The 72,089-nt window shown below is 39.0% G+C and overlaps 4 protein-coding genes across 4 annotated transcripts; 3 read left to right on the top strand and 1 right to left on the bottom strand.

Annotated features, from left to right (window-relative positions):
* Positions 1–9,893: 9,893 nt before the first annotated feature.
* On the top strand, positions 9,894–11,835 carry fgf3 (fibroblast growth factor 3). The gene is made up of 3 exons (XM_053320865.1): positions 9,894–10,137; positions 10,968–11,071; positions 11,458–11,835. Exons 1-3 carry the CDS (start codon positions 9,894–9,896, stop codon positions 11,833–11,835), a joined length of 726 nt encoding a protein of 241 aa, XP_053176840.1.
* Positions 11,836–20,217: 8,382 nt separating this feature from the next.
* On the top strand, positions 20,218–23,717 carry fgf4 (fibroblast growth factor 4). The gene is made up of 3 exons (XM_053320540.1): positions 20,218–20,614; positions 22,225–22,328; positions 23,541–23,717. The coding sequence occupies exons 1-3, from the start codon at positions 20,218–20,220 to the stop codon at positions 23,715–23,717; spliced, it is 678 nt and encodes a 225-aa protein (XP_053176515.1).
* Positions 23,718–38,559: 14,842 nt separating this feature from the next.
* Positions 38,560–42,512, top strand: fgf19 (fibroblast growth factor 19). Its single transcript, XM_053322909.1, has 3 exons — positions 38,560–38,816; positions 38,923–39,026; positions 41,762–42,512. The coding sequence occupies exons 1-3, from the start codon at positions 38,606–38,608 to the stop codon at positions 42,080–42,082; spliced, it is 636 nt and encodes a 211-aa protein (XP_053178884.1). The 5' UTR covers positions 38,560–38,605; the 3' UTR covers positions 42,083–42,512.
* Positions 42,513–46,324: 3,812 nt separating this feature from the next.
* zgc:153993 (uncharacterized protein LOC767645 homolog) lies at positions 46,325–56,701 on the bottom strand. The gene is made up of 6 exons (XM_053316833.1): positions 56,553–56,701; positions 53,354–53,402; positions 51,085–51,246; positions 49,512–49,644; positions 48,234–48,338; positions 46,325–48,134 (listed from the first exon to the last, which is right to left on the bottom strand). Exons 1-6 carry the CDS (start codon positions 56,620–56,622, stop codon positions 48,036–48,038), a joined length of 618 nt encoding a protein of 205 aa, XP_053172808.1. The 5' UTR covers positions 56,623–56,701; the 3' UTR covers positions 46,325–48,035.
* Between the last annotated feature and the right edge of the window lie 15,388 nt (positions 56,702–72,089).

Raw genomic sequence — 72,089 nt, 5'->3', positions numbered from 1 at the left:
AAACCTACACTTGAAGGCAGTTACAGAATCCAAACACACTGCTGAAATAAGGCCAACCTTGAAAAAGGATTAAAACTGTATATTTATTTTTTCACAAGGTTAAAATCGAGGTAAATACTACATATTCACCTGCATAAAACTGCATGCAGGTGATAGAAAGGACTTTGGGAAAGTGGTAAGAGAAACAGCAGAGAGGCCTTAGAGAGGCATTAACATAGCTGCTGCATGTCGGCTGAAAGACAAAAGCAAACAGATTGCTGCTTCAAGTACCTTCAAGACAGATGTCTGTCATCTGGCCAACTAGCTTACTGAGTGATCGCAGCCTCCCTCTGAATGGAAGGCGGTCTGCAAGAAACATTTCAAGGAAACCTGGCCTAATGGGAAACTGTCATTGACTATCATTACACATGATTCCATTAGTGACTCAGACATGAGATTGATATCGATTTTCTCACCTCGCCTTTGTATGTCAGCTATTTTGGCTGATAACCACATGGTATCCCACTAAGAGAGACAAAAAGTGGCAAGAAGACGCCGAGTAAAACCACCTCATCCGTCTTCCACATACTCAGCAGGTTTTTCATGCAGCGCCCCCTGTGGAGCAGCCAGGGTTTTGTCCTCAATTGTCCAGTATCATGAGGAAGTGAGACGACATTTCAATTTCAAATGAGCTCCTTATATCAGCTATTTCATCACTGTCAGCTCAGGGAGCATCCACCCGTCCATCATTAAGCTCCCACTGTTTGGTACATATGGAGGGAAGGAGGTTATATGGGTGTGTGTGTGTGCGTGTGTGTGTGTGTGTGTGTGTGTCTGCATCAGCTTTGAGTGCATAAAATGTAAAAATGTGAACAACATCCTCAAAACCTGAGACTATAGAAACTATGATATGATTTATATGTAACTTTGCCAAAATACTAAAACTGCAACGGAATTATCTCCATTATTGATCTATCACAGATAGTTTTTAATTTAATCATTTAGACAGACATGTCAGAAATAAAACATCCAACTGAATTTCTCAGAACTCCAAACAGCAGCTCAAAACTTTCAAATATTAAATTAACAATGATACAAAGCAAGGAAAAGTGTAGTACATTTCTTATGAAATGTTTAATCAAATATGTATTGTTAATTTTTATAAGTTCCAGTCAGTCAGCTAAGTCAGTTCCTCAAGGCGGTAAAAAGACAAAAATGCAGTTCTGCTTCACAAAAAACAAACTTTCTTTAATATGTAGAAGGGTGATTTCTATAGTTTTGACTGACTTCTAAAGTTTAGAGACAAACTAGTCATTTGATGTTATCTACCTCTGATAAACAAGATAAACTGCTATTTAAAAGCTCAACACCACAACTAATTTGCTGTTCTCCCACCTCCCACCCCTCAAACTGTTTGTGCATGTGTATTTAGGTGTGTGTGCATGTATGTGAATGTTTTTTTTACATGCTGTAGTTTGTGTGTGTGTGTGTGTGTGTGTGTGTGTGTGTGCGTGCGTTCCTGTGTGTTTGTCTGTCACAGCCATTGATGGCCTCTAGAGTTTCATCCTTCCACAATCATTTGCCTGTTGGAAGGTGCAGCCGCTCTGCAGGCATCTGAAACCTGCAGCTAACAATCAAAGAGCTGTAGGAGTATAGGACAGACCTATCCAGTTACAGAGGGAGAGCAAGTGAATGAGAGACAAAGAGTGACAGTGCGAGAACGAGAGAGAGAGAGAAAGAGAGAGAGAAGCAAGAAAGAGAAAGCATGTAAGAAAGAGAAAGGGAGAAAAACATTACATAGGTTGTTATTTTCATACAGCTTCTGATGGAATATAGCATGTCTTTTAAAGAAAGAAAAAAAAGCTGTTAGTGAGGCTTCTTCAGCCTTCGGGCCATTTTTCAGCTCTTTCAGCATTTGTCTGCTTTTTCCTCTATTCTGCATGAGAACCAATTTATAGCACAATGAATACATGAGACACACAGAAAAGCTCCACTGTTTGTTTTTCTCCCCTATATCCTCATAAAGGGATATGACCTTTGATGTGCCAAGTGTACGTGACAGAAAGATCCATGGCTGCTGCTTGTTCAAATGTTACTGTTCAAATATGTCAGACAGTGTGTTCACTACAACACCACGCAGCACATGGCCATGGGTTGATAAAAGCAATAATCCATTGCCTGTTTAGTTTTTTGTTCAGTTAACATGCTACAGTCTGAAAGCTGTGGACTTCACAAGAACATGTTAATGAATTATTAAAGATAACATCTGGTATTAACATGCAAGGAGGTCGGGATTAGGGTTTGTATTGTGTCAGCCAAGTGTAAGTACATCATCACATATTATTATAAGGTGATTTTTGAGTATGTAATGTATTTAGATTGGAAAAGTGACAAAATGATGTATACTCAAAATTGTTGGTATGCAGACTAAAAAACTGTTAATTTTTGAGTATGCTGTTAATAGACACTATTTTCCACAATCTGACGCACAAAGCACAGCTGGAAAAAACTAAACTTGAATAAAATAAATAAATAAAAACATTTGTTTTTTGTTAAGTTTAAGTACTGAGACCATAATTTGATTGCCTTTGAAAAGAACACATATTGCACATGTTGTCCTGATAGTATAAAACAATGTAGTATGTTGATTTCTTGTATCCTAACTGCAAAAAACAGTATACTATAAATATGAGTATATAGTATATACAATTAGTATGTATTATAGAACTGGACAACAGCCATGCTAGCAGTTCTATGTGTCTCAACTTTCACATAGCGGTACTTTGAATGAAATGCGAACAATGACAGTGATATGATGTTTAGCAGGTATAATGTTTACCATGTTCACCATGGAAATTTAGCGTATTATAATGTTAACATTTGCTAATTAGCACTAAAACCAAAGTACAACTGAGGCTGAAAGGAATGTTATTAGTGTTACAGGCATAAACTAAATTCAGGAGATCATCAAAGTTAGTACAATTCCTTCAGAGGAGGACATAAATGCACCAAAGGTTGTGGAAATCAATCCAACAGTTGTGAAGACATTTTACTCAAAAATGTTCACCCTATGGTGGTAGTAGAAGTTAATAGGCTTCATCCTCTGGGGACCATGAATATCTTTCCAAAATGAATTTAAAAACATCAACCTGTAAAGAAAAATAATCCAAAAGAATTATGCTGAAAAGAAACCAAAAGTAGAAACACGACTAAAGTATTTTGATGTTTAGTTCCACATAGGACAAATACTACTTGGGAAGCGTTGGATGTTTTTCCTCTGCTCCTATAAAAACACTACCTGAATCTTACCGTGAAAACAAAAGAAACAGTCCGATCAGTGGTCTGAATTCTTTCTGCCCTTGGACTCTGATGATTTTAGCAATTGTCATTTCCTAGTTCAAACTAACTGACAAAACACAAATGCAAGGTGACAACTTCATAAATCAAGTATTTCTTCCACAAAAATAGAAGTTCCACCAAGTAAAACATTATTTTTCAATCCAGGGAGTGTGATGTTTTTAGTTATAGGGACATGGTCAGGATGGATGGTTAAGTGTACCAAGTGCAGAACTTTGCCACTATAGACTGAGTTTCAAGTCTTGTGTCCCACATTGTGTTAGTTACTCCTAAAAGCCTTGGTTAAGGTTGGGGAAAGATTGTGGTTTTGGTTTCGTATTGTGCCTCAAGTCAGTGTTGACTTTTTAATCTTCAACCTAAACCACAATCTTTCCCTAACTTTGTGCTTCGGGTTGTCTAAGTTGAGCCGTAAAATCCAGGTGGCTCAACATTTCCTACTTAAAGTACTCACTGATGCAAATTAAAAGCATACTCTTTATGAGACAGAGTTGATCCAAGAGCTACTGTATGTGGATGGATGTATTAGAAGTTCCCATTCAGGCTTAAATGGCAAGACACAACAGTAACTACCTTTCCCGATATGCTTCCATTACCAAAAACAAACAAAACAAACGAAAAAAATAGACAAATTGAAGAGTCAGCGTTGTGTACTCATCAACGGTCAACTGTCAGTTTCTCAATGATTTTCAGTTCCTTTTTCCTAACTGTAAAGCCATACAGTCATGCTCCTTTTTGTTCCAAGTAAAGGTGAAACCTCAAAATGTCTTTCTACAACATTTTCTATTTATGACTCTACCCTTTTTTCTTTCCTGTGTCCTGTTACTGTCTGCTGCTGAGCCTCCTGAGCATCACCACAGGCCATTAAAGTACAAAGCTAATACGAGTGGGAATGTTTCTTTCAATTATATTGTCCGAGTGAATTGTTATAAACTGTGACTCTCAGTTGTATTTGGAAGCTTTGGAAGTACCATTAACAAAATCAACATGGTGAAATTGAAGACTGAACCGGGCTGAGCAGAAATAAAAGGGAGGGAGAAAGAGGGAGGCAGAATAAAATAGTTGCCAATTTGTTTGCTATGTGCTGGAACTGTACTAGACTTCTTTCTGAAGCGCCTGACAAGCAGGTGAGATCAAAGTCATGGGGACAAAAGAGGCTCAGCAGCGATTTGTCAGGAGACGAGAGGCAGCGGCCGGGTTCAGCCCTCTGATCACCGCCTCACCAAAGAAATCTGCCCATGAGAAAAAGTACAGCAGAAAGGGTTCAAAGGTCATTTTGATTTGCTCTGGATTACTGGTACCTCCTTTTTCCTCAGCTAAAAGGGGGGGCCAAGAAAAGGACCTGGCTAATAACCTTTGTATTATTGCAGAAAAGAAACCCTTTTGTGCCAAGAGGGTTTTTTTGGGTTGGTGGCGGGGGGAGAATTTTGTGGAGGTCAATTAAAAAAGGAGCCCTGAAATTCTTGCTTTCATTCATGGCTGGAGGAGAGAAAAAGGGAAAGTTAAAATGTATGCTTTGGGGTTTTGTGTCGGGGTACTTCAGGTGGCTGGGTTTGGATTCATTTGTCAAGTGGATAGTGGCAAAAGGATTGGCTGGAAATATTTCAGTTGGGTAAATAATGGAGCGTTTTTCTTGAGGCAAAACCATTGCTCATTGTGTTGTTCTTCTACAAACAGGTGTGAATGCATCTAAAATGTATTGAGGACGCATTGGGATCTGATCACTCCAGCCGCATTGGGAGGTGGTCAGGAATGCAAGTGTGCAGTGTAATGTGAACTCGAATGGCTCCCTGGCCACATTGAAGGACCAATTAGTCAACTTTGCATTGTGCAGATAGCAGGACAAAGCTCCCAAACACAGTCGATTTGCCTCTGCCAAACAACTCGGACGAGGCTCTGAAGTCTGTACCCAAGCTGAGGCATCAAACAGCTGCTAGGACCCTCCTCTCTTGCTCCATGGATGAGCTCATATGTTTAATTTCTCTTTTTATCTGTGGTCAAAGTTTCACCCGTGGTCAAATGTGAGCAGGGGAGTGAAACCGATCACAAGTGATAATTCAAGATGCATTCAAAGCCCTAACCCTAACCCCAATCTAGTCTCGGCACTCCATACAATAGAAGCCTTCAAGGGTCCACTGACCAGAGTCTGATACTCAGTCCAGTCAGGTTTGGGAGGGGTCTGGATTTACTACCATGGGTCTTGGGTCTGTATTTTGGGGAATTCGATTCTTAGATTAAACCAACTAGATAATACCTTATTGTTCATGCAGCAGGTAAAGTGTATTTAGTCTTTGAAGCATTTTGGAAATTGGTGTCTATGACTTTGGTCATTTGTAAATAGGTCATTGATGTATTTCCTAAATGTGGTTTGGGTAGGTTTTCTACATGTCTGTTTCAGATAAATTTATCTTGAACCTATGACGGCCTCTAGCTTACATCACATAGTGTTCTCTACAGAAACCTACTGTATTTGAATGGGGTTTAACCAACTCTTAAATCCAAAATTTCCACAGACTGTGTTGGCCACTGTTCAACTGATTTTATATACAGACTGTGACAAATTAAAGGAAAAACCTGAATAAATGAGTGGAGAGACATAATGAATATAGATGCCTCCACACAGGTGCACTGCATGGTACAATTAAGCAACTAACATGCAGTCATGCTGTGTGGCATTTATAAAAATGCTGAGCAGGCTCAGTTGATTCTGATTTTGTATCAAGATGGCAAGAGGAAAAGATCTAAGTGACTTTGAAAGAGGGTTGATTGTTGGGGCACGTATGGCAGGAGCTTCAGTCACAAAGACTGTTCAACTGACTGTTGATTCAATAAGAAACAGTGACTAAAGTGATATCTGCATTTAGTTCTATGGGAAAGACATCAGGAAATATGGTTGGAAATTGTGGTGGACAATGCACATTTGAGGACCGTGATACTGGTACATTACTGATCGGACTGCAAGCAAGAACAGTCCGTCAACAGTTACACAGAGAGGCATATAGTAGGGCTACAGTGCTTAAACCCATCATTACAAAGATGAATTCACATTTCTGAGGTCGGTGGTGTAAAAACCATAGATATTGGTCTAACTGAGATGTGGAAAAATAGTGATATGGTCAGATGAGTCATCCTGGTTCCAGATGGAGATTTGGTGTCATTATTTTCCTTATTTGTTGTCAGTTTCCCTCCTAGTTAGTTTGGAGGTTTGTTTGATGGAGTGTGTTTGGTCCGTTTGGGGATCTAGAGGGATTTTTTTCACTTGGAGTGGTGACAACAGGGGTTTAACTGTCGGAATAAACAATATAATCAATAAAAAAGCTGTCTTGTGTGATGTATATGCCGCTGACAAAGAAGTAGCCCCAACCAGACCACATCATGCCCGTCAGAAAGAAAACTGCTTTCACCTCACATTATTTATTTTTTCACACCTAAGTCCAAATCAAGGTTTATGTTTTTATTACATTATATACATCTGATCCAGTTAGCTTTGGTTCCAGATTGCAATTATACGAGTGCATTAAAGAACTTTACATGACATTCCTACATCGTACATGAGCTGTGTCTCCCTACATGACATTGATTGGTCTGTAGATGTCTATACATCACACCGTCTCAGGCTGTCTCACCTCGGTGTGTTGTCAATTTAGCCAGTAGCCTTCTATCAATCTTTGAATTAATGTAGCAAAATGAATGAATAGATTCATTCTAGCCACTATATTATATCATTATACTATCTTTATACTTCAGGGGGCATTGGTCTCCTGTCCTCTCGTATGCTCTCTCTTTCATCCTCTCTAAACTTATCTGTTAAGTGTCAGCATTTTCCAGTTTTTCCAGATGACTTTAACATCGTTGGACCATATTTAAATTGAAAACTTGGCCTTCTCCTCTCCCTGTGTACTACAGTGGATCATTTTTCCTCTATCTGGTTCTGTCGATAGCCTGTTGGAACTTCCTGTAATCGGTCCAAAAGTCCAAACCATCCACAGACTCTTTGCACTAGAGATGAACCAAACCATGGTTCATTTTGATCCAGACTGACCGCCTCTTTTTGTCAGACCAAGGTTAGGCTGTTTAGTCCAGACCATGGTATGGGGGAGGTTTTTAACACCTGTAATTTTGGTTCGGATCAAGCAGAAAGTCTGGACCAAATGAGGTAGGTGTGAAAGGGCCCTAACAGACACTTCATGTTGATTTATCTGTTAATTCATCAACCGTCTGTATGTTTAAGCAGAGCAGAACAGCTCAGTCTGTTGTTGGAATGTTGGATTTAATTGTTATTTTCAGCCAGGCAAACATTTTCTGGGAAGTAAGTATACATCTGTGACATCATAAAATACTTTTAAAGATGCGAGTTACTGATGAATAATGGGTAAAAAAAACAAAAAAAATATATATGTATGTATATGTATATATATATATATATATATATATATATATATATATACATATATATGTACACATACCATTTGGACTTTTTCCTGAAGCTTTGCTCAGGGAAATCTATGTGATCGAATCCTGGATGGAGTTCTGAGGTCACAAATGGCGCTTACCCTAACCCTGGGAACTCCAATCCGGCTCTAACTCATCTGGATACAAGATTTGAAAGAGGCCTAAAATTTCAAAACTGAATTTTTATCCTTCAACATTAAAAATACCACCACACACTCTGCCTCATGTGAAGAGGAAGATGTGTGTGTGTGTATGTGTGTGTGTCTGTGTGTGTTTGTGTGTGTGTGTGCATGTGCCTCACAAATTGAGAGCGTTTGCCCTGCTTATTGCTGGGATGCTTTGTGGGCGGCGTGGAGGGAGCGTAATTAAAATAGTTTCTGAGAGAAACAGCACACCACATCTGAGGTTCCACCCTCTTCCAGCATTTAACCACATCAAGAGCGTCTCACTTAGAAATGGCCACCAGAACAACCTCTGATACACACGGCCTGGCTGATGTTTTGGTGTGTTGTCTGACTTGCAAGGGGTCTTGGAGGCATAATGCGCACACATTTGTAATTAAAAGAGCTGCCTTTTTCTGATCATCGGGGTAAATAAAGTGACAGAGGCAGCTAGCTGGGTGATGTATGGGAGGGGAAGACAAATTAACCGTTGACTCTCTGGGGGATTCTCAGCAGAGGCCTTCATAGCAGCGGTGGAGCAGCGCCAAAGGGCAGAGAGATTTGTAGATGATGGTGCTAATTACCAGAATGCAAACCATAATGCGACCAAGATGGAAGCAATTTAGGCAGTAGTCATTTAGCCTGCTGCTCTTCCGCCCACCGGCTGCTGCCTAGCCAGAGCCGGGGCATTAGGATGGGAAAAGTCTGGGACAATCCATTGCTCGGGTGAAGGATAAAGAATAACGCACAGGAGAGAGGTTGTGTGGTGTGGGGAGCACATGGAGAAAGAGTCCTGTAGGATCCCTGACAGACCATTCATTTGTCTTTACTTTTCCCGTCCAACTTCAACAGAAACGACCCATAGTATTAGCGGGCAACGCTTAAGAGTCAAGAAGGAAGAAGGAGCGTAGAGCAAAGAAGGTCGGGAAGCTTTATTAACTGCTGAGACAAGAGGTTGAATTCGATTGCCGAAGTTGACCTGCGGTGACGGCTCGTCTCCACCTCTGGAGGAACTCAGTGGATCTCTATGAGTCACATGTAGGACTGTGCTACCATCAAGGAACTCTGAGTCAAGGCAAATTACAACATTCCGAAGGTTTTAGTCAACTGTGTATGCTCGGCAAGCACCTGTTGAATGGGAATGGATGTAGTTAGACATTAGGTAGATATGGACCACCCAAAAGTCCAAGTGTTTAATATTTTTTTGTTTTAACTTTAAATATCAGGGGTGATGGGAGATATTTGGGAAATAACTTGTGTCAAAGTGGGTGAATTAAATCCTCCAAAGTGAGAAAGTGAGAGAAATTGGTGATGATTTACCTTAAAATGTCAGTTAAAGAAGCTCAATTGAAGTCATTGTAGTTTGTAACGTTTGTTTTTTTTGTTTAAATTAAAGTAGATTATTAATTTACCAGAACATCCAGCAAAAGTCTCACTCCTCACCTGTTGCTGTTCCTGGCGTTGGCTCAGCCCTCCTGTATAATTTGGGATGTCTAATTGCTCTTTTAGGATATTTCAGAAGAGGAGTTCAGAGGAGAGAGCTGTTCCGCACTCAGCCACTGTGTAATTTTATCCACGCCGCAGTCTCTCACTTCACACAGGGCTGATACCTTTTGCCTCCCCCTTTCCTTTGTATCAATTGGTCGGAGTTCAGCCTATTGTCGCCACAAGCTTCTTTTATATCTGCGCTCAGTCTGAGCAGAGGCTCTCAGTCAGATCCACAGGAGGGATTTCCAGCAGCAGCAGCAGCAGAGGCAGAAGCGAGGAGCGCGGATCCCACCTCGGGGGCGGCTGTGCTGTCAACCAACGGTGCTCTCTGGGCTCGGATGTGCGCTGGATTGGAGCTCTCCAGCGTTGGGGGCCCGACTTTTTAATGGGACCCCGAGAGCCGGGCAGGAGTTATCTCTCGTTTTTTTGCTACAATCGTCGCTTCACGGCCATGCCACAATGCTGATGATACCTCTGCTGGTGTTGTTGAGCCTGTTGGATCCCGTTACTCCCCGGGCCCGCTGCGCCCCGGGCCAGGCTTGCGACCCCCGGCAGCGGAGGGACGCCGGGGGCCGTGGAGGAGTGTATGAACACCTCGGAGGAGCGCCGAGACGAAGGAAACTTTACTGCGCTACGAAATATCATTTACAAATTCATCCTAATGGGAAAATAGATGGATCATTGGAGGAAAACAACCCATTTAGTGAGTATTCATTAGGTTTTACGCACAGAGAACATCACCTATACACGAACTTTAAAGTAGGATATTAATATGATACAAGGTGCATATTTTTGTGTAGGTCTTAAGGAGCTGTACCAATTTTAATTCAAAAGTGGCCAAGGTGATACATTAAGTGGGGTTTTTAATGTACCTTTGTGAAATGAAATAAAATGACAATGAAAGATTAAAACACTTAAAGAAATTAAAATATACATTAATTAGTATTTTTGTAAAAAAAAAATGTTTTTTGAATTGTTTTTTGTCAATTCATATTATTAAATTCTGATCAGATTAATCTATCAGGATCTTCCAGAGTTTCATTCACTGTCAGTTACTCAGTGAACCGCTTCTGTGGGCAGGCTATTGACTTCTGTCTGCATGTGTGAAATCATGTCATTGCAAAGCTGCCGACATGCAGGTTAATCTCTATGAGATGTATCAGCCAAAGTATTAACATCCAGGCGGGACAAAGGCGCTGTCCTAACGGATGTATTTATCTAATCAGCGACCATTAGGGCCTTTCTACAGCGCTGAATAGGCCATTGACTAATCAAGCACTGATTAAAAAAGCCAATAAACATTTTAAGTAGGGGGACAAGAACCGGAAATTAATTCATTAAGCATGCTTTAAAGTAAGTTTGTTTGTTTTTGGTTTTAATTTGAAGTTTATTTTATTTCAAATGTCAATGAAGTGTTAGTTGAGCATCAACACAATCAAATCATCTTTATTTAACTGTAACCATTATGAACCTTAAATTAAACATGATCTCATACAGCATGATATAACTGTCATATGTTTCTCTGTATTGCAGGCATCATGGAAATCACAGCAGTGGATGTGGGTGTTGTGGCCATAAAAGGGCTTTTCTCTGGCAGATATCTGGCCATGAATGATAAAGGACGGCTGTATGCCTCGGTGAGTACAGATGTCATCTCATCATGGGTCTCTTGAAAGGCAGAAATCTAAGTGATTATTATCTTTATTTATTTTATATGTCACCACTTCAGCACTTCTAGCTCATTTCTGACACTAGCCCAGAGGCAGCAGGTTAGAACACCCTATTATAAAAAAAACATGGTTTCATGCTGGGAAGTTTACCTGCTGTAAATGTACATGTTTATCTGGTGTAATTGTGTTTTTCTGTGGCTGAACTAGTGCCTGATAGGAGTGTCTTTTGTGGGGGGTTTGTGGAAGCCCATGCAGAGCCGAGCAGAGTGGAAACACTTGCAGCGAATCAAAAACATACGGCAAGCTGCATGACAAATGTGGCTCACTGTTTCCTTTCCTTCTCATCTCCCCAGGAAGTGTTCAACAAAGAGTGTGAGTTTGTGGAGCGGATCCACGAGTTGGGGTACAACACCTACGCTTCCCGACACCACTCTACCGAACAGCCTCTGCCACCAGGGGGCAGCAGCAAGCGGCGAGCCAGCGCCAAACGGCAGTGGTACGTTTCCATTAACGGGAAAGGCCGGCCGAGACGAGGTTTTAAAACTCGGAGCACTGACAAAGCCTCGCTTTTCCTGCCTCGGGTGTTGGGCAACAAGGACCATGAGATGGTGAGGCGGCTAAGAGACAGTCCGAGCGCACACCACCACACGCATCACCATGGAGGCCGTGGTGAACGCCGGAGACGCAGGCATCGTGACAGGAAAGGAAGGGGTCAAAGGCCAGATAACTGAGCAAACTTTTAGATGGGGCTCGTCCTAACATGGACCCCTGATCTCGGCACATACTGTAGCTTCATTGCAACAGAGGACGTGGAAACAGTCGGGACAGTTGGGATCCTGCCTTCTGGATTAGCCGAAGCTTCTGTTGCTGCACAGAGAGAGAGAGAAAAAATCCATAGAAGAAAGAAAGACCTGAACAAGGCCACGCCAATCCTGCATTTGAAGAGACTTTAACACACTCACACACACAAAGTCAACCCAGCTGTATAATCTTCTATTTACTGATGTCTAACTTCTTCAGAATGCTACTGTCTTGTAACAGATGTCTTGTCATAGCTGATAACTTCCAAACTATTTTGTAAAAAAAACTACTTTTGTACGAGCTGTCGTAGAACTTCACTCAGAGCTGAAAAACTTTATAAAAAGTTGGTTTTATTGTAAGTACAGTATGCATGTACAGTGACTTTATAGCTTTTCATTCGTCAAAAGCTGAGATGACCCACAGAATATAATATTTGAAGTGCTAACAAACAATGGATATTGAAGAGAGGACTCTACACAGCAAAGCACTTTTTTTGTCAGATTCACATTAAGAAGCAAAGAGAAAATCAGTGTATGATGGGATCCGGTGTGTCTCTGTGACACTCTTACAATGTGATAGTCTACTGTCTGTAAACTGTAAACTGAAAGAAGTACTTTGTATATTTTACTAATGATATGAATATTTATTTGGTGCCTGTGTTGTAAGTTATTGATAAGACTATTTTCTGCATTTTACCAATGTTGCTATTTGTATAGTTTTCACTCACCTTTGCCTTCTGGTTCCATCATAAAACACAATGGTACTGACCCAACCGAACAACTGGCTAATTTGTTCTATGTGACTGTTTTTTTAAACTTTCATTTCACAGCTATTGAATCTTATGTTCTTTTTTTAAATAAGTGTTTTTTGTGGTTTAGTGGAGAGGTGAAAACAGCTGTATACGCCAGCTGTGGACACAAAAGCTGAATGTTGTATTGTTTTCTTTCAGAATGACTTTCTAACATTTGACTTCATTGGTTTCTGTATTGAAATATTGATGGTAGTGGTATGACAGTAGATGCGGTGACACCCATCTGACTAACCAAACGTAATTAGAAAAGAACACAATTTTCAAAAAGCTGTTCAAGAAACCTCAAACTGACGCAAAGATTTTTGAGGCGTCTTTTTAGGTTTTTGTCTTTCCGTCCTTTCAGCCACAGGTCTTTGAAGGCAGCGTCACCTGAAGCACACAATGGGACATTTTGTTTTAAACAAAAGTGTGAAACAGAAGGACTTTAACCCAAACTCAACATGCTTCTTCACTTTAATTTAATCATACACAACTAATGTTTTAACTCTTCCACTTCAGATGATAGGAGTAGACTTTAATTGAGTTTAACAGCAGTAACAGCTGCTTGAAGATCATTAACTTTCCAATGGTGTTTTAGTATTTAAAGATATGCAGAGTCTAACATTGACTTGTGGGAAAAAACAGTTCTATATTGTGTTGATATTCCCACTGAGGATTCAATACAGAGCAGCCTGCTGTGCCTCATTCCTCCTGTGTAGACCTGTAGTAGACAGGTGTGGTTGCTACACTAGGTTAGCTACGTTTCTTACAACATGGGGGGGTTGTGCACTCGTAGATGTAACACCCCCCTCTCTGTATCTCTCTTTCTCTCTCTCTCTCTCTTTACATGCGACATTATCCCTTCTGCTCGTTTGTTAAAGTGCCCACCTGTTGCTGCAACACGGCGGAGCAAGCACAAACTACAAAGACGACCCCATCAATGCAAAATTCATCACAAGCAAGCATTGGGACTCTTTTGGATGTTCAGGTTTTGGTTGCTTCACTCACATCTATAGGTAGCTGCATATAAAGCCTTGTCATTCTATACCTGCGGGCTGGGGAGGCTTCCTGGCCCCGGACAATGGCTCCTCCCAAGGGGGGCCTGGGAAGCGATGCCGCCTGAGACTTTTGGGCTTTTTTTTGAAACGCCGACCAAAAGCCGCAGAGTCGATAAACAAGGCAGGCCCTACTGAAAGCAGAAACTGTGTCATACAAAGTGTAACACCTTTGCTACGGCTTGTTATGAATGCCAAACTCTAATATTACTCAACAGGAATGCGGGACTTCAGAGAGGTTCAGGGTCTTTTGTGGCCCCTCTCTCGCTGCCTGTCTGTTTCACTTAGCAGCATTTATTTTCTGAATCTCTTCCTACATGGCCCTTTTCTATCTGTGACATCTCGCTGAAGGATTTGCCCTACTAAGATTTATTAGCCGGCCAATAAAAACGACATTCATCTGCGATATCTGCTGGGCCGATGGGCGCAAGGATAAGGACTCCTCAGAGAGCATTTTGACTTGAATTACATAATAGCTAAATCATTCTTAGTCCATCTTTCGGAGAGGGAAACACAGGTTCCTTTACACCACAGCTTCAGTTAAGTGGAAATGAATGGGACGCAGTTTGTCCCTCTAGGTGTTCCATAGAAAATGTTTAACTGGTACCACTTTGAAAGAAAACACCTTTTCTAAAGTTGTAATTATAACTTTACTGATCATTAACAGGCATTTAATAATGCTTTATAGCTCGATTGTGATTGATTTATTAATATGAAGAAATTTGGGCTCCAAGGTTGTAAAGGGTTAGGGTTAGGGATTTATTACTGAATTATGAAAGTGTGTAACTGCAGTATTACCAAAAATAAAGAATAAACAGCAGTCAAAGGGTCTTTTCATAACCTGGAAACTCAAATCTGTCCTTATTAACAGTTTATATTGATGTCTGAAATATGACTAAATGCTTATTAAAGAATAATAAAGCAGTTACTAACAATTCATAAAATGGGCTCCTTATTAGGAAGTATTTTCTTTCTCTCAGACCTGCAGCTACAAACAGCTTTCACACAAATTTCTTTAAAATGTGTTTGTCATGTTGTAAATATCTTACTACTTTCACTTGCCAGACAAATTTTCCCAAGTTTATCTTATCTTACTTGCTCACTGCTGATACTGGATGAAGCAAATATGTTGGAAAAGGACTTGTCATTGGATTCTCACCCAGCAAAGTTGGCCATATTTCAGTTTTCTCTACAAAGTTGTGGCAAAGGACAAATAATTGTTATTTACTGGTTATTAACATAAACAACATTTTAGGGGAATGATAATTTTCAGAGATTGTTATGCCCCAAATATGTAACATAACATAAACATAATTTATGCGCTTCAAAAGCTCATTTTGGTCAAAGTATGGGTTTCAGTAGAGTACTAATACTGGTGGCTTGATAGTGGCATGCAGAGGTTGTAAAATTATAATGGGTTTGCAATAGATGTAATCCCTCAGCTCAGAGCAGGTGACTGCATTACAGAGATGTTCACTTGTAGATAGTGACCCCTAGAGGCACATAGATGTCTCTCATCTAGACACTTGTGGCCCGTTGCCATGTGTGAATGCGCATCTAATTAGACTGCTCACAAGTTTGGCAGAGCTGCTCAATGCCCTCTGCAGGCAGCTCACGGCCAAGTGAACACAGGAAATATTTCACAGATTTTACTAGTAACAAATGAACAGAAGATATATAATGTTATTCCTCATGACTATTTGTCAAGCTACTTTAAAATGATTAGGCTATATTTTCAGCATCTCAATGAACAGATTGGGTTTTTAAATGCTCAGTTGAAGAAAATGACTACCTTGAATTGTTGACAGCGTTGCCATATTTTCTCCCAATAAATTAATACTTAATTGGTGTTAATTAATAATTATATAATAAATAATACTACTACCATGTTCCTGTTTTGCTTTAAAAAAAAACGATACGCCTAGATAAATCATTTACTGTATGTGACAAGAAAAGTTCAATTGAAGCAATCTTATTTGTCAATCTACCCATTTTCAATAGGGAATTACGTAATGTAGACAAATTCACCAGTACAAGTCACTTAGTGAATCCAGTCTGGCAGCAGTTCAGTGACAGCTGTCTCGCTGGCCTCCATCCATCTCTACTGTGCCAACAATATCAGAGGAAATAACCTCCTCCACTGTTTGGATATACAGAACACGACACTGGATGTACTCGTTCATTAACAGGTAGAACACCTTTTCATACATTACACACACATGTTGATATGAATCCAGGTTGAAATGTGAAGAGTATAGTTTAGCTTGTGGTATACTGGGTTTGTAGACAAGTCTTAACAGTTTGCAGTATAGCTTAATGAAATTTAAATGGACACACAATTTGGAGAAATCAGCTCACTTTATGTACATAATATGTTCAGTGTAGGAACAAATACTATAAGGTTCATCAAAATTATAATATTCCATTGTTATAAAAGGTTGAGACAAACAACAAAGAGACAAAGGGAGAGGGTGCTGTAGGGCCAATACAAGCACAGTTTTCTGTAATTATAATCAGTGACAATGTTTTTTGATTAAAAATTAAATCGAAAAGCATTGTCCTTGTCTGGTATGTGAGAATTGTAAGAACACGCAGTCCATATGCTTGGACATGATGGATAAATTAGTGAGCAAATGAATACTTGTGTCGGATGTTGAGACATTTTAAGCTCTGAACTGCAGCTGTCACCCAGTGAAATCTAAAACCTCTTTCCCTCAGCATAATTCATTGCGTACATGCAACCTAACACGACAATGACTTCAGTACAACATAAACAAAAAATAAAGCCGTACATAACTTACAAATCTCAGTATGACTGGAGAGAAACATCTCAACCTAACCTACAACTTACAGCTAGGTGAAGGTTCAACAGCCCATCAGTTGTACTAGGGGTCTAGTGGTCAATCAGTTGTCCTAGAGCTGCAAGGGTCCATCAGACTATTAGTTCAGGTCCAGTAGGCCATCAGCTGTGTTGGAAGTAAAGTAGCCAATCAGTCCCAGCGTTCAACCAGCCCATCAGTTGTTCAGCTAGTCCATTCATTGTCTTGAGGCCCAGCAGTTCATTAGATGTTCAGAGGGTCCAATGGCCCAGTGGTCCATCAGACCATTTGTTGTCTTGGAAGCCCGGCAGTCAAGCAAATATTCTGATTGTCCAAAAAGGTTAGGGTTAGTTATTCAGAAGGTCCATTAGTACATCAGTTGTCCTGGAGATCTAGTGGTTCTGTAGCCCATCAGTTGTGCTGGTAATAAAGTAGCCAATCAGTCCCAGAGTTCAACCAAGAGATGTTCAACTAGTCCATCAGTTGTCTTGGAGGCCCAGCAGTTCATTAGTTGTTCTGAAGGCATCAATAGCAGAAGAGCTGACGATGCTGTTTGGCACCAGACACTTCTAAAGCAGCAGTATGTGCAAAAAGGTATATAAAATATTAATGAAACACAAAAATGAACCCTCAGAAATTGAACAAAAACAACCTAAGTTGAAGCAAACAACAAACAAATAAAATCTGGAGCCTCACAGCAAGTTGCTATCTATTCTCTTCTACAAGAGCTCAACACACTGCAACTTAAGAAAACTTTGCAAATTCACAAAACACAAGCAAAGGATTAGGAAGCATGTTCAAGAATTTGACAAAATGTTTGCAGCATTTAGAAAACACACTGCAAATTCAGACAACACAACAGAATACAGACAACACAAGATATTACAGACAACACAACACATTACAGACAACGTAACTGTTTCCAGAGGCCAATCAAGAGTGGACATGCAATGCACATCTGGACATGCAATCATAATGTTAAAATAAACCAAAAACACTTACATTTAAGCTCATTTTCTCACACCACTGATGGATTGCCGACTTCAATAACGTCATGAGCCACAAACCCCAGCAACAACCAGACGTGTTCATGACTTTTAAGTGTTCTCTGGAAACACTCCTATTGTGGTATTTGCAGTGTGTTTTCAATCGCTGCACATGTGTCGTCAAATTGATGAGAGTGTTTTCTCAATTTGCATGTGTTTTGTCTATTTGCATGTGTTTATTAAGTTAGATGGAGTAGGAAAGAGTACGGTGGCCCTAATAGCTCAACGCACTCTCACTGACCAGCGACTGGCCTTTTACCTTCTTGGCCTCACCTAACTGGAATCTAGTGTCTGCTCAGGTTACCACAGGATCAGTTAGACTGATACAAAGCTTTCAAAGCACATAGAACATTAATGTAGAATTTATGTTATTGCAGACTCCTATATTTGTTACAGACACACATGCACAACCATGAGCACACCAAATTATACAGAATGTCATTCATTATAGAACAGTTTTCTCTTTCCTACGTCAAGTACACCTGCACACCTGCTGTTATTGTCACTGATTAAGCAGATGATCTACCCTACCACCATAAAACTCACAAAAGAAACATCACAACAGGACTGAAGCCCTTCAACAAAAGATAACGTAAAACACAAACCACCCAGATAAAAACCTGTATTCTATTATTTGTGTAATATGTCTGATACATTAACAGAAACTCTGGACTGAAATAAGTGAGTCAATAGAAGGCACTAGTCATGTTGGGAACCAGGTCCTTGTGAAAAGGAAGCGGAGCAACTCTTTTGTCATAGACCGGAGGTTCAACAGTCAATCAAATGTCCCAGAGACCCTGTCGTCCATTCCTGTAGGTCTAGTGGAATATTAGATCAAGTAGTCCATCAACCCATTCGTTTTCACACAGATCCAGCAGTAGCCCACATTTGTCCTGGATATCCAGTTGTTCTGGAGCTCCAGATCCATTCAGGATCATAAAAGGACAACAGTCCATCAGCTTTTTCAGCAGTGGTCCTCATGTTTATCTTCATCAGTCATTCTGGAGGTTTGATGAACCATTGGCAAATCTTCTGCTTCAGGTATCATGAAGGTCCATTATTCCATCACACTGGGTCTTGGAGGTCAGATGGTCTGTCAGCCATCTCTGAGGCTTGGTAGTCATCAACCCGGGGCCTCAGCACCACAGGATGGTCTCTAAGACCTGGCTGCATTCAAGGAGCCATTTTGAGGCACACAAAGAAACAATGTTGTTGTACATTGAGGATCAGCCGAATGTGAACGTGAGAAAACATGTCATGCGTGGTCAATGAGGAGCAGGACCGAGCCACCCCAGAGATCAAAGACCTCTGTTTCTCGTCTGACAGAGAGGGAAGACCTTCAATGCTCCAACATACAGATAAATAATGGGACAATCAGCAGAGAGGATAAATGTTAGTGATCAACATATAATTAGCTAGATAATAGCAGTGATGACATAGTGAAATAAAAGGATGGAATGCCATTTAGTTTGGTTTATTTCAACAGACATCAAAAGCAATGCATCAGTGCATCTGAATGACTGTCAAGCATGACCCATCAAAGACATGCTGCCATGACACCAGCTGTTTATCATAATTCAAACACCAAAAACGTATTATTTCAGAGAAGCATTCATGTTTTGCTCACACAGAGACACAAATCATTTAGATTAGTCTAATGATCTTCAGCAAATAAAAATGTGAGGTGTTTACACTGGTTTTACATCACTGACTGTTAAAGACAACACAGACAAACTGAAACAGACTATAAAGACAAATAAAGAGAAGAATATGAATTGAAACTAACTTTGAAATGTTCTCCATTTAGGAGAAAATGTGTCATGGACTCAAAGTACAGTAACACATCATAGGAAACACAGGTAAACTCTTCACCCAGCATTTCCTGTAAACAATAACCAAAATATATTTCCACATGTCACACAAGGTTTATTTATTTTATTAGGCTATAAATACAGATACTGTGATATATGATCTATTGCCACACATGACAGTTCACAAACCTGACAAGTGTTTCAGTTTGTACGTCACAAGTCAGTGAGTAAAGTCTTGGCCAACAATGACAGCATACTTATCACGCTGCATACTCTCTATTTAGTCTTACCATTGTTTTCTATAAGGGCCCGGGACATGATTTCCCTTCTACCAGTCTTAAGTTAGCGCTTTTTTTCATTTGGTTGAATTGGACCTGTGTTTTTTCCTGTTATTGTTCATTTATAGAACTGTCTCCTGTCTCGACACTACGGTCTGTTAACTTGACCGTTTCCTATTTTACATCCTCCCATACATAAATTATGATATTCTGCTGCTGATAATGAAAGCCTCACACAAAGAACTTTTTTTATTATAATAAAGTCTTTATTCATTTATTTTCTACAAACTGCTGACTTTGCTCTCAGATAAGACAGCTATTATTTGATTTCAGTAACGCCCCGGCCCACTTTGGTGCGACAGAATGAGAGAAAAAGTAGTTTGTAGATTTCTTCTAAGTGTGGAGCTGTGATGTAATGTGTCCGCAGGTATAAATATAGAGGCATGGCTGCACAGCGTCCATGCAGATCAATGTCGCTCCGAGGCTGAAGCCAGTGCGCCTGACGGTCTGGGAATGAGCGCAACTTCCACACGCTCCTCTCTACCGCGCCGCTGCTTCTTCTTTTTATTCTCGCTTCATTGGAAAGGCAAACGCCGGGAGGCTGCTTTCAGAGCCAGACCCGGGATGGGCTCTCTGGCGGCCCTGCGGACCGTCCTGATCCTGGGCCTGGTGACCGGACTGGCGGGATGCGCCCCCGGCCTGAACGGGACGGCGGATCGCTGGGAGGCCCTCTACTCCCGGTCCCTGGCGCGGATCCCGGGGGAAAAGCGGGAGGAGGTCAGCCGGGACGGGGACTACCTCCTGGGCATTAAAAGGCTGCGGCGCCTCTATTGCAACGTTGGAATCGGCTTTCATATTCAGGTGTTACCGGACGGTAGAATAACGGGAGTGCACAACGAAAATCGTTACAGTAAGTTATCAATTAATCTGTTAGATATAAGCATGTGATTTATTTATAATATTTATTTTGTTGGTGGGTCAGTTGTAACTTAAAACACCATTCATAACATAAGACAAGTTAAATTTAAAACTACATAATTCTTCTTTTAATGAGTTTTGGAGAATCTCCAAGAATTAGATGACTTAAAACAATCTGCATGTTCGGCATGTTGTCAGTCAGTGAGTAAACAGGATGCACTTTCTAATCAAAATGTTTCACCACCTGCTGACACCTGATCCAAACCTCCACTTTTCACACTCGTGATCTGGGATGCTGCTGCTCCTGCTATCAGCCTCTGATCGGCTCACAGATATCGATCCGTGTGTCAGTGCCAACATCTGGAGTCCTCCCCGTAGTGCCGCTGAGCATAGCCTATAGGTGCGGGTGCTTTCCGTCTTGTGTGTAACCAGAGCTCGCTGTGATCCAGGCCAGCGGCCAGCCATGCAGCACCTAAAGTTAGGACGCAGCGCACAGATCCATCTGTTAAGACAGATTAACCCCCCCACCCCCCCACCACCCCCCAGACAAAGTCACACACCGCCTCGCATTTGCAGACATGAGGAATAACAAATATTTATTTATCTAACATATCATGTCTAATCCCTGCCGTCCACTGTTTGTGAATTGTGGTCGTATTAAAGTGACAAAAAGGCGAGCTGTGGAATTGACAGGCTGCCTTTTGAGGAACTTAAAGCTTGTTGTTTTGTGCTGCCTGGGTGACTATTTTGAGACAAGGCATAAAAATTCAAGGAGATACATTACACAAAATCTCTGTGAGGAATTCAAGGCACTGTAAAGCATTTTAAAATGATAGCAGGAACAAAGGACACACACACAGGCTGCTGTAAGCCAGCAGCTTGTCAAGGCCAAGTGAGAAGCTGCATCAGCAGGAGACTGTAAACCTTCATCTGTCTCTGCTGTTGATGTCCTCACACTGCCAAACTGATACATTGATGACTGATTGATATGTAAGATATTGTATTGTATTGTCTTCAGGTGTTAAGCAACCAAACATCAGATGAAGTACATCTTTTTGCAGATTTGGAATTGCACACATTTCTTCATACAAAAAAGTAGATTCTAGAAATTCTGTGATTTGTTGAGTTAAGAGCACATGATTAAGCCCATGGTTTAATCAAGAGCTCCCAAACTGTCACTGTAAAATTCACTGTGGTTGAGTCAACAATGTGTACAACCTACTGACAAAAAGGCATCATTTGTTTAATCTATGAATTTATAATCAGGCTTTTCATAATGCCACACCTTGACAAACCAAATAAAAGCAGGTGAGCCTTCAACTACAATTTCAAAATAGTTGACATGTATAAACCTTTGAAATGTTCAGATATGTAAGTGTCCATCAGACTGAATTCCTCAGCTTTCTGGATAGGCTTCATCCAGCTCATCTTCTGAGAATCCTGCACTACAGTATGTGTCAGTGTGTCTGTGTGGATCAGGAAGTAAGGTTTCCCCATCAGATCAACATGTTTCATTGTGTGTGTGTGTGTGTGTGTGTGTGTGTGTGTGTGTGTGTGTGTGTGTGTGTGTGTGTGTGTGTGTGGTTTGTTTCCTCCATGAAGGTCTTCTGCAGATATCCCCGGTGGAGAGGGGAGTGGTGACTCTGCTGGGCGTTCGCAGCGGTCTCTTTGTGGCCATGAACCGGCGAGGAAAGCTGTATGGATCTGTGAGTGTCTGAATAATGACACACACATACACATGCACACACTGTTTTATCAAAGACAAATGCATAGTTTAAGCTATTACATGTGTTCATTTTCTTTTTGTTACGGCCATGATTTCAAGCTCTGATGCTGAAAAAAAAGTGTATGGTCAGGATTTTTTGAATTACTGAGGTTACCAGGGAATTTTGACCAGACACCCCAAAAAAAAAAGTCTGTAAATGGCATGATTGATCAATGGTCTTTTAAAGCCTTTTTCACACTGTCAGGAATCTACTTCTGGTGGTGGAATATGAGTCCTGTAAGTATTGATTTGTTTATGATCATAATAAGTCTGAAACTACTGAGACCAGCATTACATACTATTCACCATGTGTTGGCTCTTGTGCTTCTTCCAGGTTACTAAAACTCACAAATTCATATAAAAAATACATATGATATGACCTCACTGTACTCTTATTGTGAAAAATATTTTTTTTTCAAAATAAGGGTACAGTGTTGTTGTTGTTGTTGTTGTTGTTGTTTTTTGCTTTGATTAGGGTTTTTACAATGTACACATTAAGGAAGTTAAGCATTACTGACCTCACGGTACAGTGTTGTTGTTTTTTGCAATTTACACATGACTAGAGTTATTATTATTATTATTATTATTATTATATATACCTGTATATATTATTATTGACCTCACTGTACCCTTGTTTTTTCAAAATAATGGCTAGAACCATATTTTTTCAAAATAAGGGTACAGTGTTGTTTTTTCCCCACAAAGTCTTTACGAGCTAACACCTTTCTTCAAATGGTTCAAATTGTTTTAGTAAATCACAACATAAAACTAGCTAGTAGCTACTAATCTAACTTATGAGGGACTTTACCCAAAAAATGAATTTGGGAATAACTGGTGAAACCAGCCACGGAGAGAAAATGGCAACAAAAACAATCGGAGCATGGTGTCCTCGGTCCTGCCTCACTCACATCATTCATCATTTCACAATCTCATTTTTTTTGTAAGAATCTTGGTCAAATAGCTATGGTACAATAGCCCTGCACTCACAAATAAAGCAATTGTTTGATAGTAATCACAACGAACAATACAGACTTGAAATTCCCCCTTGAAAAAATGTCCCGGCATCTTTGTTTTGTCTCTCGCTGTCGAACAATCGGCATTTTCAAATAATCCTTATATCTCCCCCTCTTTTTTTTCTCTCTCTCTCTCTCAGTTACACTACAACCACGAGTGCAAGTTCAAAGAGAAGCTCCTCGCCAACAACTACAACGCTTACGAGTCGGTGGCCTACCCGAGGATGTTCATCGGCTTGAGTAAGAACGGCAAAACAAAAAGAGGAAACCGAGTGTCACCCGCCATGACAGTGACACATTTCTTGCCAAGAATCTAGTAGCCTCATAAATAGACTTCACCTCAATATGGAGACGGAGGGGTGTTGGGGGGGCGGCGGGGGCGGAAGAACCTCAAAACTATGATGCACTTTCACTCCAAGCTTTATGCAAGTGTATCATATTTGTTTTTTTTTCTTTGTTTTGCTATGTATATATTCATTTTTTTTATTTATGTTTAACTGCAGTTTTGTATTTTTCTAGGAGGGGCTGTCTTTTCACTGGGGGGGGGGGGGGTTGAGCGGGGGATCAGAGATGCTAAAAACATTATTTATGTTTTCATTTTCTAATTTATCAGACATATGCTGCTACTGAATGAACTCCTGTCTTCGGATGTTGGTTTATTTTTGCACTGATGAGATAAAATTCGCAACAGTGCACAGGAGATATTTGCTATTTTTTTATATTATTTTTAACAAAACAGGGCCTTTTTGAGTCTTATCCTTAAAAACAAAAACAAAAAAAAAACATGAACCACGAGTGTCTTTCGGTGTCAGAGGTGGCACTGATTGCCCAATGCTCCGGGTCTTTTGTGTGGCACTGGAGCCTAATTGAAACAGTATCATCTTACTGCCGGGGAGAGAGAGAGAGAGAGAGGGGAGGGGAGGGGAGGAGGGGTTGGGAGGGGAGTCGAAGAACCCCCACAACCTCCACTGGTCTGTTTATAGCTCTGCCAGGGAGGGTGTGTGTGTGTGTGTGTGTGTGTGTGTGTGTGCGGGTGGGGGGAGTTGGGGTGAACTCTGAACTTTTCTGCCGTCAATCTCAGTCAGATCTATAAGACTGCCGATAGAGAAAGGCATCCTCTTTGACATTATATAAGTGGGGAATTTGGGAGTTTAAAGGCAAGGTCAAAGTGCTGAAATGTAACGGAGAAACCGTAGCCTTGACTGTGGAATGGAACTATTCTTTATGTCAAGTTATTTCTGATTGTCCGGTAGCTGTTGCAACTGGAAGAAAGAAATAAGTCTGGCCAGAGATCGTTAAGCAGGCTGGGGGCAGTTTGTGCCATCTGACAGATATTTGTCATATTGCCAGTGTTGTGCCAAAATTTGTTTCCCCTAGAAAATGCCGTTCAGCCATTGATTTATGACTTCACTTAAAGCAAGCCTGTGTAGCGTGTTACAGAGGAGATAATATAGTCTTACTGATACAAGTGGAGCAGTAAAACACACCCTAACTCACTTCTATACACTTTACTGCTGTCATTTCCACTTGTAGCCACAGCTAGTTGCGTTTCACAAGTTAGCCTTCATATTCTCATGTTGAAATCACTTCAAATGTTTAAATAAATAGTGTTTGGGCTTATTCACTTTCTTGACAAGAGTTAAAGGAGGACATAAATGCCACATTTATGATTGTACAGTCGATTTAAAGCTACAGCCAGCATCCCATTAGCGTAGCACAAAGACAGGAAATAAGCTAACAGCAACAGCTAGCCTGACTCTGCCTACTAGCATTTCTAAAGCTCACCAATTAGCACATTATATCTCATTTGTTTAATCTGTACAAAAAAAAGTATAAAGACAATGTATTGTGGTTTTCAAGGGTTTCTTGGCCGAGCGCAGGGACTTTATAGTGTTTTGCCACAACGTTGCCAGGAAGTAACACCATTTAAACCAACAGCACATGTATTTTTACACATTTTTACACAGATTAAACAAGATATAGCCTGTCAGTGAGCTTTAGAGATATTTCAAACTGTGGACAGAGCCAATTCCCCCCCTGTTTCCAGTCTTTGTGGTAAGCTAAGCTAACTGGCTGCTAATTGTAGCTTCATATTCAGCATACAGACATGAGAGTAGTATCAAGCTTCTCTTGGGAAAAAGGTCAATAAGAGTACTTCTTTTAATGACCTTAGCATAGTCTTCCTTTGGGTTCTAAACATATTTTTTCAAGCTAAGCATCGGTATCATTTACTAAGTGCGTATCCTCTACAGTCATTTCCTGGCGCTGTGATAAACAACACACACACACATTTTTGTTGAGGACACAAACTTTGGAGCAATTGTTGTACAAACACTTTCCAATTCCTTGTTGACTTTATAACACCCAATATTTGAGCTTTATGTAAACTTCCTAGCACATTAGCTGCCTCATGCATTAGGTGCATTTACTGTACATGTTTCTCAGACTCCTTCCTCCTTGTGTTTGCCCCTCACAGTCTCTCTGTCTCTCAGTGAGTCCCTGCAGTCTACTGCAGCCCAGCTCTGGTGGCCATGTTGTCCTAGTTGCGCCTTGTCACGTTCCGGCTATCTTTACCCTGTGATTTACTTTTAGAAAGGATAATCATGGTAGAAATATTTACGGACAGCTGTTGGACTGTACTATATGCTCGGGCCAGTAACCCTATATTTTTCTTTATATATTTTGTAAATATAACCTCTAAGTAACTGAAGGTGCTGGTATTCCTTGCGGGGGGAGCACAGTTTAAAACCAACAGAGCTGGTGTGGAAGTTGCTGTCTGAAGGCATGAGGGTCATTTTATTGGCTCGCTTTGTTGCAATCGATAAATAAATTCACCAATCACCAACAACCCAGGTCAAAAAAACAAAACAAAACAAGACTGGTGGGAGATAATTGACCACATCTTACCCATTTTCTGTTTTTTCTTTACTATGTTCTCCTTTTTTTTCTTTCTTATTCCGTCTTTTTGTCCAAGAGGTCTGAAAAGGTTTAAATCTCAGTCTCAACATTCCACATATGATAGCACGTATTGTAACCAGCCCGACTCTTTCACTGCTGCTGTGATTGTACTGTTTTCTCTGTGGAGCGAGAGTGCCTTCAGTAGAAGTGATGATGTATTAGCTCTGAGACCGGCTACACTGAATGCACACGCTTGGTATTAAGTTGCAAATAGCGCAAGCAAATATCATGCAAACTGTCACTCTCTGTTTTGGCTTTAGGCTGTGATTCCTGCAACACAGTGTGGATATCCAGGCTGATCTAGACTGTGCAGGATCAGGACTGTGATATACATTCAAAAACAACCAAATAAGTGTAAAACCCACTATCTTGTAGTCCTATAACATCTCTTGTTATTGCAGTTGTTTATTTCTCTTTTTTATCACCTCAGCTGGTCAGCAGTGATACATGCAGGTATACTGGTGTGTCTGGTGCTCACAGCTGTGCTCAGTGTTCTCCAGTATCACTGCTTTGCATGGCGGGCATCATGTTTACAGTAGAATACCTTTCTGCCCTCTGTCACTGACCCAGGACCAGCCCTCTGCTCCAGCTGCTCATTTGATTATTCAGCTATAATCCAAGCAAGCAAAGACCAGTGTAGTTCTCAAGTCAGCAGTCTATGAGTGGTGCACAGTACGCCGAGAAAGGTCTCTGTACGCCAATCATAGGCTGATGCATCATAGACAATGCACTCCTTGATTTTGTTATATTGCCTAACAGCAGCCCAAATCTCCAAATTGTCAGTTATACACTTTTCACTTACCTCCATGGTATCTGTCTATGCACATAGTTTTGGTTGCAATGGCTCAAGTTTTGAGATATCTGCCTCAGATTTCTGCTTGGAACAAATCTCTTAATCCACTGTTTTAACCAGAACTACTTTCTAACAAAGAAATAGTCCCTGCGAATGCTACAGATGACAGTATGTTCTATGATATAACAACAACACTGTCTCAGGGAGAACATGCTGCTGTCTTTTTTGGCTGGATGGCAGCAGGCACTGACTGACTGAGTGATGAAGTTTCACAATTGGTCGCTGAGTGTCGCCTAGTGTTGCCAAGGCCAACGTTTCGAACACAGTCCAGTCACATGCCAGGTTCTGACCCGGTCTCGTTTAATTCTGGGAGCCCAACAAAATTCCATTAGCTTTTGTTGTTTTGGGGTAGGAGACAGATCTCAAACCTGATACCTTTAGGGGTACGTTTTTGGAATTCATATTAAAACATCAACAGTGAGCTAGCTGAAAATGTGAGAGTTTGGTTTTGGGTGTGCATCTTTAAATACACTTCATTCAGGACAAAATATAGTCAGCCTATCCTTATATGAGTCATGATACTGTAGATTTCATTGTTCAAGCAGGTTTTCACACATGTATGAACAGGAAACAGATGATATGTTTCTAACTGCTCTGCTGCCTGGACGTCTGTGTTCAGGGAAAGGATTTTCTATTGCGAAGTGATGATATGATTCTGTACTATCTATGATTCTGAGTCCTGTGGTCTTATGACAATTTTGTATTAACTACTTTTATCGGCTGTCCTGTAGTTTTATACAGGGCCTAATAAAATGATACATTGTATGTGCTGTGCACATGGCATAAGTCTAACTTAAGGGAAGCTGACAATAAAATAATGATACCCATAAAGTAACGTGTGACTTTATCTGTATTTATGTGATTAGAGTGTATTTTATTATATGTATTATATCTTATACGTATTCTATTATATATGTGAAACCACCAAGTGCACTCATGGTGTAAAGAACATTGTAGAATTAGAATTATTTTAATATAACATGACATATTTTAACATGACATATCATAACCTTTTAAACACAGGAAGGAAAATAAATGAATTAGCACAATTAAGGAAAATAAAATCAATGAAATACATTTTTACTGAAAAAGAAGATACAATAATTGACAAAATATACAGTACATACGCAGCATATAGATAAGAAACACATGTGCCAGTGTGTATTATGGGATGGAGTTATTGTTCAGGCACGTAACAAATGTGAGCGTTCACAAAGTGTCAGTTTCAACACTTCTATAGACCCTGTGTGAGTGGAGCTACTCTACTATGTACATCCACGCTGATGCAGAGAGTCACACACACGCACACACACACACACACACACACATGCCCTAACCTAACCTAACCTAACCTAACCCTAACCCTTTTCTAGAGACTTACCCTAACCATCACTCCTACTTGCCTCACCTTAATCTTAACCACTGCCCCAAAAATCAGCACCTTTTCCCAATTGGGGACACAATTTTTGTCCGCAATTGCACAAGTTGACCCTTATTAACTGGTCTGAAATGTGTCCTAAACCTTTAATCTGTGCTTAATCTCTGTGTCTCAGCCAAGGTATAGTCCAGTCTTTATGTTATTATAATGACAAAAAAGTCCAGTTATTTAACATGTGTCACTGTCTGTTTTCTTTCTTGTAAAAACATAAGACTAACATTGAGCAGCATCATAGAAAATGTAGAATCCAGCATTTAGTACTAACACAATTTCCTTAAACCATCGTCAAAATGTTAGTTTTGTTTGGCAAATAAAAACTTACTCTCACGTTAAACAGAAATAAATAGTAAATCCTTATAAATAAGAACCTGAAACTTAAAAAATCTTTGACAATGAATTGATTATCAACATAGCTTTAGTTCCAGATATCTGCGTCCATCGGCTGCTGTTGGATTCTCTGATATGAACCTGAATGATTCTAACAGCAGCTACATCCTATAAACACGTTACCTCATTTTTCATCCATTCTCTATAGCTGCTTGCCATTCTGATAGTGTATTGACTGCAGTGGCGCCTTGCCTCGAGCAGGACAGGTGTTCACATAGCTGCTCAACATATGTATTTCTGTCCTTCCATTCAGCTGCAGCCTGGGCTAAAACAGGCCATGTCACAGCCTGAAAGAATGACAGAATGACAGCTTTCTGCTGGCTGAAACCAAGGCCAGCCCTGTTAAAGGTCTGTAAACTAGGACTAAAGATAGAGCCCAGCCTCCTGCATCCGCTGTCCCAGCTATTGTCTGCCAGATACACACAGACACACACACACACACACACACACACCACGCGCTGTACTCCAACACACACCTGTGAGATGAAACGTCTGAGCCTCTCAAAGCTAAACAAGACGTGAAGACAGACAGAGTTAACAACAATGTGTGTGCTAACAGAGAGAAGTGATTTAACAGCCATTTACTGGTGTCTGAGTAGACACACAGATAGGTGAGGAGAACTTAGGTCAAACACAAGCCTCACACCCACACACACACATACACACACACTTGCTATGTTTTTTGATGTTTTATTAGATGAGGGAGAGAACAGAGAACATTGAGGAGATCTGAATTCATTTTATACCTTTGTTTGAATTCATGTTACCAGGCAACACATATGTGGGTGTAGACTTAATGTTAATTTACAAAAAAAAGTACTTTTTTTGCACCCTCTAGACATCTTGGCCAACTGACGACATCATTAATCCATCAATTAGTAAAGCAAACAAGGTCAAGCTGGTGTTGAAATAGCTAGCTGCTCTCTGGATGGTGCAGAGGCAAATCAGGTGATTACTGGGACTATTCAAATGTCCCGACCAGCTGCAGCCAGCACCCAGTCTGCCTGACAGGACACCTGCTGCTGCACACCTGTCAATCACACACACACACACACACACAAACACCCACACACACACACACACACACACACATGGTCTTTCATCACGGCCGTAATTATGTGTCACTTTGCACTCCACTCATGACAGAATTCACACATCGAGACATGCAGGTTAAGTTGCTATGGTGACCAGTCCTTGAGTCCAACCCTGGTCCTGGCCTGGTTCATTTAAGGCATATTTCAGTTTTTAACAGGCAAATTAGCAAAGTGTTGCTGGAGATAGAGACATATATTTAAGTGTTTTATAGTAATATAGTAATATATTCTATACATTAAATAATTATTCTTAATGTGGCAATAATCTAGATTTTTTTATTTAACATTTCTTAAAGCAGGAAGTCTCCTGAGATACATTACCTTCTTGACAATGGAGACCGGCCAACATGTCAGTGTACAATAAGAGTCACTTAAAATTAATTTACAACAATCACATGTAACACAACAAAACACAACCTAAGATATAAAAAATATAAAGCAAAGATCATTTAAAAAACAATTGCATGAAACATTTTATAAACATATTTCAAAGTCTAGGGTTCAGAGCACAAAAATACAGTTTTACAAAGTCCTGAGCTCTGTATGGATTCTGAAGATGATCCATCTAGATGATCTGGTCTGATAGGTGTTTGAAACAGGAAGTTTACTATGGATGATTTTAAGAATAAAAAGGTGCACAAAAAACACAACATAAATCAAGGAGGAACCCAGTGTAATGTCGTCTTTTTCAAAAGTTTATTTTCATTTATTTATCTTTTTATATACTTTTTATTGAGTTTTAAACAACTAGAACAACACACAATGACCCTGCCCCAGACAGCTGTACAGCACACCAAAAATATATAAATAAATAAAACTTAACAATTATAATAATACTAAATATTGAAAACACTTGAGTAAGATTAAATAACAATAATAAAGAAAAAAATTAAGGAATTAATTTTAAAAAATACATCAGACAAATAAGCTGACTCAAATCAAATGAGGTTACACAAAACATTGCCTCCAGTCCACTCTATGAATGGCTCTCCCTGACACTTGGTGGGGAAGTTTTGATCCATTTGGTGTAATGTCCTCTTTAATTACAATTGGTTTTAATTGCAACTCATTTACTGTTTTGTGTATAAGAACCCAAATAAAACCACAACTCCAGGGCATGAAGGGCCAGATGATGCAGATGTTTCTTGGTAAGCATCTCTGGAAAGATAACATTAGACAGTGTGGGTGGATATTATGGATATGGAAACTTTTTACTATTACAATAATGTATTACTCAGTGCTGTGCTGGTAAAACTTGCTCCTGTAGTAGGAGGGAATTTATCTTTGAAAATGGAAAACAAACCAGAGGAACTCATTCAACTTTTTCCACAAAGACAGATGAATGAAAGTCACAGAAGAGAGCAAAGTGCAGTGAGACAGAAAGTGACGCCAGGCCTTTGGCTCTCTATGAATAAATATAACCATGATTTCAGTAGTGACTTCATGCAAGCAGCATGACACGATGACACAAGTCACACAAGTAAGCCAATCAATTACTAAATGTTCAAGGAGACTGCGCTCTCACAATGCAACACATGATTCAGAAATATCATCAGATTCAATTTGATTAAAACTGAAAAACAATGAATTATTTTTCTTTGTATTACAAAAACCCTTCCATTTTATTTTGAGATGAGATAAATGATGTTTGTCTCATACATACTGAATCTTATTTCATACACTAACTGTCAATATTATTTAATTGTATTGAATTCGTAGTATTGGCATTAATATATGAGTTTAAATTCCAAGCAAAAACAGTCAGAAGTTAATCAGACTTAACTGAACACTTGTGATCTTTGTGAGCTTTGAGCCTCAAAGAAAACCACTCTTGTGTCTCTGTGGGAAGATGGCAGTTATCGTCCGCCTGTCTGAGATGCTCCAGATGTTGAGCTGTAAACTGAAGGTACTTCTAAAGACCCCCTCCATCCTCCCACTTCCCACACCCATTTCTCACTGTGATTTCCTGTGTACTGGCTTGTGGTGTATATGTGTGACTTTAGGAAATGATGTGGACTCTTGTCTTGTACTCACAGGAGCTCACGGTCACGGCTTATTAGCGAGACTCTAAAGCTGTGACTGACTGAGTGTCCCATCGACCCTATTGCTCTATCAAAGGCTGAACACTGAAACAATATTGGAGAACAAGCACTTCTGGTCCAGCCTGAACAAAAGTATGTGTATGTTTCCATCTAAAGGATGCATAAGTCTATCTAACAGAATTAGAAACAAAATAACTCCTTAAAGTTGTCTACAAACCATATGAGGCAGAAAAGTGAAGAGCCACTCAAACTAATGATCTGTGGAGACACAGCTGGGTTTTAAACCTCAATACTTTTGATACTGACTATATGTCCATTGCAAGTTGACACTGAATATCTAGTTAAATTCATAATCTTGCTTTTTGTTCTTTGGATCAGATAGTTCCTGGATTAAACCAAACATTTGGCTAATTTTAGACTGAATTTTATTTAGGCCACGCTCTTGTACTACTGCTTGTGTTTAGATTAGAAATGTGTGAAACATTAGGGCCACAGACCAGAACCGGCCTGCCAAGGGGTCCGACCCAGGCTGTTCTTCAGGCTGTTCTTCTGTTTTGTAAATATCTGTTTAGACAAAAGGTTTTATAGTAAATCATATTTCTCAATGTCCAGTATAGAAAAAATGTATTTGGTATCAGTATCAACATTCATAGGAAACTGTATCATATTAGCATTAGCAGTAGTATTGAAATATCCCAACCCCTAGATACGTAAATGTGTATGAAGAACCTGTACATGCTGTAGATTGCTAAAATGGTTAATACAAACAGTGGCGGATAATTGAGGCAAACATATCTCTTGAATACAATACTGAATCAACAAGCTTAAGTCCAAAATCTGGCTGCTGAATTGTAACATGATATTAGAACGTCCTTCCTTAGGATGCAAAATGGAAACAGTGTTGCAACTAAGCACAGGTGTGTTTTAGAAGAGTAATGAAGCACAACAATGTAGCTAGCAGAGATTTTCTAAATGTAGCATCTGACCAACGTTTTGACATTTCAGTTCATATACAGTAGCAACACAACTAGCATTTCTTTCTGTTTGTCAAGCATGGGCTATTAGTAGCGTTAGCTTGAAGTAGGTAAAAATGTTAACTGTTAAACTACTTCTCTTCCTCTTTTGACCTAAATATGCTAATGTTGAGCTACAGGCGAGCTTAGTATGGTGATTACTTACAGGAAACAGGTTATTAGTATCAAATATAAATAGGTGTAAATTGCTAAAAGGTATAGCTTGGCTTAGCAGGTGTAGCTAGCTAGCATTCAGAATTCATTCAAACAGCAATGGCAAAACAAGTGTGTAAAAAATCTCCAAAACGTGTCAAATAACTACAGCTGTAATCCACCCATCATACATTTTCAGCAAAATATGAACAAATATGTCTCGCTACATATTTCATTACACTTTGGTGAAAACTAGGGCTTGTTGCTAGCATAGTTAGCTGTTGACATCTCTTTGTCGTAACCATATTTGCTTTTACTGTTCATTTGCGGCAGACATCATTTCAACAAACGCTCATCAAAGTTTCTACCGACACACAATAATAAAATATTGATGAATTCAATTATTAAATGAATTATTTTGATTAATCCTATTTGACATTTGGAAAGCCTGTGGTGCTGCATTTTCCTTGAAGTGTCACCACTGACCTCTATTGGAAAAAAGTAGTTACTGCCCAATTGGAAATTACTTTGAGTGTCAGTTAATAGTAGTTTAGTTTTTTTGTTTGTTTGTTTTTTGTTTTTTTTGTTTTTAATAGAAATACTTATGGCTATGAAATATGATATATCATATGAAACCCTTTTGTCATTGAGAATATTTTGTTTAATTTTTAATAAGTTCAGTCACAAACATATTGTAAAGTCCAAATAAAATAAAGACTAATCTGGAAGTCTAAGGTAAGACATTCAGACTACAAAGCACATCTGTATGCCTTCCAATGATGTGATGGAAAACAGTGTAGGTGTAAACTCACAGACAATAGATTGCTTGCACTTTCGCAACATCCGCCAACACAAAAGCCCAGTTTTGTAGCCTGACATCATCTTGCTATGTCCTACACTGTTTCCTCAGCCGACAAACAGCTCAGGCCAGCGCTGACTCAAACAACATCATCATATCATACAAGGCAGCTACGCTTCTCAAATGTCAGCAGGTCAGACCCCGCTGTCGCAGTCTGGTCTGCGAGGCTCATTTCATCAGCTGGACTGGAGAGCCTGTAACCAAGTAAACAAATGTTCACAAACAGCTACGGAACATTTCAGAAAGTCAACCCTGTCTCCTAGAAATTACAGGGGTTGCGGAAAGTACACGATGCTGTCTGATGAGGAGCATGTATTTGAAAAGTAGTCATTTTTACAGTTTTATATAAGATTAAGGATTTCAATTGACCCTTTGAATTTGAAAGAATTCTTTAAAAATGCATTGTAACCAAGGTTAAAATTGAAAAAACGTTCACATTCTGGTGTTTGACCAGACCAGTAATGTTTTCTTGAAAGGTTATGTCACTTACAGTATGCTGTGCGTGATCATTTTGACGTGTTTGTACCGTGTATAAATAGATTTATAGATTTTTGCCTCACTAAAGAGGCCCAAGGATGGCAAATGTCACTCTGTCGCTTGATCTGTCAGTCTGCCCATCACTTTGGTGCACTGCTTCCTAACCTTTTATCATATGTCTGAGCTGTGAGCAGCTGTTCCTCTCTCAGATTGTTTCAACCTGACAGTCATAATCTTCATCTCATGAGCAGGGGCCGATTTTCAGATATGGCGCTCAAAACCTTAGAAACTTATTTTCCATTTATATTAAAATTACATCTTTCTTAAACTCCTATAAAGCATTTAAAAGTATTTTTCTTATCGTAACACACAGTATATTTCGAACTGTGTGATTTTGTTTCATATTTTTTAGATAGAAATTATCAATAAGTCCTATTGGTCTGTTTTCTCTCATGGCACATGTTTGATTTTAAGCAATGCAAATAAACAAAAAATTAACACTTGTACAAAAGATCAACATCCAATTTCTGACATATCTCTATACACTGTACAGAGACCTTTCATGCTCCACTTAAATATCAGCTTTTCTCTAGCTTATCCCTCATAAACATCACAAGTTGAACTCCACTGCTGGAAAGAGTCTGTTTGTCCTCTCCAACACTTCCACTCTGTGGGTTGTAATGAACATTGCAGCCTCTTGTGGCTGCTGGCATGACTTTTTGTCCCCTTTTGTCCAGGGTCTATCACTTTCTTTATTTTACACAATGTCAAACTCTCATAACTAATATGTAATCAGTTTTTATCCTGTTATATTTTGTGTCATCCACACTATATACCAAATTCCAAGACCCTGCACAAGCACACAGGTGTTTTGACTGTTTAGATATCTGCTGAGGTTGAAGTTGTTACACTGTTTCTAGAAAGAGTATGGATAATGTTAATAGGAAGGTAGAGATTAAACTGGAACTCCATAGCTATCACACATCAGTGTATGTTTCCAGGTATTATGGATTAGTATGATGGAGTATTTTTACTTTGCTGTATTAGTACTTTTACTTAATTAAAGGCTCTTAATACTTCTTCCACCACTAATGGCTGTGAAAGTGCAAGTGGGAAGTAAACATTAGAGATAAATAAGTAATATGAATGTTATAGAATCTAAGCCAACTGTTCATTTATAAGGGGAAAAATAAGAGCCTGATGCTTCATGCTTCATTTTCAGAGGATCCTCTTGTCCTGACATAGAGGGAATATGTCAAATTTGACTTTTCATGCACATCCAGCCTCTTGGCCCTGAGCAGATGTGTCACTGTTTCACTCAGCAGTCATGGACTGTCCACTTCACTCATTATGTCCACTTCACTCATTATATCCAACTACATTTAGTATGATTAGCATCAGTATCCTCATGGAACAGCATGGAAATGTTCACTATTTTTCTTTTATTCATTCTACTTCCCTTTTTTCTCATTTCCTTTTTTGTCCTTTCCTTCTCTCTAATTGGTTCTAATGTGTCCAGGATATCTCAGTCTGTGTCTGCAGCTTCATGGAATTTTACAGAAGATCATCACTGCACTGTGGGTCAGCTCTCTTGTGTTTGAGCCATTATATAAGTAAAGGTGACTCGACTTTCTGAGTTCACAGTCGCTTCAAATCTATCTGTTTACCTTGAGCGCTGAAGGGATACATTCATATTCTACGCTGCCATCTAGTGACAGAAAGTGTGCAGGTGTTAAAGGTAATAAGACTTCACAGGCATCAAGCTGCTCAAAAACTACACTTGTCAAACTGCCACAACACACACAGACAGTAACACCATCTTCCCCTCAGAGACGATCAATTTACAAACCCAAAAACTTACCCAAAGATAAGGTTTTGAAATCAGGGCCTGTGCTCGCGTTTTTTTTTCTTGAATGGCGATGTTTGTTTTTCTGTTACACTTTAACTTGTGTGTAAATGCAACGCAGAGCATCGGAAGCACAGGCCAGAATGTGATAAGAGCGGAAAGAAGTCTGTCGTTTTTAGTGTGGAGTGACCCAGTCTCACAGCTCCTCTTGGATTCAGCCCAATCCCTAGACTTTACCCTGTCCACAAATAAAAAAAAGTGCAATTTGACAGCATACATTTGGTACTTTATGTAACATAATGATACAACATGATCATCAATATAAGACATGCAGTCGATATGCTTGAGTAAAGGTTTGCTTAATCTAGAACTAGGACTACTACTACTATGTATACTGATTTTCAATAAATGTTACCCCAACAGGATATTTTACCACCATTACTATAGTGGTCGAAGAAGTAATCAGATCTTTACCGAAGTAAAAGTATCAATACCACAGTGTAAAAACACTCCATTACAAGTCTATTACATTAGCAAATTTAGCTAAATGTACCTCAATTATCAAGAATAAAAGCACTCAATGCAGAATTAATATGAAGCATTTATTACACTCATTTTTATTGATGCATTAATGCAGCTGTTTGAGGTGGAGCTCATTTTAGTTAAACCTACATACAGTTCATACTCTGAGTCGTAATAAGTCTCTACACTAATTCACATTTATACATTCCCCATGAGTTAATAATAAATGTTTGATTAACCCTTAATAAAGCTGTGAAAGAGCAAACAAAGTGTGTTCTATTTATTTATGATGAATACAACATGTTTTTAAATGGTGATTTTTGAATTTTGTAATAAACACAGGCCTAATTTGTACATTTACATATACAAATATGTATATCGACTACACAAAAAAGTTTTTAAAAAATGTATTTTATTTCCCTTTTTGTATATTGTGGGTCACATTAGGAAAAGACCACCTAGCAGAAATGCATATTGGATGTTTTTGCAGCACTCACATGTTAAAATGAGTCAAATTTGACCCTGGACAGTATGTAAGAGTTAAATCTATAACACTGCACCATATTATACAAACTCATTATATGTTGTGTATGTAAAATATTCATTTGTAATCAATTTGTAGTAGACATATGAAGTACCTTGTATTGGTAGTACTCAAGTAAATAGTATTAGCCTATATTCCACCACTGCAGTCTACAACCATTACTACTATTACTGATAGACTACTATCACTATTACTACTAATGATAGAGCATCAGATGTAATGATGATGGCTTACATTATTGGAAACAGTTACAGTAGTTCTAAAAAGCATCTTTTCCACAAATGTTAATGCATATTTGTTTCTCTCTTTATTGTTATATAGCTGTACTACACAGACCATTGCTGTATGTAGCAGGTATGTAGGCCTATGACTGAGGCATGTTCACTAAATTGAGATCTAACTGGGCTCTCAGTCTTCAATAGAGGTCTTTGAGGCAGTTGTGTCCTGCATTGGGAGTTCATGCCAAAATCCATTTTAAAAGCATACAAGTGTATGTTTCCTCAAACCTCTGCAAAAAGGTACGAACTATATAAAAGATGAGTGACCTTGACTAAATCACCAGTAATCACAGAGCCGCGATTTTCATCATTAAAACCTCAAAATGTAAACTTGTCCCACAATATCCCCAGCAGGGAAGCAGGTGTGAATATCAGTGTAATGTTGTTGAATTGAAAATGGTTTACTGCATAATTAGAAAACATCATGAGTTGTATTTTTCATAAATTGACCATCTTAGCTGCCTGATATATACACACAATGAGGGTCTTTTTCTCATAGAGCAGAGAGGGGCTCGCGTTGGGGCTCGACGGGGGCCAACGGAGAGCTAGGATTCAGTTGGATGTCGTGCAGGGGTGTGTTATGATCTGCTTCTGAGAACTGGATTTGGGAAAGAGGGTTATCAGCAGCAGATAAGGGTCATATTTAAAAGGCTGGGTTGGGATGAGACTACTTTGCTTTGCACTGGACTGGGGGGGGCAGCAGCAGCAACAACAGAGCGCTCACACAGGATAAGAAGGATCATGCAACCGAGAGTAGTCGCCGTATCTGTTGCTAACCTGCTTTTTGCTGCGGGACTTTTATGCATGCCTCTATCGGATCAGGGGCCCCACATCGCCCACGGATGGGGCCAGGTGGTCCGGTTCAGGCACCTGTACGCAGCAAGACCCGGACTGCACCTTCTGATCAATGGGGATGGACAGATCCATGGTTCTGCGGACCAAACTCTGTACAGTAAGTCCAACTTTGAAATCAACTGTGATGCTTGTTAGTGAATCGCATTGATGAATGGAGCAGTTTTTGGAGGGATTTGTCACTGTGGTGAACATTTGAACTGCAGGTTTACTGGAGATCCGTCCTGTGGATCCAGGCTGTGTTGTCATCAGAGGAGTAGCAGCCGCGCGGTTTCTCTGCATAGAAGCAGATGGGAGACTGTACTCATCGGTAAGGATTTCATATGAGAAGGTGACAGCCAGTTCATCTCTGAAGCTGTGGCTTATTAATCATTTTAAGCTTTTTAATTGATAATCTGTAGCAGCACCAAAGTGATGGGCAGTAGAGATAATTTGGTTTAATTATTATTAATAACTAGGCTACATATGAATCAAATTGGTAATATGATCTACTATAGCGAAGTATATGATCATAATATCAACTTTTATTATATAGATGAACTTCAGTCTGTCTTTAAGCAGTTTAAATGCTCCAGTTGCCCAATATAGGCTACATATATGCATTATATTCATCATATGTGATCTAATTGTTATGTCATTATCATGCACTCATATTAAGTATGCTCATATGGTCAGAATTAGGTCTGTGTCCTAAAATGTTACACTGTAAAAAGAATTCAACATACTATTAAAACAGATAAAAACTTTCAAATTCAAACTATATCACGTGAAAATATAAAGCAGCTCATGAATTTAAAAAAAGTTCAATATAAAGTGAGATTGTTTGTTGTTCAGCAAAATGAATAATATGACCCAAATGAAATATGGTACTGCGTGGTAAACAATCATAGCTTTGACAGGCTATAAATACATAAATAAATAATACAAATAATGTAATATTGAATAAATGAATCAAGATCTTAATTTTTAGGTTTAATTTTCCATTCCTGTTGTCACCTGTTGTCATTACTAAAGTTCAGTTTGAGGTCATAATGTTTTATTTCATAACATAACATTTCATGACAGAGCCTCCTCACTTTTCAGCCAATCACTTTCCTCCAGCCTATCAGACGATTGCATAGAACATGAAAAAATAAACAGCCAGACTCCTTATCTTTTTTAAGCACTTTCACTTAAAAGAAACAACAAACAACAAAAAACACTTCCAGATGTGCTTCCAAATGAGCAAACTGCTGCTGTTAACATAAGTTTTGCTTTCATGCCAAAAAACCAAACTCAACCCCAACAAACCATCCTCTCTGCTTTAGCATCTCTCACCATGTTAAATCAAATAAACAGACAGGTTACTTTGTGTCCATGAACTGCAATCTTATTTGCCACAACAGCAAATAAATAACTTCCATTCAAAATCAGGCAACAATAATGCGTGTCGGCTTTAACTTTTGCTCAACAGTGTGTCAGGCAGTTCACTCCATACGTCTAGATAAGGACGGTAAATAAAAATGCATTGCGGACATCAATGAACACAAGCCAAAGACATTCATTGATTAAATGTCCCCTGCCCAACACAGTGGAGGTCAGGTGGCCGGACTGAGTTCAGACAGCAGGGACAAGCAGGGACAGAGACTTTCTCCTGAGGTTCCAACTTCCCTTTACTTCACCCATCCACTGCTTTTTAGTGGTTAAACCTCAAACCTCAACTGGCACTTCATCTGCCATCTTCATGGCATCTCATATCACACTTCTGCTTTTCTCAGTGAAGCTCAACTGAATGTTAAACTCTTGGAAGCACTTTCATTTCAACAGATACTTCCTAAATTTGACCCTGAAAATTCAATTTCTTTCAGCTATTTCATTTTCTTACTATTATTCCAACAAACTTTTTACTTCCACATTTCAGAAGACTTTGGCTTTTCTAGGTTCATTCTTTAAGATTGGCTGTTGTAAGATCTCATTAAAGGCACCTAGACTTCTCAAACAGTATGAATACAAAAATGATTGCTCACGATTAGCCTACCTCTTCTTACAAGCTGTAAAACAAAGCTTGCACCTTTTAAAAACTCAGCAATGCACCTTTAACAGACACATGTTCTCTAAATAGACACAGTGGATTATGTGAAGAAAATCTTCTAGGCATGATTGACCTCAAAAACTCCTGCTGTGATATGTTGTTAATCAGCTTCCATGTTCAGAAAACATTGCATTCTGAGTCAGTCATTCATTCAAACAGTCGATCGGTTCATAGACCTTTGTCCAGTGGTAGGATGTGTTTGCAAAGTGGAAAAAACTTGAATGAAAAGATCCAACAGCAGCAACAACAACCTTGGCCTCTGGCTGGCTCTCTGCAGGCCAAGATAAACAGCTATCGAAGAACTTGCAGAACCATTTATGAATGTTTTTTTGACTTAAAAAACAAGTGGGGGGGGGTCACAGCTGAAGATTCCTGTGCTGGACTACATGAATTACTGTAATTTACGAAAATGCATGCTGAATGCGCACTTGTGTGTTTGAGTGGCTAAACATTCTTCTCGCTGGTTGACGTTGCATTGCAGCAGAAGCTGAGCTCGGCTCTATCGACAATGACTTCCCCTGATAACCCCTTACTTCAAGAAGGTCCAGCTTTAGAACAGCTCTTATGCGGTTAATCACATGCATGTCCAGAGCAACAACAGCCAATCAGATACAGGGATTCACTTTAACTGCCCAATACAGCACATGTTTAGTTTTTAGGTGATAACTTTTTTGTTAATTTCATGTGTGACGTGTTTAATACCTCAAATAAAACTCAAAATATGAAATTAACAACAGTCTGATGTGTTTATTAAATGTATGTATGTATACCCACATACATAGTGATGGAACTAGTAAACTGACTGAAATGGGGACCAAAATTGAAGCAAACTGGAATAGGCAGAAAATAGGACAGCGCTACAATGATAATGAAGATGAATGGAATGTCATAGCAAATAAAATCAGTGCTATCTTTCTTCTTAGTGTTTCATTGCTGAGGAATACATTTAAAATAAAGTTTGTGATGTGTTGCAGCACACCTACAGCAGAGAGGACTGCACCTTCAGGGAACAGATCTTGCCAGACGGGTACAACATCTACGTATCTAACAGACATGGATCCCTGCTCAGTCTGGGGAACCACCGGCAAAGGCTGCAGGGTCGAGACCGCGGCGTCCCAGCTCTGGCCCAGTTCCTCCCCAGGATCAGCACCCTGGAGGAAACCTCAGCCCCAGCACTGGAGGTCCTGTACCAGCCGGAGAACAGCGCAGCACAATCAGAAGAACCTGTAGACACCATGGACTCCTTCGGAAAGCTCTCTCAGATCATTCACAGTCCCAGCTTCCACAAGAGATGAGATAGCAGTGATGAGGCACTGGTGAATAATGTTTTCTGGGGGTGTCCTGCTTTGTCTGAGGGCTCAGACTGCATGTAGAACCAAGGACTGAGTGCAGGTCCAAACCCAGAGCGGCTGCTATGATATCCTGCCAGCACTGTCCGAGATGACCGAAGAGAACACAAGAGCAGAGTCCTGCAGAGTGGAGAATGATGCCCATACTGTGCTAATGATTTATCCTCTCACTATCGGTAACAGTCCACACATTTACTGAACAAACACTTGGAGAGAGCTAGCTCTTCCTTCCTGAAACAAAGACCAGGGAGGGATGTGTTTGACATTCTGGTTTTGTTTGGAATAAAGAGAAGATGGATTGAGCTGTAACTGTACATGACCAGAGAGTTTATAGAAACCAGGAGAAAGAAAAGAATGGTACAGTACTAGTCACAGGCTTAGATTGTAGGAAGTACAGTGTCACAGCATGAGATTATAAGGGTTAGGACTTCCTGCCAAGTATTGCCAAAAGTCCAGAAAGACACGTTTATACCCCTTGATATACTGCTATAGTGGCTACCTGCAGATCAGAATGTTGGTACTGCTTTAGAACATTACTGTAGTTCATTTGAAGATTACACTGCTGATGAAGCTCAAGCCAGACGAACAGTTGTCTGTTGTCTTCTTGCTGTAGAATAATGTTGTTGTATTTATTGGTTATTTAAAATGTGCAGCTGTTTGAATGTGTACACTTTATTGAAGGGTTAGTGTTGGCCTTGTTTGATAGAAAATGTCTTGGAATAAAATCATTTTGATAAAGAAGAATCATGTGTGTCATTCATATTTGTCAAGATGAAAATAGATCAATCATTTCATACATTCATACACATTTCGAGCCTGTATCAGTCCCTATACAGTATGAGACATCATCTATTTGCCTATCTATTTATTTACTAAAGATACAGGGGAGAGAATCGGGAATTATTGGAACAATGAACTACTCCAAACCCACTCCTAGAGGTTACCACACTAACACAATACAGAAGTGTTCAGTAATAAAACTAAGAGGAGATTAAAGCTGGAGTGTAGTATTTCTGCCAGTGACAAAAATCCTGTGGACACATGCTTACATCATAGGTTCTGCAGTAGTCCACTCCATCACTACTGTTGCAGCTGTAAAATGATGGATGAATTGTTTTGAGTGTTACGACATTTGCAAAATTGACTGCATTCCACTCCATCAGATCAGAATTCAATCCATTTGGCCTGATAACATTTGGAAAGTCTAGAAGAGCTGCACAACTAAATGATTTGGCTGTATGCATTCATCTAGCCAGCAGGGGAAACCCAACACCAGATTAAAAACTCTAGTATGTGGTGAAAAGATTTATATGGCAGTGATAGACTGAAGCATTGTGTGAACTCGTTTGGCAAAGGCTTAAATGTAACCAATGTTAGTTCTGCACAACCGGTTCAATGAGTGTGAAAAGTTTGGATCTGATGGGGACAAGAGCTAAGGTGACTTTATTGAAATTAAAGGGGTCAATCCTCAAAGGAGCATGAATATCCTAATAAATAAGCAAGGGTGGGACTGTTGCCTAACAGCAAGAGTTCTGGCGTTTGAACCCGTTAGGTGGCTGTAGAGTTTGGTTGTTCTCCCTGTGCCTGTGTGGGTTCTCTTAGAGTACTCTGGCTTCCTCCAACAGACCAGAAACATGCAGTTTAGGTAAATTGGTGACTTTAAATTGCCTGAAACGGACAGTGTCTTTGCAGGTTTCTGTTCCAACCGATCAAGACCACACATGATTCGACTAATCAGCTGTCTGAAGACAGTTGATTAAATGAGTCAATGAGTCAGTTGATTAAATGACTCAAGCCTGGTCTGCTCCTGTTTGGTTGGAATGAAAACCTGCAGCCATATGAACCTTTATGGAATAGTTTGGACATCCCTGATCTGGAGAGTAAGCAGTAAGGAAAATGAATGAATTCTAAGCAAGTCTATAAGGTATTCTGTGTAAAGTTAACATTTGCACTGAGGGTGGCACCAGAGGAAAACTCATGAATAATGAACAGAGAAACTGTTAATCTTCCTGGGAGCAAGACTAGGCCCATACATTTCATTGTAATCTGCACATTAGATAAAGATCATTCTGTAAGTGGATCGATCAATCAATATAATTCTATCCAATAGAACAGCTCTGCTATAAATTCTACATTCATGAAGTTTATACATTTTCAGTTTTTGTTAATATTGTCAAAAGTTGATAATTCTACTTTATGTTTATTATTGAGGTCATACTAAGTGGTGGTGGTGTACTGAGATGCATTATACTGAATAGTGTTCCAATATTTTGCCCTTCTCATGTATATTAATGGAGTGGAAAAATATTAGGAACATCATTCAATATAATGCACCTTAGTACACCATCACCCACTATGACCTCAATAATAAACATAAAGCAGAAGTATCAGCTTCTTGATAATATTAACAAAAACTGAAGGTGTATAATCTTCAGAAATGTAGAATTTATAGCAGAGCTGTTCTATTGGATTGAATTAGATCACACAGGTGTCCCTAATGAAGAGGCCAGTGAGTGTATGTGTGGAATGAAGCCAAATTCCTGTACGGTTAAAATTGCCTGTAAATGTTAGAGGAAAAAAAATACATGTATGATTCGATTATTCCAATTATATATTGTATTATTTGCCAGCATGTAGGCCTATATGTGGTTTCAAGGCTATCTACACATTGCCAGAAGTACAAATAATCTAGTGGAGGAGTGACAAAATAAACAGGTTTGCACACATTGGTGTATTTAGAAGTGAAAACTTGGACTGTAGACTGGGACAAGAGTCCCAGACTGTATTTCACCTGGGAAGTTCCATGCCTGCCATGCAAGCTACTTATGATTCATTAAATATGACTAAATGTGACCTGCATGACTCAGAACATTCATACAACACACAATGAATTGTAGATTTCTTTTAATATATATACATGGAAATTTAGTCCAATCAAAAAGTGTTTATAACAAATAGAATATCCATCACATTTTTTAAAAACACACAGATAAATAGCATTTCCCTCTGAAGTACACCATGAATTTGATAGTAAAAACATTTGACAACAGCTTATAAGAAACTAGAGAGCAGCACCTGGGCCTACTGCAAGCCTCTCACTGTCCCCCATATACACTTATCCCACCCTTTCACATTGGAAGAAGTAAAAAGAAATAATAATAATTACTCCTTTATCTATAAACCATTTTCCCCAGAGAGCGATAGAGAAGGGTTTCATGTGCTCTAGAAAAGTTGTTCCTCCTCCTTAAATATGCACATTTATGACCATTTAAAAAGTGCAGTGTGTAGAATTTAGTGGCATGATTGGAAAGGGAGGGTGAGGGGGGTTCAGTTGGTTCCAACCTGAAACTTTACCACTAGGGGGCAATAAATCTTACACACTGCAACTTTAAGAATCTCAATAGATCATTACTAGTTTAAAAACTAAAAGGACATAAATAGCAGGTTTTTTCTGCAACAGTCGAAGAGGTTTTACAGGTTACAAGTATCCATTCATCATGAAAATGCACTTCAGTAGTGTGTGTGTGAAAATAAAGCTGAAATACTGAACATAACCCTGCTGGAGAAGGATCATTACATTGCGTTATTGGGTGAGAAGGCCTGTATTCTGTAATGTTGTAGAGTTACATACACTTCATCATCTCACTCTGAGTCGTCAGATCAGTCGGACACATTTGAAAACACTGCTTACATTTTAAAATGATTTTTCAACCGTGTTAACATTTTAAGCTAAAATATTACAACTCACAGTGGAAGAAAGATGTTAAAGACCCCTTCCAGACATGTATGAAGATATAAAAAGACTCTGCTTGGAATCTTTTTTAAATTACTACTTGAAAAATCCTTAAAATTGCAACTATTCTCCTATGTCTCCTACTTCACTGTAAAGTCCATTTTTAGTGTATGAGCACTGGAGGCTTCAAGTTTCCCCATCACATTTGTCTCTTTCATACTGTACCACAATCGGCTTCCAATTTAATTGTGATGTCACAAATCTTGCTCTTTGTCCTGACCCTTAAAATCAGATCATGACCCTTAATGAGCTCAAAGAAACTTTCTACTTTCAGCAGAGGAATGTGAAACAAACTCTGAACACACATCATTTTGCCACAGTGAAGCTCAAATATTCAACTGAAGGAACAAGAAAAACATGTTTTTCTAGTGGAGGGGGGCTTTAAGTGTCTTTCTCTTTCAGTTGCCAAACAACAAAAAGGAGTGTGATTATCCAAATTGCTGTCTACTGTTAGGTGACTACATTTGCTAGAAGCAGGTTAATGTTTGTTCTGTTGCCTTTGCCTCTGTTGTACGGTTGTCTTCCTGGGTCAAAATTGACAGAGGCAACAGAAATGAGCTTAACACTGCTGTACACTTTGTGAATGATACCTCAGTGTTTCTCCTGTCCATACTACAGCATTAAAAACACCTTTACATTTCATTAATGGGGACACAAACAGCTGACTTATGCCCTTTTGTTGATTAAGCATACAATATTATGAGCTAGGTACTTGAGACAGTTTACCATTCAGATGTTTTCACAGTACAGTGATGGTTATACATACACGAGTTAATCAGTTAATAGACTGACAATCTGTGAAATCTGTGAATATTTCACTCTAAAATAGGAGATTTCACTACACCTATGGAGTTGGGAGGTTGGGGGATAAATTTAAACTTTCTCAAATATCAACACCAAGCAAAACATGTGTCAGTGTTCATATGGACACCTGAATATTGTAGGAGGGGAGTTTAAAACATCTAAAGAAATAGTTCAGTCAGAAACACCCAACAACCAAGCTTATACTCATTCACAAGCTGAATTTTAAGACTTTAAAGAAAGCTGATATTTGACATTTGACATTGACATTAAGCTGTTTAAAGTTTAGATTTTGGGTGAATTTCCAGTGAATTTGGCACTGTGGTGCAATGTTTGTCGCAACAACGAGGCGTTCTGAATTAGCATATCTGACTTACTTCTTAACAAGAGACTGAGGCTCACTGCTAACTGACAAACACATTTAATCATTGAATTAGCCATAGCATTAAAATAAAACCTTAAAGTGGGAATTTATACACTTCTTAAACCAGGACATCCTCGAAACTCTACTGAATTCTGTTGAGATAAATAATTGAGATTATCTACTGGACATGGACCATTCATAAAAACAGTCCAAAAAATGTAGTTTACACTCAGTTTGACACAAGCCACGTCTAGTTTGTTTCAGAATGGTGTAGAGTGCTTCATTTTGTTTCATTATCCAGCTCTAATTTTAAAATTTGAACCCTATGAACTGAAAACTCAAAAATCACCATGGCTGCCTCTTAAAAAAACAAACAAAAAAATCTTAAAGGTGCAGGAACAAGCTAACAAGCTAACATGATGAAGCTACAGCACAGTGCTCAGTGGGTCAGTGCTTTGGATTGGCTGACTTACGATGCAGTATATGCCACTGATGTCATCAGACTCTTCTTCACGTCTCCTCGGGTACGATCCAAATTTTGCTGACCTGATGAAATTTAAATTGGAGCCCCAATCAGAGCTGATGTAGACTATATAGACTGGAGCTGGGGTCTGGTTGAAGTTCAGGTCTACAGCTACATCCAGTAATCATAAATACTGGGTGGGGCTGCTGCAGAAGCTCTTGTAATTCCATGGAAGGTGTAGAGTAGTTGCTGGTGAAGGTGGACAGAGAAGCTCCTTCTACATGCATTTTTTTTGTTTTGGGAAACCTGAGAAGAGAGGAGGTGTGGTCCCTCATAGTACAGTGCTTGGCCACTGCTGGTTTATGAACTGGAGGCTGAGGAGTGGTTGTAATTCATTGTCCAGGAAATGTCTTTATTAATAAAAGGAATATGGCATGTTTATCGTGTATGGCATGGTCTGCAGTGAGGTCTGATTCTCTCAGCGTGTCTTCCTGTAGTAAACAAAGGTTGCTACCAATACTAATGATGCTACTACGGCTACTGTCCTCCACTGAGAAATGCCGCGGATCACCCCTTGCTGGAATGAAAAAAGAAAGTAAGATTAAGTGCTTTGGATCCAAGTGACTAGTCCATACAAGCAACATTACTGATTTTTTATAGGTAATGCATGACTCACCCAGCCTCCCTGCTGGACCAGCCAGGAGTGAAGCTGTTCTCTGATGAACTGGAGAACCCAGTTTATAACAAGTCTGATGTTTTCTAGATGGTTGGTGGTCAGTGCCTTAAGAGCCAAAAGAGAGCAGATTTGAAGTGCAGGATGAGTGTCCACATGCAGAGCCAAAATGGGTACGAACAGCTTAAAAAGGACAGATTCACAATCAGGTGTTCATATGAACAGTTAAAGAGGTTTTCCTCACTGTAATCATTCCTCCTGTTCATAGTGACTATTGAAAGATGTCTTTCAAATGTGCTTTCAATGGAAGTGATGGAGGACTAAATCCACAGTGTGTCCATACAGTCATTTAAAAGTAGATGATCAGCTTCTATTGAGCTTCAGTAGTGTGAGTTAGTCATATCAAGTGATGTCTGACACATTTACATGTGTCATGTGTTACATGTGTCTTTTTAGCATCAGATTCCCTCTTAGTGTTTCCTGTTGAGCTGTGGTGGAAGTATAGTAACAAAAAGAGGAACTTTGACACTAAAAACACTGTAACACTGCAACATAGAAGACTTGATTTGACTCATTTGGACGCTGAAGCTTCATATTAGCTTCACATCAACTTTTTTATTTCAGAAGAGTTACACTCACATATGGCCAAATTGAATACACAGCTTTCTGCTGTCTCAGCATGAACATATATAACACAGCACCAACCACACAATCAAAAACAAACCACAAAACACAAGGGCCAAAATAACTAACTATATAAATAAAAAGAAAAATTGGGGTGAATGCTTATGACCACTCTTTAACAAACTCCTCTAAGGTTCCTTGCAATACATGGGATAACCTTTCATAAGGAAAATGGGAGTTTATCATACCACATTGATAATGTACAGCATGCAGGACTGAAAGGCATGCAGCATACCTAACACATTTACCAAGAATACACCGTTTTTGGTCCATTTACTATTTTTTCAACTTTTAAATCCATGTTTACACAGAAGGAGGACTGTGGATTTAGTCCTCCATCACTTCCATTTTAAATGCATTATGATTATGGTCAGTATGAACAGGAGGAATGATTATGGTAAGACAAAATGTTCCAATGTTCATTTAGGCACCGGACTGTTGTTTTAAGACATACTTGAAGAACTGGGAACCCATCCTTTAACTCAAAACTAAAAAAGATGTCATGTCATAACCTGAACCTAAATGATGGTTACATTATCTAGGAGAGTCTTGTGTTTCTATGTATGTCAAGTGAGGAAAACTGAATTGGTGCATTACCCTGTGTATGAGTTTGTAGGCCAGGTGGAAGAGAGCCACCACTCGACCCCAGTTGATGCCGTCGACAAAGATGCTCCGGGCCACCTTCATGAAGATGTCCTGAGCACAGTTACCTGGAACCTGGTTGATGAGTCTGACAAGAAGAGATGGACAGATTAAAAAATGTAACAATGGCCATAGGAAAGGTTTATAGGAGGTTGTTAGGTTTGACTGAATGCAACGCAAACATGGGGAGGGGTATTTTTTTACCATATTTTAGCCACAAGAGTAATATTTCAGGAACTTTTGATGCATTTCATCAGATTTTTATCCACAATAATTGTAGCATGAAAATGTGATACTAGAACGTCCCCGATTCAAAATCCAACAGTCCTATGTGCACTCATAGTCATAATATGTTCATCTTGACCTGCATACCAAACACTACTGAAACCTTTATTCATTGACTCCTCATCTAGCAAGTTATCTAGTAATCTCAAAAATCACAACTATGCCTGTCACAATAATTACATTATCAACCTATTGTACAATAACATAATTATCAACATCATCATGTCTATATATGGACTTATCATAGACTTTGATCATTTTTTTACCTCAGTATTGCCACACCCAACCATAATGACAGTCTGCATTATTATACTGTTATATTATCATTATATCAGTGGTATAAAATGATCTTCAAATGACAGTAATATTGTTTATTGCGATTGTTCCGGAGACAATATATAGTCCAATAAAAGTAGCTATCGTGACAGGTCTAATCACAAGTTACAATGCACAAAGGCTGAACAATGAGTCAATATGATCTCATCTGTGGTCTCACATTTATGTACAGCGATTCTGCTATGTTTGCATTAGCAGAGGATCCACTGCATCAAGATAAATGCAAGGTGACAATTCATGTGCAGAAACTTGGCAGGATATTTATTACATAAATCTAATGTGCGTCAGAGGCTGCAAAGAACAAGGCACTAGAAGAAAAAGCTTTTTAGAAAACAAAAAAAAACGGTTTGTTTTTCTAGAAACCCAGTAAGTGTGTGCAAGTGGATTGGAAGACAATGTCACCGCTCAAAAGCAACTAGGTTACTTTACACACTGATTAATAAAACAACCTAAAATGTCAAAAACATGACTATGACTATGAGACTATGGAGCATTGCATTTATTACCAAAGTGATAAATCCTGCAGCTGTTTGGTGTTGAGCGGCAGTTGAGGCAAAAATGTGTCAATTTAAAGCTGAAATATTGAATCATACATGAATTTGACTTTTTGTCTTTATCAGTAATTATCAGGTTACATTTGGCTACAGGTAAGCTGAGTGTTAGCGACATTTTACTCATTTATTCAAGGGTCTCTACAGAGTAGACAACACATGGAAACATTCTTCCTAATATGTAGGAATGTAGGTGCTGTGACATTTACTAGCAGGTAAGGATCATATTGATTGTATTGTCTGCATAAAGATAATATGGATGGCAGTAAACATCTTTTCATAAATAAAAAGGTGTACCTGCTCAAACACAGTGATCATTATCAACCAATAAAATCCAGGGCAGACGAAGTGCTTACCGCTGGAGCTCAGCGTTCCGGTTCATCTCGTCCGCGATCTTGAGCAGCTGATTCACCACTTCTTTGATCTGTGGATCCTGTTGTTCATCCGGCAGTCCTCCCAGATCTTCAGAGGAGACTAGTCGATCGGGGTCTGACGAATGTATACGCTGGATCACATACCTGTAACAGCAAAAACTGCTTCAACATGGGAATACTACAAATACAAGCCAAGCATCACACAAGGGCTGTGTCTGATCACTCCTTTATTCACTCATTCACTACTCCCTATATAATAAACACTAAATACTGTAGTTCACTCAGTAGTAGCAGCAAATCAAGATTTCAGACACTAACTAATCATCTTCATTTTGTGTCGTCACCATAGAGCCCGACCGATACTGGGGCCGATGCTGATACTGATATTAGGGAGAAAAAAATCCAATATTGATATATTGGCCAGAATGTATAGAATTGTACAGAATATATAGATAAATGCACATTTTTTTGTAATGATCTCTTAAATGTAATGAGGGTGTGATATGTTACAGTTTAACAATAAATGTTATTGTATAAAGTGACATCAGTGGACTGAAACAGTAAACTCCACTGGGAATTTAATCATTAGCATATATATATATATATTAAAATATACATAAAATACTGCATATATAACATACAACATTTTAAAAGTATATATATTGGCGCATATCGGACAACATATTGACTAATACTGATATATCTGTGATAGGTCAATATCAACGGATAATATCGGCTATATTGGTCGGGTTCACCATCAGCTATAGAGTCATGAGACGGTAGTTTTCACATCTTTAAAATGTGGAGCATTGCACTGTGGGATTGTTTTTATATATATAGTATATTTTTTCGGGCGTTTTTTGCCTTTAATGGACAGGTTAGTAGAGATAGACAGGAAACAGGAGGCAGAGAGAGGGGGAATGACATGCAGGATAAGACCGCTTGGTGCGGGATTCAAACCGGGGTTCACGAGGACTGTAGCCTCAACACATGGGGCGGGTGCTCTACCCGCTGAGCTATGCTTAACCCCGCACTGTGGGATTGTTAACAGAAAGTACTGTACAGGACATGAACAAAACTTTTTTATTCCGTGGTGGAATATGTGAGGGCAAAATATATATAAAATGAATAGCACTGTATAGCAGAGAGGGAGTGATTTCCGACACAGCCAATCATTACACATATCCTTCATCATCCTATTAATTGTGGTCCCTCAAGAGACATGTGGCTGGGAGGAAGACAATAATGTAATTAAACTGGTTGTCTTGACAAAGTGGTTGTGTTAGGATTTAGAATAATAGTGATTACATAGCAATGTTGATAACCACTCTGCCTGCTGACAGCTAATGCAACCTTACTTTGTGACTGAAAGTAACCTTTTTGTGGCTGTTGTAATGTCTCCACAATATATGGAGTATATCTGCCTGTAACAGCTGGTGGATAGTAAAGAATATCTATCTAAAAATGTTTTACACATTATGCAGAAACTAAAATTTGAATGACATCAATACATCACCCATCACAACATGCACAATGTATATCAAGCAAGTTTTCAGTCTCGGCAGTTAGATTTTCAAACACTTTAAAAAATCTAGCTATGGGTTGGTTAAAGTGTGAAGTGTATGATTTGCACTGGTATGGTTGGTTATGGCTGGTATGGTTGATATGGTTGATATGGTTGGTTATGGTTGGTATGGTTGGTATGGTTGGTATGGTCCTTGTATGGTATGGTTGGTATGGTTGGTTATGGCTGGTATTGTTGGTATGGTTGGTATGGTCCTTGTATGGTATGGTTGGTTATGGTTGGTATGGTTAGTTATGGTTGGTTATGGCTGGTATTGTTGGTATGGTTGGTTATGGCTGGTATTGTTGGTATGGTTGGTTATGGCTGGTATGGTTGATATGGTTGATATGGTTGGTTATGGTTGGTATGGTTGGTATGGTTGGTATGGTCCTTGTATGGTATGGTTGGTATGGTTGGTTATGGCTGGTATTGTTGGTATGGTTGGTATGGTCCTTGTATGGTATGGTTGGTTATGGTTGGTATGGTTAGTTATGGTTGGTTATGGCTGGTATTGTTGGTATGGTTGGTATGGCTGGTATTGTTGGTATGGTTGGTTATGGCTGGTATTGTTGGTATGGTTGGTTATGGCTGGTATGGTTGGTATGATTGATATGGTTGGTGTGGTTGGTTATAGCTGGTATGGTCCTTGTATGGTATGGTTGGTATGGTTGGTATGAGCGTACTTACCCTCTGAGGACCACCGCTCCCTGCTCCAGGATGGCATCGTCAACCACATCTGGAACAATGAGAGGACTGATTAACACCAGCAGTCATTTCAGTCACTGCATTGTTTGTCAAATGTTCAGTAAGGTGAAAGAAAGGGATGTTACTTTTCTTACATGAAATACTCTAAATATCCTGTGCTTGAAGGTTATTCAGCAAAGTTTCAGGAGCAGGACAACACCACAACTGCTCTTCTTCCGGCATTCCTATAAATACCACCTGACCATCTCCTCTTCCGTTCTAGTAATTACTCCACCCTTCCCTTTATTTCCCTCTTCCTGTTTTTTTCCTGATTCTTCCTCTCTTGCGTAGGGTCGCTGCCCCGACACTATGGTGCTAGTGAAATGTATTAAGTAGGTTTTCATTCACTTGTTTTTATTTGCATTTTCAGCAGTTTTTAGTTTGTTTTTCTATGTATATGTTGTGTTCATGTACTTTGTGTTGCTCCTTAGGGACAAATAATATAATTGATCGATGGGCCGTCCTTAAATTCATATATAAAAAAAACAAATGTGAGGCTTCCTTCATATTTCTAAATGGTTTTCCATCATTTGTGGTTTGACTGACACTCCAATTCACCCTCTTCTTCTGCATTTGTTTAATGACGTCAGGCTTTGAGAATTTGATTCTTTTTATGGACTGACTCCTAATATTCACAGAATAGTGGTACCAATGGATTAATTTGCATTCGTTTTAGAAGATTTCCTGGGAAATTTGCATTCCATTTGGATGGAAACTTATAGTTTGTTTCTGGTTTTATAACAGACGTTACTAAGTTTAGAAGCAGCATTCAGATTTTAGGCAGCACACAACTGGAACAAGCTACCAACTAGAGCTGGGCAATATATCAATATTGTATCGATATTGTGATAAGAGAATATATAGGATATTGTAATATTGTAATATTCCACGAGTGTTGTCTTTTCCTGCTTTCCAGCCCTACTACCAACAGAACTGAAATCAGCCCCAAATGTGAACATTTGGTCAGACATAGTGACATTATTGTTAGAGGGAAATAAGAACACATCTAACTGAATACAACATTTAACTTCATTCACAATATTAATGCTATTTGGTTATGTTTACATGTGCTGCTGTATTTCCCAGCACTGTCAGGAAATATAAATAGAGTTTTAAATGTACATTTTCCTGCATTCCAAGATCCACACCATATTGTATGATGTAGTTTTCAGCAGATTATGTTTAGTTTCTTATTTTGTAAACTGATTTTAACTAATTTAGTCAAATATTCCTCACTATGGTAATAACTGCAGTTGAATATCATTTTAATTTTACAACATTTATTAAGAAAACTAGAGCTGCAACATCAGTAAACTAATTAATTAGACAGAAAACTATTTTGACCATTTTAACCCTTACATACTGTTCAGGGTGAAATTTGACCCATTTGTTTTACATTTGAGAGCTGTAAAAGAAGCAGAAATGTGCTGGCTTCAGCTTTTCAAAAACAATGAGGTAATCTTATACATCAAGTTTAACTTAATGTTTTTTGGTTTGGGACTGTTGGTCAGAGAAAACAAGACATTTGAACATTGTATACATTTCTGTGCTGTTTACTGATATTTTATAAACGAAATTATAAAATCGATTAATCAAGACAATATTTGGTATATTAATCAATAATGAAAACGATCACTAGTTGCAGCCCTAAACAAAACCAATGAGTAGAGGGGGTAACACTAGTATAATATTAGAAAAGAGAGAGATACTGTAAGATTATATTTGCAAACAAAAGTTTAAGAAAAAATATTTTCTATTGCTTCACGGAACAGCAGATTAAACATAGACTTTATGTACTATTTCAATCAGTTTCAGTCTCTTTTTATAAGACGTTACTACTCTCCAGAAATCACTGTATAGAGATACTTCATATATAATAGTGGCTTTAAAAAAAACAATGATTTATGTATGTCAAATTTACCATCATAACTAAATTAAACATGTGTTTTTAATTGAGACTGCACTGTCTGTTACTACTGCTGATAAAATATGAATATATTAATATTTAAATGGACAGCTAGTCTTTTTTTTCCTCCTTAATAATTCCTATAAACCTTTTGAAATAATCAGCTTAAAAGAGTGAATATCGGGTTATCAAAGTTTCTGGTTTTAATTATATATATATCATCTTTATTTAACAACATGAATGGTTCAGACATCCAGGAACAATATGTCAATCTTACAACATTATGTGAAAAATAAAAGGAGAGATATAAATATATAAAGACATAAATAATCAATACAGCTTGTATGAAGGAAAAGCAAATAGATAATTAACAAAATGAAGTGAAATATAAATAATTATTAAAGTGAATAAATAAGATATAACATCCATACCTTGATGTATTTTATTTAAGGGCTACAAAAAATAATTATTTAAAATGTTTAAAAGTTCAGTCACTTGTTATAGGTGCTGTGAGTGACATATTCAAATTTGGAAGGGGCTTATATTGAACTTCTCTTTATGTATGTGGAATTTCCCTATTGCAAGAAGAATCTTTGTTATCAGATTGAAATATATCCTAGTAATAATAGTTTTGAAGCATTGTCTTTGGCAAGGTTTCTCTTTCACATTGCAGTCTCGCCGTGACGTAATCTCCTCCGCCTTCCGTCTTTTAACCACAAACTACAGCTGATCGGTGTTCATAATGTAGGCCTACATCAAATACAATCTGACTCTTGTGAGGGAGGAGGATGGTGGTGATGGTGGTGGTTGGGGGTTAGTTAGCCTAAACAACATGCTGACTCACTGTCCTGACTCATCTAACTGCTTTATTACCTTGTTTATGAGCTGCCACAGTTACCTGGCCACTAAGTTACCTGGCAGGCACACACAAGGCCTTCATAGCTCCTTATAATAGCGCTTCATAGATTATGCAGTAAATGGGTCAACAGCAGGGCAGGTGAAGCCACCACCTAAACACAAAACCACTTTAACCAAGCTTGGTTAAAGTCAAGCAGGTATTTGGTAAACATCTGCACAACAGCTGGTTTAAACTTCTACTCATCCGATGTGTGATCATCAATAGTGTCTATATGTGTAAACACTAGGACCTAATATTTAAATGTAATCTTGAGGCTGTTGAGTTGAGTTTATTAAACATCTGTATGTGTGTGTGTGTGTGTGTGTGCGTGTGAATACCTTCCCCGCCCGCGGCACCCTGAGGCTCCTGCTCTCCTTCGTGTTTCTCCTCTTCTCGGCTGTCAGCCATGGTTCTTCTGTCAGCTGGGAGCGTTCAATGACAGCTTCGATAGTTTGGTGCAAACATGTAAAACTACAAACTAGCCCGGTCCGATTAAAGTGTGTTAGTCCTCGGTCGTGTGAGTCTCTCTCTTCCGTAAAAAAAAGTTTTCGTCCTCCTACCGAACAACTAGGAAGTAACGCGGAAGCGCGCGCCACAACCGGCTGACACGCCTCGTTTTAACCCATAACATCCACACCAAGTATGATCCACTCTCACCCGCTCTCTGTCACGGTCTCTGACATGATCTGACTATTAAGTAGATATGCAACCACCCGACTACATAAGGGTAATGAAATATGATGAGAATATCTCACAAACATTCCTTGTAATAACCACAGTTGAGACAAACACCTGCTGGTAAACACTGCATTATTCTAAACCTACTAATCATACTTTTTACTTAAGTTATTATTCAATTGAAATTAATGATTATTTTCATTTTGAATCAATCGTCCAAATGTCTTGTCCAAAGATAAGAAAAGATATTCCTTTATTAGTCCCACAGTGGGGAAATTTACTTTATTGCTGAAAAATAGAAGAGCATCAATAGACAGAATAAAGAACAATAAATAATAAGTAAGTACACAAACAATAAAACAAACAACAATAGGCCTAGCAGTAAAAATTCAAAGACATTAAAAAAACTAAACACATCACATTTGAGAAGTTAGAACCAGAAAATGTTCAACAATGTTGCTTATAAAAATATTAAAATGATTATTCAATTACCCAGTAAGGGTTGGCAACTAGGGCTGGTTCACAGTACTCACTACCTTTAATCATCAACTGAAATAAATCGATATCAAGTAGCATTGAAACGTCAAATGATACCTACAATCCATCCTTTTTACACAGTTAGCGCGCTTAGCAGTTCTGAAGCCAAGATGCCACCTAAACGCTCTAAAGTGTCTACACTACACGCTTGTTACACCAGATAAAAGACTAGTGCACTAAATGTGGAATGAATATTGAATGAAGTACTCAGTTGTATGGTATAAGTATCACTTTAAGTGTACTTGGATTGGTACTGGTATCATTATTTTTTAAAACGATACCTAGCCCTAGTGTCAATTCATTTCCTGTCAGTCCACTAGTCTATTAATCAGCAAATCACTGCAGTCGTAACTGAGCTGTCATGTTTGGTTTGTCACATTTGTTTATCTGTGGCTTTAAATGAATCCACTGATCCCTGCACAGTGCACACTCACTTCTCGTGCACATCATTTGATTCAGGTGTGACTAATGATGTTAGTAATAGCTGCATTCCATGCTTGTGCTGGTTTCAAGGGAACTTCCCAGGAAGATGTAATTGCTCTTATTTTTCCTGCTACGACAGGTCCAAACATCTGTAGTGGGGAAAAAAGCTTGATTAGAAACTGAATTCATTTCAGGGCTTCACCCAAAAGGCCCAAATAGGTGTAGCCATAAATGAACTGGATACTATTTACCAGTATTGCCCATTTATCACAGTGGAAGTTGCTCACCTTGGCTGTACACCAATAGTATTCTGTAACCTTCCTCTGGATTCAATGTTTTTATTGGTGAGAGTTACTCTGACTTATTTCTTTATGAAGTCAGACATGTATTATACGTTTTATAACAGTTTCTTTTTTAATGATTGTATACAGGAAACCTTTTAAAGGTTGAGTGTGTAGAATTTAATGACATCTAGCAATGAGGTTGCTGAACGCCCACCCTTCACCCCTCCACTTAAACGAGTGAGAGAACCTAAGATGGCCACGAAACTAACAAAAAACACAAAAGGCCCTCTCCAAAGCAGTGTTTGTCCGTTCTGGGCTACTGTAGAACATGCTAGATTCCCTATGTAGATATAAAGGGCTCATTCTAAGGTAACAAAAGTTCTTATTTTCAGGTGATTAAAACATATGAATTTTATATTCAATTTCTGCCGTTAGATGCCACTAAATTCTACACACTGTACCTTTAAGACCAGTGGCCATTAGGTAACCTGCATTTCCTACAGTGGTCACTAAGCCAAATCGCCTCACAGCCCGGAACTGTTCTTGAAGCCTGGATCAAACTATCAATGATAGGCACAGAAACAGGTGCTGTGTGTGTTGTCGATGAGGCCATGTTTGATTTTTTTAGTCCTCACCTGCAAATTTTTACATTTGGTGATTTGTGAGTACCTAGCAACTCTCACAATATGGTTTTGTTGTCAAGAGGCGAGTGTGTTTTGACCTATTCAGGGCTGCTATTTTCATCACAGAGGCACACCCACACTGATCCAACTTTATTGCTGTTTCAATGTAATGATTAAACTTTGACACTTAGTTCGTTATTAGCGATTAATGTTCAATTCCTTCCAGCATCAGTCACCCATACCAAGTTCTTCCTTTTCAGCTCATTCACTTCCTCAACAGTCGATCAGAAACCATCAGGTGTGTGTTCCCTCTGCAGTGTGTTACTGTGGTGACTCATAATGTCAAATTGTGATTGAAGTGTGCCAGACCAACGGGTCACATTCATGAAATATTGCATAACCGACACGGGGCTGTTGTAAAAATAACCACCTGATGTGTTTCTTGTGCTTATCAAACTGTGTGGTCATATCTTTGTACCTTACATAGCTTCACTTTTTGCCATGTATGGTATAAGTATCACTTTAGGTGTACTTGGATTGGTACTGGTATCATTATTTTTTAAACGATACCTAGCCCTAGTGTCAATTCATTTCCTGTCAGTCCACTAATCTATTAATCAGCAAATCACTGCAGTCGTAACTGAGCTGTCATGTTTGGTTTGTCACATTTGTTTATTTGTTGCTTTAAATGAATCCACTGATCCCTGCACAGTGCACACTCACTTCTCGTGCACATCATTTGATTCAGGTGTGACTAATGATGTTAGTAATACGTTTATTGTCATGTGCTTAGTAAAAACATGGAGGTTCACACAATGCACTGAAATTCTTACTTTGCTGTTCTCCGTTACGCACAACAATAACACATACATTCAACAAACACATGACAAGACTAAGGAGAATAAAATTAAACTAGATCAAAAGAATCAAATTAAAAAGGCCAGAGAAGAGATAATGACATCCTCAGGATCCATCAGGAACATGTATGTAAATGAAATGATAACAATCAACAATCATCTATTGACCATGAACCTAATGATAATTGTCAGCTGCAAGGCTTGAACATTACAGTTATATTATTTATCATATATAATTACAAGAGCGCCATAGGTACTTTATTTTGAATAAGGCCCTGTATGTTTTTTTTCTTTTATTCCATTTTCTTTTATTGTGTTTTATTTTGAAATTTTCATTAATGCTTGCAGCTCTTTAGGAAGATGAAAACGTTGAATATCGTATGGACCTATGTCATAAAGCAAACAGACTTAAATATGAAATACAATTATGTATTCATTAGTTTCTATGCATTTAAACTGACCACAATATACTGTATTCATTTAAATCTGCTCAGTAAATATTGCTATTGACTCACTTTAATTCATTGCTATGTTAATGAACTGTTATACTGTATCACTGGGTGACACATCTAATCACATCACAAAGACATGTTGTCATCACTATGTAGCAAGATGAACATACGCAACATGTCCATCCATCCATCCATCCATCCATCCTCTTTCGCTTATCCAGGGTCGGGTCGCGGGGGCAGCAGCCTAAGCAGGGAAGCCCAGACTTCCCTCTCCCCAGCCACTTTGTCCAGCTCTTCCCGGGGGATCCCGAGGCGTTCCCAGGCCAGCCGAGAGACATAGTCTCTCCAGCGTGTCCTGGGTCTTCCTTGGGGTCTCCTACCGGTGGGACGTGCCCTGAACACCTCACCAGGGAGGCGTCCGTTACGCAACATGTGTAAAATGAAATGATGACAGTAAATAATGTATAAAACATTTTAAAAAATATATATAAGACAGGTGGAGCATAAACATTATTTTAAGTTTTCTCCTCCTGATTTGACTGTTTATAAAGCATAAATTATTCTGTGTTAGACCTTTTCAACCAACTTCAATCCAACTTATGCTACTTATATGATAATTCAGGCTTCACAGAGTTAAAGCTGACTTGCTCCTTTAATAAACACTCTGACATGGCAGACTTCAGGATGTGTTCGAATGATCATGACTACAACACATGAAACAATAAACATAACTTGGTATTCAAAAAATGCATGGCTTGAGGGGAGGTCACGTGAGGCACGAGGCAAGATGGCCGCACGGCACTGAGTGCTGTTAATATAGCCCCTTTTATTTACGTTTATTGGGACCCCCTTGCACCTAAATACTTTAAATTAATGTGTATAAAGGCTTAGTTTTAAGATATGACCTCAAAGAAAGAGCCAGCGTCGACGAAGAAGCAGGAGTTGTCGGGTAGAAGACAGGCTAACGTTAGCGACTCTCCGGAAGACATGGCTATGCTAATTAAGCGAGCAATTGCATCGGAGATAGAGTCCCTGCAGGAAACGGTAGCCTCCATGTTAAAGGACTCACTTGAGCAAGCTTTAAGTCCGATTGAGAAACACCTAGCGGAGAACGGCACTATCCTCAAGTCTTTGAATGAGAAAGTGGAGGACCATGCTGAAAAGTTCAACACAGTGTTTAATCGGATGGATAGCATTCAGGCTAACTTGCGTCAAAGCGAAAAAGACAGTAGCACCTGTCTCGCGGAGTTGACCAGACTTCAAAAGAAAATTAACGAGTTGGAGGATAGATCCAGGAGCAACAATGTGAGACTGGTCTACTTACCAGTGGGCGCTGAAGGTGAAAATCCGCGGGGCTATCTTCAAAAGATGTTGCCAAAATGGATACCGTCGCTTAAGGGTTCCCACAGCAACTTGGAGGTTGAAAAAGCCCACCGCATCTTCTCCAACAATATGTCGGGACCCCGGACCATGATCTTCAGACTTCTGCATCATGCTGACCGGCAGGCGATCCTGGAGGGAGCTAGGAAGGCTAACCCATCTCTCCTTGATGGCACCAAGCTGCGGTTTTTTCGCTGACTTCAGCCCGGGGACAGTGCAGGAGCGTCAGGCATACAGGGATATCCGCGCCAAATTACGACAAAAAGGAATAGATTCGTACCTCGTCTATCTAGCGATTCTGAAGGTAAACTACAAGGGCAAGAAGATGACATTTAACTCGGTGGAAGACGCGAGAGAGGCCCTGAATCTGTCGGTGCTGGACAGCGAGGAAGGAAACCAGGGGTAACGTAGATGCTCAGAGGAAATGGGTGAGCAGTAACAGTTAACGTTATAGAAACCGTGACTGAAATTATTACAACATTGGTAAGTGAATGTACCATGGCTGCAACAGGTTGTTTCATCGTGTAGACCGAGGCACGTTTGTAAGGTTATTTCCCGTCCGTGTTTTTATTTTTGCACTGCACCAAGGACTAAACAGTAAAAGGACAATACTGTGTGTTGATTTTATTTATATAACACGATAAGGAAGATATGACGGAGAATAAAGGCCGTCAACGTTTGATTTGTTTTTATTTATGGAATATTTTGTTTTGAAGACTATGGACGTATGTGTTTATTTTACACTGTACCTCGGGTGTCTTTTTGTTTACATTATTGAGTGCACATTGTGAACCGGCACTGATAACGTCATTTCAAAGTGACGTCAAGTCCATGGTATTCACGGGGATAAATGAATGAATGTTATAACGGTTATATACTTTGTGCTCGCTAAAGGCAGGACAGTTTGAGAGTAAGGTTTGTTACTCTGTACCTTTTTATGCGTGTGGTTATATGGGTACCTTTCTTTTCTTTGTAATCTACAATGGGGGGCGTGCAGTGTTCAGTGTCAGACATTGCTGAGTGTTGCTCACTGATGTTACGAAGTGAAGGGGAGGATAGGGTTGGGGTGAGGGGGAGCAAGGGGCTGAATGTGGTGGGGGGGGGGCACCTCCAGGTTCCACCGCCAAATTTAATCACCAGTTTCAAGGTAACTCTAAAAACAAGGATTCACTAGAGAGTTTTAACATTGTGTCATTTAATGTCAGAGGCCTGAACTCACCAAATAAGCGTACAAAGGTTTTAGATTATCTACGTAGAAAGAAGGTAGACGTTGCACTTTTACAGGAAACGCACATTAGACTTGAGGACACTTCCAGGGTTCAAAACCGCTTTTATAAATCTGTAAGTCGAAAGGGTGGGCTCTGATAAAAAGGGACGCTTAGCTTTTTGCTGTACATCCATTCAAGGCAAAAAAGTTGCGTTTGTCAGTATCTATGCACCTACCATCTTTGAGGCTGAGTTTTTCCCCTCAATTACGTCACAACTACTAAAGCTGAATGATTATCAATTGTACATAGGCTCAGATATGAATGCTTTTATTAATGCTAATTTGGATAAATCCAACTCAGTTATGGTGGGCCCCCAAGACTCTGCGTCCAAAGCTTTAAATTGTTTTATAAAAGATTTAAACTTAGTGGATGTGTGGAGGGTGCAGAACCCTTTCGTTAAAGACTACACATTCTTCTCCTCGAGACACAAAACTTTTTCCCGCATCGATTATATGTTGATTTCATCTGGATTGCTGCCCTCCGTACACTTCCTGTCGGATCATAACCCCATTATTTCTTTGTTTGATTTTGGGAACATTAAAAATAAAGCCTCTAGATGGAGATTTAATTGTACCCTATTGAAAAATGAAGAATTTATTACTCAATTGAAAGCAAAATTGACTGAATTTATATCTATAAATAAAAATAGTGTTGCAGACTTAACAGTGGTTTGGGCCTCTGTTAAAGGCTTTATTCGTAATAATGCAATAGGGTTCAGTTCGTATCTGCACAAGAGCCGGCTGCGAAATATCACCCTGTTGGAGCAGCAGTGTAAAAACCTAGAGGAACTGCTCAAGGGGAACTATAGCATAACTGAAAATGAGCTCAAAACTAAACAAGCTGAATTAAGCGATCTACTAAGCCGCAGAGCAGAATACATGATTCATATAACTAATCATAAATACTACGCAGAGGGCAGCAGACCAAGCCATCTACTGGCGCTTACGCTTAAACAACAAGAAGCTAAAAGGGCCATACCAGCTATTAAATGTGTGAAACGAGGAGTAGTGTCAACAGAAGAAATCAATGAGACATTTAGAGACTATTTCGAGAATCTGTACACGGGTGGCTGTGTCCCATCGGAGGACGACTTTACTAAGCTTTTCAGTGGATTGGATCTCCCTAGTTTATACTAGTTAGTAGTAAATAGTTTTAACTATTTGGGATGTTGTTGGACCATTGTGGTTGGAAACATTGAACTATGCTATTGAACAGGGCTTTTTCCACATACTGAGTGCAACAAGTAAGATCCCACCTGAATGCGGTTTACTATTTCTCGATGCTGAAAAAGCATTCGACCGCTTGGAATGGCCATATCTTTGGAGGGTGCTGAAAAAATTTAAGTTTGGTGATAACTTTATCAACATGGTTAAGATCCTGTACACTAATCCTTCAGCCCGGGTGTGTGTAGGAGGAGGCTTTTCAGAACTATTTGATATAAAACGAGGGGTTCGCCAGTGAGATCCGATTTCTCCTTTAATTTTTAATTTGTCCATCGAACCGCTAGCACATTTGATTAAGAGCTGTCTTCGAATCTCACCCATAACAATAGGTACAACATCACACTCAACTTCACTTTACGCAGATGACACGCTGATATATATGGCGGATGTTCAACGGTCACTCCCAGTTGTATTAGAAATTTTGGAGAACTTTGGGTACTTCTCTGGTTATAAAGTTAATTTATCAAAATCAGCATTAATGCTTCAACATAGACCAGAAGGACGTGTCCATCCCCCCGCAGATTAATGTTAAACAGGAAGTACTTTACCTGGGTATTAGGATTAGCACTTCCTTAACAACTATCGCTAAAACCAATTTTTCTCTGGTTCTAAAAAATATAGAAGATGACATCAGCAGATGGAAACATTTGCCAGCTTCAATACCAATAACTAAAAAGTCATCCCATTCTAGGTTGATTCCAGGATGCTCCTAGGCAGATAGTATCATATTTATACGACCAATTAAACTCTAAAAAATATTCACCCTCGGCGGGAATGAGAGCATAGGACAAAGATGTAGGGGAATTAGAGCAGGGTCTGGACTGGGATGCAATTTGGAGCAACGTAACTGGTGCGTCCAAAAATCCAAACCACCAATACATACACATGAAATTTTGTCATAGAGCATATAACGCCTGCAATCAGGCATCGAATGGGACTGACAGATTATCCATATTGCACATTCTGCACCCCTGGAACCTTGGGCTCGTTTGTTCATGTTGTATGGGAGTGCCCCAGGATTTTAGAATTCTGGAGGAAGGTTATTAGGACTGTAAATGATTTGGTGGGAATACAACTGCCAATGGACCCTTTTGTACATCTTCTGAATGACGAATCCAGACTATCTCTAACAGAAAAATCACGAAAAATTTGGCTGGCAGGACTGACAACAGCCAAAAAGATTATAGTCCAACTTTGGAAGCCGCCCCACGACATCTCCAAAACACATTGGCTTCAGAGTTTCTTGGATATCGCATATTTGGAACTGTCGTCAGCAAGGATTAACTATGCTCAACAAGGCACAATTTCGTTATGGACAAACCTGATTTCAGGGGGGAGGGAGGGAGAGGGGGTGGGAGGGGGGGGCTGTTTTTTTGTGTGTTTGTGTACTGTTTTGCATTTTAAAAAATTCAGTAAAAATTGAATGAGAAAAAAAAATGCATGGCTTGAGGGAATTTACTTACCGTGGTGAAAGTTTGATGTATACGGACGTGTTGTGTGTTGCCTGTTCTGACACAGGTAGACACATCTAACTGGTATGGGCTTGTAGATCACCTTGTTATTTTAATCCTGTGTTACTTTAATCCTACATTGTAGATACAATGCCAGGTAAAGCTGAGTATGTGCTCTGTGCTGAAGTGAGGATCAGTAGATTCATGAAGGCAATGCAGGGCCTAATGACAGATTCAAACATCATTTAACATCAATAGTGTAGGGTGTTTTGAGTGACACACATGCATAGCCTAGGGTATATCAGTTGGGCTCATGTGGACATATCTGCTCCTAACTATGTTCAGCTGTATTTCCTCAGAGGGGGTCAAGGGTCAAGGCCAAGGCCAGCTTTATTATCCCCGAGGAGCAAATTGTGGTACAGCCAGCAGTAAATACATATAAAATACAATAAACTTCCACAAATAATAAACAAAACACACAGGTCACTCATTGAGGACATTAATGGCAGCAATAACAGAAGAGTTCTTAAGTCCTTAATTAGTCTGTATCTGCAGCCAGATGGCCAGAGAGTGGAGAATTAGGACTTAACTAATAGATATCTACACTAAATGAATGGTTTAGTCATTTTCTGTATTTTTTTTTTTTTTTTTTTTTTGGTGTTTTGGTGATTTAGTTCTACTTTATTGCTACTTTTATGTTATTTCATTATCAATATTCCATATTATTTTTTATCTTCCAATCGCTTTTATTCACCTGTTTCTTTTGTCTTTTTAATCTCTTAAACCTAAAAACTAGGTTAGTTTACTTTTATTCAACTTTATTCAACTTTATCTCTTTTCTTTCATTTTACTTTTCTTTTGTCTTTTTAAACTATTTTAACCTAGGTTTTACTCTCACTTTTAGTAAACCTTTCTCTTATTTATTTTATTTTATCTTATTTTAGATCTTTATTATAAATCCGAAATCTTTACATTTTTACATTACAACATTACATTTTTATCATTCTTATTTTTTCTTGTGTGCATTGCTCTCAAATTGTTCTCTGTTTTTCTTCCTTCATCGTTTTTCTTCCTTTTCTTCATGTTGCCCTCCTACACTTATTTTTACACTATTGTCAATCAACTGTGAAGCACTTTGAACTACATTAACCTGTATGAAAGCTGCTCTATAAATAAAGTTTGATTGATTGATTGATTGATTTATTGATTGATTATTGTGCCTATATGGAATGTTATATTGAATCAAACATATACAAAACCTGCAAAAAACCTCAGAAGTGACTGAATGATCAAACTTGCTAATATAAGACAAATAAGAACAAACTCCTGGACTCACTCAGATCAGATCTCTTCCCTGACTGGCTATGTATGTATGTATATGTGTGTTTGTGTGTGTGTGTGTGTGTGTGTGTGTGTGTGTGTGTGTGTGTGTGTGTGTTTGTGTGTGTTTGTGTGTACAGAACATGGTGCAGGGTCTTCCTGCTTTGATGAGTGCATCTTAAGGCCACAAACATGCTCTGAGCGATGCAGCATCAACCTCACACGTCACTTTGTTTTAAACTCAGCTGAAGTGACAGCTGCAGCTCCAGCATGACAGCTAGGGGTGCTGTACAAAAAAAACCCTTTCGCCTGGACCCCTTTCGCTTGAATTCACTTCTGCTCAAAATAACACACATACTGACCAATGCAATACTGACACTAACACTTTGTCACGTCTGCAACAGGAAGTCACAGGTCACATATGGCATCTTGTGTTGCTATACAATCCCCCCCCCCCCCCCCCCCCCCCCCCCACACACACACACACACACACACACACACACACACACACAGAAGACATGTTTGTTACAGCTGTGGTCACAAAAACAGTAACACTCATGATAAGCAGAACGGGGTTGGTAGTCACACTTTTTGACTATCCTTTGAATATCTCATAAACTGGATCCTGAATAGATTCCCTTTTAATTTGTAATGGAAGCCTATAGTGTCAGGTATGAAGCTAACAATTATATGTTGCGTGAAGCTAAGAAAAAAAAACTTAATCTAAACCATCACTCTCTCCTCATGTTTTTAATGGTAATGATGGCTTTATTATAAACTTCTTGTGTAAAAACCCAGAAGAGAAACCCTAAAGAGTTGGACATTTGCATACCTCTTATGTCAATGTGAAGTGGTGTATTCTAGATAATTACCTTTGAAGGTAACATTTCACCCAAATCACCTCAGCTGGTACGTTGATGTTCACCGTGTTTGGAGCCAGTTGTCTCTCACATTAGATGTTCCTTAGATATGTAAGTTTATATTCAGGAACATGATTAAACAAGTTGTACCAACTGGACACAATAATATGATTTTAACATTCAGTGGGGAGGGAAAAAAGGAAAAAATGAACCTCAGGAAGGATAGCCATCACTTTGTGGAAGCTAATAGGGCTAAAAAAAAAAAAAAAAACCCCAAAGAACCCAAATAAGAATAATAATCACAACTCTAATAATTTATGTACAGTCCCTAACCTTGGATGAATAGTTAAAATGAGTTTATGTTATTAAATTGCCATTAATTTAGATCAACTTTACTGTTCTGCTGTTCTTCTGCTCAAAATAACACACATACTGACCAATTCAGAGCCGACACTGTCTCATCTCCATTCAGACAGGAAGTCAGAGGTCACATACAGAATCTTGTGTGTTTTCTTTTTTTCTTTCTTCTGTGCAGCACAGTTCAGCAGTACACCCCCCCCCCTCACCCTCGCCTCCACAGAAGACATGTCTGTTACAGCTGTGCTGATAGAAACCATAGCTGTATATAGCCTCGCTGATGACTGAGGTTTATCACGTTGATGTTCATCATGTTTGGAGCCAGTTGTCTCTGTTTGTGTTCTTGAGTTCAGCATATTTTGGAGAGCAAATGAATTGATAAAGTTGTTTCATTCTTAAGATTTCTACAAATATAGCAGAGAAATGCTGAGTTGCTTTGTTAGAAGGAAACAACTTGCTTATCGTATCTTCTGTTAACTTTTGCTGTATTGTTGTTGGTGTTGAGGTGATGACACTGATGCCATCTACAGAGGTGCACATTAGGTTTAGTTCCTCTCATCCATCATTAACAAAATGGCATTGAATCAGATGTATTGGGGCTTTCAGAGATTCATCTAAACTAACTGCATTGGCTGAATTGCTGATTTGCTACAGCTGCTTCCTGCTGCTGCTGCTGCTGCTGCCACACTGTGGACTGTCAGGTAGTCTTTCCTTTTCTTTTCTACCACATTATTAAAAGAAGAGAAGCCAGATTTCTAAAGAGCCTGCTGGAGGAAGTACCTCAGGGGCTCCTGAACACTGAAGCTCATGTCCCCCAAACAACTTTTATTTTATTCTGATTGGATAACGCTGCTGTCAGGTGGTTTCATTATAAGGATTTCTAGAACATACTAGGTTTCTGATAGTGATCATAATTATCAACATCAAGAGAATGAGTCAAACCTGTTCTATTTCTGTGGAGACAAAAAAAAGCGTGCCCATTTTTTCTCTCCCATCATTGAGGGCCCCATTCTGCTCAAGGGCCCCTAGGCACTTGAACAGATTGCCCATATGGTAGATCCGGCCATGTGCTGGAGGCTACAAGCATGATAGAAAGAAAGACAAATGCAAATAAATCTATATGGATTGAATGAACTATTTTTTCAGCAAATACCTCAAAAATTACTCCTACAGCTCAGCAACTGGATTTGGTTTTGTAATGAGGAACTGGACCTAGAAATAATACTTATTTTTCATCAGACAGAGATTTTGAATACCAGATGATTCATATGTAGCTAATATTTGGCTGGATTTTTGCATATTTGTAGTTAAGGCTCATTTAAACAGTCAGGGAACCTCTTTCATTTTATTTCATTGTGCTTCGGGTCTAGGATAAAGTTTGGACACTATGCCTTTTTTTGGAGTAATTCTTGTCTTGATTGATGTTATTAATGACTGCTTCAACCATAAACTCAAATAAAATGCTGCACCAACAGGAAATATAACATAATGTTAGAATTTTGAAATAAATAGTACAAATAAATAGAAAAATGGTTTCAATTGAAGATGAAGACAGTTAAGCTGCCTACAATGAAAAAACACAGCATAATTATAATACATGGGTGCATATAACACTCATTTTGCAACTCAATTAATTCCATACCATATTACTGCAATTTTGCTGATTTCTGTATTAAATTGAAAATGAAAAGAGTGTGAGTTCTCAAAGCCACCACATGATGGCGACAATAAACCACACATCACTCAGTCTTTGCAGGTGCCCCTATGCTTGGTAGCCTTCTGAGGAAATACTCAGTGGGGTGTGTGATGGATAGAGCAGTGGGGCGGTGTAATGCGATGTTATCATGATCCTGCTCACCACACCCACCCACCCACCTACCACACAACCGAAAACCAGCCTGTCAGGTTTCTGCCCTGCCACGTCCAAGTGAATGGACTGAATAAAGGAGCGTGTGGTCCTGACATGTTGGTAGTTTTCCACTGGCACTCCAACACTACAACAAGCTAACAGATCACAGAGTGCTGATATGTTGTAACATCGACAAGTCCCCAGTTAAAAAATGGATTGATTTTCTTGCCTGTTGAGGTTTTATATATTAAACGCCTATAGTTAGATGATCTCAAAGTGATTCTAGTGGTAAAACACAAACTACAGATGAAGATTTTAAAGCCCCACTTAGCATTTCTCTGATCTCTCTCTTCTCTTTCTCTTTAGGCCTCTTTCCACCAGTGGTCCAAACTCTGCAATGTAAACTAACCTGTAGCAGTAGCTTTAAGAATGAATCACTTGGATTTAGTTATTGTTTAGTGTTAATTCTTGTATTCAAAAACATGTCACTCAAAAATGTATGTTAAACACGTTTTTTATCTTGTAGTCTATTCTTAGATTGTCAGTCTACCTTTTTTTTTTTGTTTATTTAAAGGAATAGTTTGAATGTTTTGAGGATATATAGAGGAAGATATATAGGAGGAAGCAGCTAGACTGGCTCCTGCATGGTGTATTTCTGTATATCTGTTTCATTTAAACCTGTTCAACAGAAATGTAAAGGGACTCAAGGGTCACAAGTTGGAACTATTTTTTGAGGCTATTTTATTTAACCTTCATAGTATTAGGACTCTCCACACAACATCATTAATCTCTACCAAATTTCCACACAATAAATCACTCAGAAATACCTCATCAGTCACAGATAAATAGCCAGATTAATCCTTAATGAAGCTTTCAGAAAGCCGAGAGAGTTTATTATTCCCTTTTTTCACTTTTCATTTATGGGGAAAGAAACATGAACTATATTAAATGTGAAGAATGCAACAGTATTTTTTTAAAAATAAATATAGATAAAAGGCTCTATAAAAATGTATCAGCTGTACTAGGATGTTTTAAGGAGAAGTCATTAAATTTCAGGCTAAAGGTAAAAGGTATTTAGGGTGTATTTACAGTTCTATAATGTAGAAATGGCTCAAATGAAGAGTATGTGAGGGTTAATTCAACTAAAAAAATGACCATAATGGAGTGTTCCTAACTCTTAATGTCATTTTGTAAATGCTTTATGATGATTTATACCTTTTCTGTCTACCTTAGCCTCTATTAAGATCATAATGGAGGTACGCCTTTATGTATATGTGTTTAGCTATATGCTCTACAACCTTTTTAAACAAATATATTCAGTAATCTCACCACAATAACTTTTAGTTTACTCTCTCAGGTAAACTACAATCAGGTTTACTTTGTCTCAGTGTTGTGGAACTAGCCCAGGCACCCAAACACAATGGTAATGACACAATGTAATTTGAAACCTTTGAGTGGAACTGGGAAAGATGACCCCTGTCTGACGCAGCAGATGTCAGGACTTCACTTAAACCACAGCCTCACTAAAAAAAATTGGCCCAAAGCATTTACAGTATCTATGTATAATCTTTAAGAATGTTGTCTGTTGTCTCTCCGGTCTAAATGTCTCATGTGTTGTTATTTAAGTGCACTTAATCCCCTAATCTCCCCTTGAGGCTCTGTTACACTCTCAAACTGTTATTTGTGAAGTCAAGTGTAATTTTTTTTTCAAGAAATTTTTGTGACCATGTGATGGAAGTGTGTCATAAGCCAAAATATATTCAGTGACTTTTCTTTCTTTTTGAAGGCATTTCTGGACCCTTGGTTGCATGGCCGGATCTACCATATGGTCAATCTGCTCAAGGGCCCCTGGGCTCTTGAGCAGATTGCCCAGGGGGGCCCTCAATGATGGGAGAGAAAAAATATGTCTTTTTTTTAACCCATTGCTTGTTCTGCCTAACTGATAAATGTAAGACCAATATTCACTATCAAAATGACTCATGAGAGAACCTGAGACCAAACCACAACAATTGACTGTAAAACCGAATCAATGAGCTGTAAGATTCTAGAAAGGCTTAGTAGGGCTGAGTAGCACTGCAATATCGGGTGATATCTGGTTATTTTCTGTATGTTTTTCCACTTTTACTCTACACCAGCTGTTTTGTACATAGATGGTTTATAATAGTAAAGTTATATTTCATATCATTATATATTTTTTGTAGGTTATTATGCAATGGTTTTAGTTTTCTGACCTACCTGAGATCAAATCTGGCTGTATGTGGCCCTTGAACTAAAATGAGTTTGACGACCCTGTTCTACACAGTCTTTTGACCC

The sequence above is a fragment of the Scomber japonicus genome, chromosome 1 (assembly GCF_027409825.1).
Source record: "Scomber japonicus isolate fScoJap1 chromosome 1, fScoJap1.pri, whole genome shotgun sequence".
NCBI lineage: Eukaryota > Metazoa > Chordata > Actinopteri > Scombriformes > Scombridae > Scomber > Scomber japonicus.
This window is presented reverse-complemented; position numbering and strand designations above follow the sequence as displayed.

What these genes read in the sequence shown, in the direction of transcription:
- fgf3 (XM_053320865.1), top strand. Translation starts at nt 9,894, where the DNA reads ATGCTGATGATACCTCTGCTGGTGTTGTTGAGCCTGTTGGATCCCGTT. An exon ending in GGAGGAAAACAACCCATTTA is followed by an intron (nt 10,138 to 10,967) that starts GTGAGTATTCAT and finishes TCTGTATTGCAG; the next exon opens with GCATCATGGAAATCACAGCA. An exon ending in AAGGACGGCTGTATGCCTCG is followed by an intron (nt 11,072 to 11,457) that starts GTGAGTACAGAT and finishes TCATCTCCCCAG; the next exon opens with GAAGTGTTCAACAAAGAGTG.
- fgf4 (XM_053320540.1), top strand. Translation starts at nt 20,218, where the DNA reads ATGAGCGCAACTTCCACACGCTCCTCTCTACCGCGCCGCTGCTTCTTC. An exon ending in GCACAACGAAAATCGTTACA is followed by an intron (nt 20,615 to 22,224) that starts GTAAGTTATCAA and finishes TCCTCCATGAAG; the next exon opens with GTCTTCTGCAGATATCCCCG. An exon ending in GAGGAAAGCTGTATGGATCT is followed by an intron (nt 22,329 to 23,540) that starts GTGAGTGTCTGA and finishes TCTCTCTCTCAG; the next exon opens with TTACACTACAACCACGAGTG.
- fgf19 (XM_053322909.1), top strand. Translation starts at nt 38,606, where the DNA reads ATGCAACCGAGAGTAGTCGCCGTATCTGTTGCTAACCTGCTTTTTGCT. An exon ending in TGCGGACCAAACTCTGTACA is followed by an intron (nt 38,817 to 38,922) that starts GTAAGTCCAACT and finishes TTTGAACTGCAG; the next exon opens with GTTTACTGGAGATCCGTCCT. An exon ending in ATGGGAGACTGTACTCATCG is followed by an intron (nt 39,027 to 41,761) that starts GTAAGGATTTCA and finishes GATGTGTTGCAG; the next exon opens with CACACCTACAGCAGAGAGGA.
- zgc:153993 (XM_053316833.1), bottom strand. Translation starts at nt 56,622, where the DNA reads ATGGCTGACAGCCGAGAAGAGGAGAAACACGAAGGAGAGCAGGAGCCT. An exon ending in GGGTGCCGCGGGCGGGGAAG is followed by an intron (nt 53,403 to 56,552) that starts GTATTCACACGC and finishes TCATTGTTCCAG; the next exon opens with ATGTGGTTGACGATGCCATC. An exon ending in CGGAACGCTGAGCTCCAGCG is followed by an intron (nt 49,645 to 51,084) that starts GTAAGCACTTCG and finishes TCTTCTTGTCAG; the next exon opens with ACTCATCAACCAGGTTCCAG.